A 57,536-nucleotide genomic window follows, 5' to 3' on the forward strand; every position below is an offset into this window, starting at 1 on the left:
GGAGAAAGTAGCTGTCTTACCAATGTGGGACTGGCTGCAGAAACCTACAGTTTTGCTGGCCAACAATGGTGGATTCAGTTGTGAATGAATGATCAAAACACGCAGCCTTACCAGCCCAAGCTTGCAGTCCAAGTTAGGGCAAGCAGCAGATCAGTCAAAAATGTGACAGACATCCTGGAAGTGAGAAAACCATAAAAGGGCTGAGTTATGTTCTCCCCACATCCCTGGCTAACTGGGGAGCAATGTATGAGTGGGAGAGACCCAGGAGAGCATGGGGAAAAGTGAAAGCCAAGGGGGGGCTTGAAAGCATTCCCCAACCCAGATTGATCAGCAGAGGGTATGAGGTCTACAGGCTCAAAGTATTTGGGTTAAACCAAGATCACTGCTGACTACCACATTAGAAAGACTCAGGGGTGACCCCTACGAATAAATAAAAATAATCTTAAAAAAACGAGCAGACACACCAGTGGCTGCAGAGTGCAGGGGAAGAGATGCTGAAGCTTAAGTCCAGGTAAGTTTGCAAAGGACAACCACCTCAGAAAAATAAAGTCCAGAGCTGCTACACTCTATTATCAAAAATGTCCAGTTGTCAACCAAAGCCTACTAGACATGCAAAGAAACAGGAGGTTTTTGCCAACAAAAAATACTAAGCTTTCCAATCTATTCTAATCTATATCATTTCCTTCCTTCTGCTAGCTTTGGGTTTAGTTTGTTGTTTTCTAGTTCCTTAAGTTGTAAAGTTAGGTTATTGATCTCAGATCTTTCTTCTTTTTTAATATAAGCATTTGTAGCTGTAAATTTCCCCCTCAGCACTGCTTTCACTGCATCCCATAAATTCTGTTGTGTTTTCATTTTCATTTGTTCTAATTTCCCTTGTAATTTCTTCTTGATCCATTGGTTGTTTAAAAGTGTATTGTTGGGGCTTCCCTGGTGGCGCAGTGGTTGACAGTCCGCCTGCCGATGCAGGGGACACAGGTTCGTGCCCCGGTCCGGGAAGATCCCACATGCCGCGGAGCGGCTGGGCCCGCGAGCCATGGCCGCTGAGCCTGCGCGTCCGGAGCCTGTGCTCCGCAACGGGAGAGGCCACAACAGTGAGAGGCCCGTGTACCGAAAAAAAAAAAAAAGTGTGTTGTTGGACTTCCCTGGTGCTGCAGTGGTTAAGAACATGCCTGCCAATAGAGGGGACACGGGTTCGAGCCCTGGTCCGGGAAGATCCCACATACCACGGAGCAACTAAGCCTGTGAGCCACGGCTACTGAGCCTGCGCTCTAGAGCCCACGAGCCACAATAACTGAGCCCTCATGCTGCAACTACTGAAGCCTGCGTGCCTAGAGCCCGTGCTCCGCAACAAGAGAAGCCACCACAATGAGAAGCCCTCGCTCGCCGCAACTAGAGAGCCTGCGCACAGCAACGAAGACCCAACGCAGCCAAAAATAATAAATAAATTAAAAAAAAATAAGTGTATTGTTTACAAAGTGACCAACAAGAGATTAATCTCCAAAATATGCAAACAGCTTATGTAGCTCTATGTCAAAAAAACAAACAACCCAATCAAAAAATGGGCAGAAGATCTAAACAGACATTTCTCCAAAGAAGACATACAGATGGCCAAAAACCACATGAAAAGATGCTCAACATCAGTAATTATCAGAAAAATGCAAAACAAAACTACAGTGGGCACCAGCACACCGGTCAGAACGGCCATCATCAAAAGGTCTACAAACAATAAATGCTGGAGAGGGTGTGGAGAAAACGGAACCCTCCTACACTCCTGGTGGCAATGTAAATTGGTACAGCCACTATGGAGAACAGTATGGAGGTTCCTTAAAAAACTAAAATGGAGGGCTTCCCTGGTGGTGCAGTGGTTGAGAGTCCACCTGCCGAGGCAGGGGACACGGGTTTGTGCCCCGGTCCGGGAAGATCCCACATGCCGGCGGAGCGGCTGGGCCCGCGAGCCATGGCCGCCGAGCCTGCACGTCCAGAGCCTGTGCTCCGTAACAGGAGAGGCCACAACAGTGAGAGGCCCGCGTATCGCAACAACAACAACAAAAAACTAAAATGGAATCACCATATAATCCTGCAATCCCACTCCTGGGCATATATCCTGAGAAAACCATAATCTGAAAAGATACGTGCACCCCAATGTTCATTGCAGTACTATTTACAATAGCCAGGACATGGAAACAACCTAAATGTCCACTGACAGAGGAATGGATAAAGAAGATGCCGTACATATACACAATGGAATATTACTCAGCCATAAAAAATAATGAAATAATGCCATGTGCAGCAACATGGATGGACGTAGAGATTATCATACTAAGCAAAGTCAGTCAGAAAGAGGAAGACAAACACCATATGATATCACTTACATGTGGAATCTAAAATATGACACAAATGAACGTATCTACAAAACAGAAACAAACTTATGGTTACCAAAGGGGAAACGTGAGGGGAGGGATAAGTCAGGAGCTTGGGATGGACACACACACGCTACTGTATATAAGATAGGTAACCAACAAGGACCTACTGCATAGCACAGGGAACTCTGCTCAATAGTCTGTGATAACCTATATGAGAAAATCTGAAAAAGAATGCATATATGTCCATGTATAATTGAATCACTGGGCTGTACACCTGACACTGACACAACATTGTATATCAACTATACTCAAAAAAAAAAGTGTTGTTTAACTTCCCCAATTTTGTAACTTTTCCAGTTTTATGTTACTGATTTCGAACTTCATCTTGTGGTCAGAGAAGATACTTTGTATGATATCTATATGTTAAGATCTACTGAGATTTAATTTGAGGTCTAACCTATGGTCTATCCTGGAAAATGTCCCAAGTGCACTTGAGAAGACTGTGTCTGCTGCTGCTGTGTGAGGAGTGCTCTGTAAATGTCTGTTAGATCTAGTTGGTTTATTGTGGTGTTTAAAGGACTATAGGACTCCCCCGAGCATTTCTTCCTTATTTATCTTCCGTTTCTTTAATCCATTATTGTGAGTGGGGTAGAACGATTATTGTAGAACTATTTCTCCCTTCAATTCTCTCAGTTTCTGTTTCATATATTTTGATGGTTGGTCATTAGTTACGTCAGGTGTTTATAATTGTTGTATCTTCCTGCTGTACTTTATTATACAGAAGCCTTTTGTTATATATAATGTCCTTCTTTGTCTCTTGTAAACGTTTCTGACTTACAGCCTATGTTTCTGTATGCCCTATAGCTTTTTGGTTCCTCATTTCTTGCATTCCTGTCTCCTTTTCTTTTTGTTTTTTGGCAGTGAGCTGTCTAAACTCCTTCTTAACTTCCTCTTCCTTATATTCTGTAGCCATTTTCCTTGTGTTTACCATAAGCATTCCATTTAACATCCTGAAGTTATAACATTCTAATTTGAAGTTATAGCAGCTTAACTTCAATAACAAAAATCCTCCTCCTTTACAGCTCTGTCCCACCCCTTTTGGTGGTTACATCTTTATACGTCATGTGCCACAAAACAGAAACTAGTAATTCTTCTCAATGTATTTCCTAAACTGTGTAGAAAACACAATTTGGAGTTACAAACCAAAGTTACAGTAACACAAGCTTTCACATTAATATTTTTTTCTTCAAAGGTATGTTTCTTGGTTATAGAAAACAAAAAGTATGGTTACAAACCATTGCTATAGTAATTCTAGTTTTTATAATTGCCCATGTATTTATCTTTATTGAGATCTCTATTTCTCCATAGGGCTTTGAGGTACTGTCCAGTGTCCTCTCATGTCATCCTATAGGACTCCCCTGAGCAGTTCTTGCAGGACAGGTCTAATGATAACAAACCTCTCCGCTTTTATCTGGTAATGTCTTGATTTTTCCCTCACTTTTGAAGGACAGATTTGCTGGATAGAGGACTCTCGGTTGACTTTTTTGTTTTAGACTTTTAACGTATCAACCCCCTTGTCTTCTGGCCTCCAAAGTGTCTGATGAGAATTCTGCAGATACTCGTACTGAGGATTCACTTCTCTCTTGCTGTTTTCAAGATTTGCTCTTTGTCTTTTGAAAGTTTTTTTTTAATTGTCTTTTGAATTTTATTATACAGTAGGTAATTAGTTATCTATTTTTTACATATTAGTGTATACATGTCAATCCCAATCTCCCAATTCAGCCCACCAACAACAACCCCCCTGGCCACTTTCCCCCGTTGGTGTTCGTACATTTGTTCTCTGCGTCTGTCTCTATTTCTGCCCTGCAAACCGGTTCATCTGTACCGTTTTTCTCGGTTTCACGAATATGCATTAATACACGATATTTGTTCTTCTGACTTACTTCACTCTGTATGACAGTCTCTAGATCCATCCACATCTCTACAAGTGACCCAATTTCGTTCCTTTTTACGGCTGAGTAATATTCCATTGTATTCCACTACATCTTCTTTATCCATTCGTCTGTCGATGGGCATTTAGCTTGCTTCCATGACCCGGCTATTGTAAATAGTGCTGCAATAAACATTGGGGTGCATGTGTCTTTTTGAATTCTGGTTTTCTCTGGGTATAGGCCAGTAGTGGGACTGCTGGATCATACGGTAATTCTATTTTTAGTTTTTTAAGGCACCTCCATGGTGGCTGTATCAATTTACATTCCCACCAAGTGCAAGAGGGTTCCCTTTTCTCCACACCCTCTCCAGCATTCCTTGTTTGTAGATTTTCTGATGATGCCCATTCTAACTGGTGTGAGGTGATACCTCATTGCAGTTTTGATTTGCATTTCTCTGATACTTAGTGATGTTGAGCAGCTTTTCATGTGCTTCTTGGCCATCTGTATGTCTTCTTTGGAGAAATGTCTATTTAGGTGTTTTTTGTTGTTGTTGTTTGTTTGTTTGTTTGTTTTGCAGTACGCGGGCCTCTCACTGCTGTGGCCTCTCCCGTTGAGGAGCACAGGCTCCGGACGCGCAGGCTCAGCGGCCATGGCTCACAGGCCCAGCCGCTCCGCGGCATGTGGGATCTTCCCGGACCGGGGCACGAACCCGCGTCCCCTGCATCGGCAGGCGGACTCTCAACCACTGCGCCACCAGGGAAGCCCAAATGTCCTATAATCGTCAATTAAATCTATCTGGTCTGTCATTTAAAGCTTGTGTTTATTAATTTTCTGTCTGGATGATCTGTCCATTGGTGTCAGTGAGGTGTTAACGTCCCCCACTATTATTGTGTTACTGTCAATTTCCTCTTTTATAGCTGCTAGCAGTTGCCTTATGTATTGAGGTGCTCCCATGTTGGGTGCATATATCTTTATAATGGTTATATCTTCTTCTTGGATTGATCCCTTGATCATTATGTCGTGTCCTTCCTTGTCTCTTGTAACATTCTTTATTTCAAAGTCTATTTTTTTCTGATATGAGTGGTGCTACAACAGCTTTCTTTTGATTTCCTTTTGCATGGAATATCTTTTTCCATCCCCTCACTTTCAGTCTGTATGTGTCCCTAGGTCTGAAGTGGGTCTCTTGCAGACAGCATATATATGGGTCTTGTTTTTGTATCCATTCAGCGAGCCTCTGTCTTTCGGTTGGAGCATTTAATCCATTCACGTTTAAGGTAATTATTGATATGTATGTTCCTATTACTATTTTCTTCATTGTTATGGGTTTGTTTTTGTAGATCCTTTTCTTCTCTTGTGTTTCCCACTTCGAGAAGTTCCTGTAGCATTTGTTGCAGAGCTGGTTTGGTGGTGCTGAATTCTCTTAGCTTTTGCTTGTCTGTAAAACTTTTGATTTCTCCCTCAAATCTGAATGAGATCCCTGCCGGGTAGAGTAATCTTGGCTGTAGGTTCTTCCCTTTCATCACTTTAAATATGTCATGCCACTCCCCTCTGGCTTGTAGAATTTCTGCTGAGAAATCAGCTGTTAACCTTATGGGAGTTCCCTTATATGTTATTTGTCGTTTTTTCCCTTTTTGCTTTCAATAATTTTGTCAACTTGATTACTATGTGTCTCAGTGTGTTTCTCCTTGGGTTTATCCTGCCTGGGACTCTGCGCTTCCTGGACTTGGGTAGCTGTTTCCTTTCCCATGTTAGGGAAGTTTTCGACTATAATCTCCTCAAATATTTTCTCAGGTCCTTTCTCTCTCTCTTCTCCTTCTGGGACCCCTATAATGCGAATATTGTTGCATTTAATGTTGTCCCAGAGGTCTCTTAGGCTGTCTTCATTTCTCTCCATTCTTTTTCTTTATTCTGTTCTGCAGCAGTGAATTCCACCTTTCTGTCTCCCAGGTCACTTATCCGCTCCTCTGCCTTAGTTATTCTATTGATTCCTTCTAGTGTAGTTTTCATTTTAGTTATTGTATTGTTCATCTCTGTTTGTTTGTCCATTAATTCTTCTAGGCGTTTTTTCTTTAATTCTTCTAGGTCTTTGTTAAAGATTTCTTGCATCTTCTCGATCGATCTTTGCCTCCATTCTTTTTCCGAGGTCCTGGACCATCTTCACTATCATCGTCCTGAATTTTTTTTCTGCAAGGTTGCCTGTCTCTTCATTTAGTTGTTTTTCTGGGGTTTTATCTTATTCCTTCATCTCGTACCAAGTCCTCTGTCTTTTCATCTTGTCTGTCTTTCTGCGAATGTGGTTTTCCTTCCACAGGCTGCAGGATTGTAGTTCTTCTTCGCTTGATCTTAGCCAAAAGGCCGAGAAGCGATAGAACTGTAGTTCTTCTTGCTTCTGCTGTCTGCCCTCTGTCTTTTGAAAGTTTGACTGCGTGTCTTGTAATCTTTTGGAGTTCTCTTATTTGGAATTTGTTTAGCTTCTTGTACAGGCCATTCTTCATTTTATTGTGCTTCGCAGATACTGTGTTGTTGTTGTTGTTGTTTTCACCAACTGAAGGTTTGTGGCAACCCTGCATCAGGCAAGTCTACTGGCACCACCATTCCAACAGCATTTGCTCACTTCAATGTCTCTTATGTCACATTGTGGTGTTTCTTGCAATATTTCAAACTTTTTCATTATTATCATATTTGAATTGGTGACCTGTGATCAGTGATATTTGATGTTACCACTACAGCTCGGTGAAGGCTCGACGACGGTTAGGATTTTTTTGACAGCATTTTTAAATTAAAGTGTGTACTTTTTTTTTTTTTTTTTTTTTTTTAGCCAATGCTATTGCACACTTAATAGACCACAGTATAGGGACTTCCCTGGTGGCACAGTGGTTGGGAATCTGCCTGCCATTGCAGGGGACACGGGTTCGAGCCCTGGTCCGAAAGGATCCCACATGCTGCGGAGCAATTAAGCCCATGCGCCATGACTACTGAGCCTGCGCTCCAGAGCCCGTGAGCCACAGCTGCTGAGCCCATGTGCCACAAATGCTGAGGCCTGTGTGCCTGGAGCCCATGCTCCACAAGTGAAGCCACCACAAGGAGAGGCCCACGCACCACAGTGAAGGGTAGCCCCCTGCTCGCTGCAGCTAGAGAAAGCCCGCGCATAGCATCAAAGATCCAACACAGCCGAAAAGTAAATAATAAATTTATTTTTTAAAAAAAGACCACAGTATAGCGTGAACATAACCTTCATACGCAATGGGAAACCAAAAATTCGTGTGGACTCACTTAATTGCAATATTTGCTTTATTGCAGTGGTCTGGAGCCAAACTCACAATCTCTAAGGTATGCCTGTATGTTTATATTCATGTGTCTCACGAAATTTGGAAATTTTTCAGCCATTATTTATTCACATATTCTGCCTCTTTCTCTTTCTTCTTCTCAGGCTCCCACGATGCATATGTTGGTCCTTTCAGTGGTGTCCCGTGGATCTCTTAGGCTCTGTTCCTTAGCCTCAATAATTTCCACTGTCCTATCTTTAAGTTCACTGATTCTCCTGCCTGCTCAAATTGTCTTTAAAGCCTTCTAGTCAATTTTTCACTTCAGTTACTGCAGTTTTTGGCTCCATGTTTTTGGTTTCTTTTTTTGGTTTTCTTTGATATTTCTATTTTGTTCACACATCATTTTCTTCACTTTCTCCACGTCTTTAGTTCTTTGAGCATCTTTAACAGCTGTTTTAAAGTCTTTGGCTAATATGTCTGCCATTAAATCTCTTTCACGGACAGATTCTGCTGAATTCTTTTTTTTCCTTTCAACAGACCTTCCTGTTTCTTTGTATGCCTTGTGATTTTGTTGTTGTTGTTTTTGCTGAACACTCGACATTTAAATCTAATAATAGCAGAACTCTGGAAATCAGATTCTCCCCCTTCCCCAGCGTTTACTGGTTTGTTATTTATTTTTACTGTTGTAGGCTCTTTGCCAGGGATCAGCTGGAGATGTAAACTTCAGTTTTTCTCAGGTCTTTTCTGAGCCCTTCCCTGGATGTGCACAATCACTTTTAAATTTTCTCATACATGCAATTGTTTTTGAGTGTCCTACTCTTTAATGTCTGGCTCCTGAGAGGTGGAAGGCAAAAATGAAGCAGGGAGAGGCTGCCATCCAGAGGGGGAGGCGCAGCGACGGTGGCTGCCCCCCCTTCGTCTGTGCCCTGATCAGAAGCAGCCATCAGCGATGAGGCGTAGAGCCCTGATGTTCCGAGGACAGGGTCCTCTTCACCCACCCTCGCTCCTGCAAGCTGCTCCAAGAACACGTGTACGGCCCTGCCATGTGGCTGGGGGTGGGACATAGGAACCTGCAACTGTACTACGAGCTAAAACTGACTGAAAATTAACCACAGTTTACTAAGTCTTCCCCTGGAAATTGTAAGCCTTCAGGACAGCACAGAGTTCCAAAATAGTTATATCACTGGTGTTACTTTAACCATATTATTTTCTATGATTGATCCCAAGAAAATCTGAGGTATCAAACCAATAAAACCGTGTAGTCAACAGTTTATAAAAATATATCTTTATTATTTCAACGTTCTTGCATGATACCGATACCTAGTCATATAAACATGGTCTTCCTGTTAAATATAAATTAAACACAAAAAAACTATAAACAAATCAGCAAAATTACTGGAAAATCCTTCCAAACCATGAATCCTTATTAAAAATGTACACAGGAACGATGAACCAGTCTTAAACTACCATACTCTGAAACTTAACTGCAGCCAAATGTAAACGTTTAAAGAAGCAACAGAGGGCAAAGTGATATGGAATAAAACTATGATGGGCTTCTCAACTCTACATCCAGTGAGCCAGGCCAGTCAAATGACTCCATTTGACATTTCAGCAAAGTATTCTCTTTGTGTAAAAAAGATCAGGGCTCGTCCTCAAGCTACAGGGTAATTTCAGAGCAACCACAGAAGAGCATGGCCAGAAGACTTGGTTGTCAGGTAAGTTCAGAACACGAATTCCAGATGATCCAAAGAGGAGGAAAACATCCACTCCACCCCAAAAGGCATTCCCAGAGCCCTAACTTAAAACCAGATTACTAACAATGACTACAGATCAGAACATAACCTGAAAATTCACAAAACTCACATATGCACGCACTCTCTGGAAAACCCTTGCTGAACTTGGTAACAGAAAGGTTCAACCTCAAGAGAGAGTATGACATTGCGGCTAAGATACCCCAGGCGGAGCTGGCCTGACACGTTTCCCTGTAAATTCTGAGATCAGCACCCATGAGAGGCACGAGCTGCACACCTTCCTCACGCTCTTCTCTCCCAGGGGTGCGTGAATGCAGGAGACTGTCACAAGTCTCCCACTGCCCCCTTCAGGGCTGGAGCAATTCAAATAGCTTGCGGGATGGTGCCAAGAACTACACCAGGCCTGCATCCCACACAGAGGGCAAAGTTCAGCCCCAACAGTTTCCACTCCTTACTAGGAAACAGCTTCATGCCAGCAGTTTGGAAAGGGGAGGACAGCCTGAGAACGCCATCAGAGACCTGTGTCCGAGCTCCGCAGCAAGGACGGACGTCACCGCGTCCCAGGAGGCCCACCCAGACACAGTGTCCCGGGACGGGGTCAGCTGCGGGGCTCTGAGGCCATGGGGCTGCGGACCGTGGACAGGAGGTGCGACTTGTACGTCTTGCTCAGGCCTGTCATCCAGAACTTGAGCAGCTTGACGTTGTCCTCCTCAGACGCCCCGAGGATGCTCAGCAGCTTCTGTGTGTCCTCTTTGGGCCGGCTATCCACCTTGGTGAACTTAAAGAGGACCTTCACTTTGCTGTAGAAGACCAAAACCAGACACTCAGCTACCGCAGAACCGTCAGCAGAGTTCTGGTCCTGGGGCCTAAACGGCTTCAAGACCAGCAACGGCTCGGCAGGCACAGCGGGAACTGAGACAGGAGAGGCGGCACAGCAGAGCGGCGACTCGCGCCTGCACCCAGGGTCTCCCGTTTCCCCACCGCTGCTGACGCTGGTGCAGCCAAACAGGAAGATTAAAAAGACAAATGTTCCTCCCATTCATAAAAGGGACAGGTGGCTCCTAAGCTCCACTGTACTGTCTGAAATCAGAACAAGGTTTGACTAATTAAATTTGACAGAAAATTACTAAGAAGGCGGGAAGAAATACAGTAACTTGCTTAATAAGGAGGGAACATCTGCTACCCGACCTTCCAATTCTTAAGTTAACTAAGCATCAAAAATAACTGCCTCCCTTGGAGAGCACAGAGCAGCTTGAGGCTCAGGGGTGCGGGCTCACCTGCTCCAGCTCACCCAGCCAGGTCAGCGCGTGGTGGAGCCCTGCATCTCTCGTCCACACCCCCCTCCCGCAGCAGCCACGGCCTCACCTCTGCCTCTGGCCACAGCTCCTGCTTCTCCCGCTGCCGGCAGCCCAGCCCTCCCCTGAAAGCACGGACTCTAGGGGCCGAGGCGGCACCCGCTTACTTCATCCACTCTTCCTTGAGGCAGACGAGGCACTGGTCGACCACGTCCACCGACAGATTCTGGTTGGTCAAAGCTGCTTCCACTTTACTCAGGATGGTGGGGCCGGCTGGGGACAAGCGGGGCACGGCGGGGGGGTCAGCACGGGGAGGGTGGGGGCGGCCTCAGCACCCCCTCAGCCCGCCCGCCGGGGGGAGAGCAGGCCCTGCTCAGCGGCGCCCACCTCGGTCTGCGGCCACAGCACTCCCACTGGTCACGACAAACTCGTGCTTGCTGAGGGACGGCTCGTCCTCACAGCCGGCCGGCTGCAGGCTGGAGCGGGCGGCCGTGTGCACTTCCACCACCACAGCAAACTCTGCGGAGACACAAGACATGCTGCCCGTCAGGTGCTCTTCACCCCGGGACAAAGCCCCTCCTTTGCAGCTCCCAATCATCTCAGATCATGTGGGGAAAACTCCAGCCTCCTGAGCTGAACACTGGCACCTAAAATCTTCGGTAGCTTGTGAAGAGTTAAGTGTTCACTTTTGACTCAGTTAAACTAATAGCGCACTGTATTATATTACTACAAATTACTGCGCGTACCTCCACTGGCCTAACACTAAACAGCCCTGGGAGAGCGGCCCCGCTACAGCCCATTCTACAGATGGGGAAACAGACTCAGAGAAGCTAAGTGACTTGCACAAGGTCACATGGCTAGCGGTGGTAACAATATCAAGCCCATCTCTGAAACAAGAGCCTGTGTTCTGAACACTGCCTCTTGGACTCATGGCCCAGCCTGGTTGCTGAGAGGGTGACAGCTCTGTGACCAACCTTCCCACCGCTCTCACGGATGTGCCTGGAGGAGGCCTAGACGTGCCGGATGCGGGGATGTGCACCCACAAAGGGATGTGCTGACTCCCGACCCCCCCAGACCAAGAATGAGGGATGCCGACCAGCTTCCCGGCTCTCTGTCTAGAGCAGTAAGCTTGTCAATCAGTCCTGAGGGCGGAGGGGGGCAGAGCAAGGGCCACTGAGCTGATGAGCACCGGGGACAGATTTCAGGCAGATAAACACAGGAGAACGGAGAGGAAGGAAGACCACGAGGCGGACGCTCAGTCCAGCGCCCCCTGAGCCGCCCCAGGGCCCAGGGCTGGGACCCGCCCCACAGAGAACCACACCCCAGTGAGCAGCCCAGCCCAACCCTCACCCATCTTCAAGACAGACACTAGAAGCCAATGCCACGGGGAAAGCTGGTCCTGCAACGTGGGTCTTCCCGCCTGAGGCCAGCAGGCATCGGTCCTCAAACCCACAGCTGAGGTCCAGTCACGTGGTTTCACTTCTGAGCCCTGACGTGCAGGGGCTCAGCCCAGACCGACACGGCACGCACCTGAGGCCAGCACGTGGGGAGGGATCTGCACGTGGGGGCCGAGCCCCAGGAAGTTGCAGCGGTAGGCCTCCTCGTACTGGCTGCTGTAAGGGATGACGCGCACACAGCCCACGGGCAGCATGGTCTGAAGGATGGAACAACCCAGAGCTGAGCACTGCCCCGCCCGAGTCCCTCACCCACACCCCACGAGCCCCCTGCAGCTCGGTCCAGAGCCCTCTCAGCCCAGCCCGCTCTGCAGGGTTAACTCTTCCATCATTCTCCGACTTCACAGATGTTTGTCTCTTCCCTCACCCACCAAAGGGATTCTAAGTTGTCTGAGACATTGTTTCGTCTTGTACCTTCACGGGCCCAGGCAGAGGGCTGGCATGCACACACGCTTAGAGCCGGACCTGGGCCGTGGCACCCCCTACACCTGTGGGACGGAGACAGCACGCCACACATGCACTCCGGCCAGCCCGTCGATCAGGCTCTGTGCAGAGGACCACGTGGGGACCCAGGCCCGCCTCTGTGGCACAGGTGGCTTCTCAAAGGGATGCGGGGCTTGGGGAAGGGCGGATGGGAGAGTGGTCAGTCTGTCAGGACAGCATAGACTCCTCGCTCGAAATGAAAGCCAAAAATGACTTCTTCCTTTTTTTTTTGGCCGCGCTGCGCAGCCTGTGGAATCTTAGTTCCCTGACCAGGGACAGAACCTGGGCCCTCGGCAGTGAAAGCACAGATGAATACCATTTTTAACAGTGGAGAAAAGCACAGATCTTGGATTCAGGCATGAACCTCTGCAACGAGTCTCTGACACATCTTAACAGATTTTTAAAAAACCCACTAGGCCAATACCGTCCTGCCACAAAACACAAAGGAAAGAAGATCCTCTCACCCGAAGAACTTCAAAGGCTGAATGGACAAGGTCTGCGTCTCTACTTTTCCAGATCACCTGGTTCCCCATGAGGACGTGCCAGGCCAGTGTGCGGAAAGACGGGGCACCCAGGACCTGAAAAACAGGGTGCACTGCTTTCTGTCCAGAGGAAGTTATTTGTGTGTTCGTCTAGAAACTTTCTCCATAGAGTGAAGGAAGACGGGCAGGAGAGCGGAAGTCACCTATCTTCTCGGGGAGGCTGGGTGACTTGCCCGAAACCAGGAGGAGGGATGGCCCTGTGCTCACACCTGAAGGTCCGACCCCAGGGCTCTTGTACACTTCAAGATCTTTTCCCCAATTCTATTTTTAAAGATTTGAAGCAGATAAAGTATTAGTTTTTTGCAACATGTACCCTCTCTCTCTACACCCTTAACTTTGGCCTAACCACTTGAGAGAGCGCCAGGGTTATGAGTCTTCAGCACTGAGGGAAAGCTCAGTCTAGATGCCAGCAGCCCAGGGCCGCCCCGCTGAGTGGACCCCCGTCCGGAGCCCCGGCCTCTAACCATGTCCTCTGGGCTGTGAGTCTCTCAATCTAGGGCTTGTGACTTCCTCATCTGTCCTGTTTTTATCCTGCTTTAATCAACTCCAATTAACTCCATGGCACTGACATTTTAGAAGAGCTCAGCCTGTTGTCTTAGGGCTTGTGAACATGGCCAGAAAAAAAGAGGAGGCTGTGACACTGCCTTTTACCAAACCCTACCAGCCCCCAAGGACTCCCACCTCCGGTGGAATTCAAGATCCCCTCCAGCTGTAATCCACATTAGCTGTAACCCACTGTAATCAACAAGGACTGCGGCCAAATCAAGGACGATTTAAATGAATGGTTTTCACCCCAAAGCCCCACAGAACACCTCCTGGTAAACCAGGCTTTACTTCATTTTCCAAAGTAAAAATAACTGTTTTCTGATAGAATTCATGCTCAATGTAAAAGTAAACAGAGAGAGGGTGTACGAAAGGCCAGCCTGCTTTGTGATCTAGCGGTCACTCCCGCTGCCCTCCCCGTGCGGCGAGCAGCCCCGCCCCCGCCCCGCCCCCCGCGGTGCAGGCTCCCGAGGCTCCTAGCGAACAACGGGCCGTTGCTCGGATGCAACTCCTAGGGTCGCACGTTCAGGTTGTTTCCAGTTCTTTGTAAGAAAGGCCACTGTTTTCAATTTGCAAAGCATCTACGCTGTGTGCAAACCAACAATGCTGTTCAATTCCTTTAGAAGGTTCCAGAATGACAAGATTAGAGAGCCATGAGAAGCCAACCGTTGGGCCTTTCTTTAGAGAAACCCCCTCCATCCTCACTGAGCCTGGGGCTAAGGCACCCCAGATGCCCCCTGTCATCTTCAGCCACCCACCAAGAAGGTTCCTGGTCACCCCTGAACACAACAGACCCAAAGAAAAAGGCGTGCTGGATGGAGATGAGCCGGAAGGAGAGGACGGGGCTCTTGTCCCGAGTTTCTGATCCGGGCTCTACCTCTCTACCGCCTACCTGCCTCATGTGCCGAAGGGATTTAAAGACAGAGAGCTTTCGGGGCTGCCAGTTTCCACAGTCTGAGAGCAAGGACGAATCCGCTGGGCACTTGGTCGGCTCCCGCCCCTCGGCCCCCTCTTTCTCCTCCTCTCCAGCCTCAGAGCTGCCCCAGCTTTCCGATTCCTCTTCCAAGTCTGCAAGACAGACAACAAATTCAGTTACGAAATGTGCGTCCCTAGATTCCTTTGCTCTCTGGGTGCAAGTCTTTGCACACGACCACTTCAGCCCAAGGCATCTCGTGGTTAAACCGGCCAGAAGGCTACTGATTTCTGGTTCGGACCAGCTGTCTACACTACCTGCTGCCACTGGAGTCCTGGGGTGGGCCAGGAGTGTTCAGTCTGCTATGTTCTGTCCACTGCCGGTTGGAAAAGTCAAGTCAGCGCTAAGGACGCTAACAGTGTGTGGGCGCTCCCCTAAAGATGTCCACACATTCTGTCCTTTAATCCTCTCGCCTGCCCTGGGTCAGTACTGCTCTCCCCGTCTTACAGAAAGGAGTATCTGCTATCTCAATTCATCGTCACGACAACCCCAGGAATGCAGCATCCTCACTGCACAGCTCGCGTGAAGGGGCCTTGCTGTGCGCACAGAACACACACATCTTGGAGCCCGGAGCTGAGGGCAGGTCTGTACAGGCTGCAGCGTGTGCTCTGAACCCCTATGCTCACCCTGTGACCAAAATACGACCCAAGACGAGACAGTGAGCACCGCACGCCTGCACTCCTCTCCCCCGACGCACTCGGCTCTCCATGCAAATAAATCTCACCAGCAGACTGCCCTTGCCACCGTCACTAACCTAGAAACGTGTCATCGCTCCGATAAATGGTTCCGGGCCAGCCATACCGTGAGGGCGCGGAAGTGGACCACGCTTCTGTCTTCTCCGAGCGAGCCCTGCCCTTGATGAACCCGCCCGCCCTCCCCTTCGCAGGGAAGCCTGCTCAGGTGCAGGTCACCGGACGACAGGAACAAGTTCCAAACAGCTCCAGCTTGTTAAGGTCAATCATTTGCAAAAAGAAGCACGTTGTAGCAGAGGACACACGGGACGCATCGTGAGTCTCGTTCACCCCGCCCCACATTTGAGATCCTGGACCTATGTCACTGAAAATCCAACCATTTCCAAAAGAAAAGCAGACTCCCAGACTCCCCTGGGCAGTTACTTAGAACACCCAGATGTGGAGATCTGATTGCAAACCTGGGGAGGGCCGCCCAGTTACCAGGGGGCTTGGGAACCACCGCCATGATGAAAACCTCGGGTCCAACTAAAGGACAACATTTTACTGTTGAAGAGCAGAGAGCAGGTCCCCATCCAGACAGGCCGAGTAAGTGCTTCTTGTACGATAGGGACACAAGAGCCTCACTCAACCCACCTCTCCAGAGCGACAGCCCCGGGGATTGTCTTTCCCAACCTGCCCGGACAGACTCTTACACGTGACTGTCAGGGAAGATGAGGCAGGAAATCACAATAAAACCACGAAGAGCAAAGGGCGAGCTTTTGTAGACACGGCTCCTGGGGCCCCCTCCACCAGCTATCTCTGCTGGGATGGAGGAGAGGGGAGCTGAGGGCGGGCCGACCCCAGGCCACCGCCGGCAGAGGCTCCCAGCACAGGCACCTCCCAGCTCACCCGCCAGCTGCTCCATCTGGACCAAGGTGTCCTCAGTGGGCGCGCCTTCCAGGAGCTTCTCGGTCAGCCGGCTGCCGCACGCCTTCAGGAGCCTGGGAAACACAGTGCCACCTATGCGGTGTTCTCGCCAAAAGGAAAACTAGACCCGAAGCCAATAAACCCTCCTGAGCTAACGACTGGTTAACAGAAAACATGGGCATAAAAGAACAAGTTGGGTACCACCACGAGGATTCGATCAGCCAGAGGGGTTCCTACAGGACGCACAGCCCAGGCCTCTAACAAACGGCAGGGAGGTTGGGGCAGAGGCACACGAGGCGCTGCTCTAGACTAAGAGGCCTGGCACGACCCGCGCCCTGTGTGGTGGTGCGCTGGTCCCAATGCCAGAGTCAACTCTGAGGCAAAGCAGGAAAAGTGAACTTGGACTGGGCTGGATGATGCTAAGCAATGAGTCCATTTTGTTGCATGTGATAATGGGTTTATGGTTGAAATGATACAACTAAGATTTGCTTTAAAAAACATTCCAGAAAAAAAAAAGTGAAGGACAGATGAAAAAGCAGTGAAATGTCGCTAACTGCTGAAGTAGGAGGGTGTGAAGTTCCTTGTAGTATTATACTTTGGGTCTGTCTGAAATTTTCCCAAATTAAAATAATTCCTAGGGGCTTCCCTGGTGGCACAGCGGTTGAGAGTCCGCCTGCCGATGCAGGGGACACGGGTTCGTGCCCCGGTCCGGGAAGATCCCGCATGCCGCGGAGCGGCTGGGCCCATGAGCCATGGCCGCTGGGCCTGCGCGTCCGGAGCATGTGCTCCGCAACGGGAGAGGCCACAACAGTGAGAGGCCTGTGTAACGCAAAATAATAATAATAATTTCTAAAAGACAAGAGGAACTGTCTGCCGGGTGGGGGAGACAAATATTTTTCTCTCTAGTTTGCAGGTTCTCAGAAGCTGCGCTCTAGGATTACATGTGAGGAACGTCACCCACACCGGGACCTGACTTAGGTGATGCTGCACAGGAATGAGAATCTGGGGAGTCTTTGGAAGGAACATATCCTGCAGTGGGAGGAAGAGAAACAACCTGTGGCCGGAGGACAGACTGTGGTGGTTTCTAAGTGTGTCCACAAATCTGTCGGTACTCCTCCCTTCCAACAGCGGGGCCCGGTCCTCCCCTCCCGCCTAGGCTGAGCTACTTCTAACAACCAGGTGCAGGCAGGGCCCGTGTGCTGCTGAGGCTGGGTCGTGAGAGCCAGCAGAGCCCACCTCGCTCTCCCCGGATCACCCGCATGACCGTGGCGAGCAGAGGCCTCCCGCCCACGGCCAGACCGACCTGCCAGCCCCGAGGGAGCCCAGCCTTCACACGACAGCAGCTCCACCTAAGGACCAGGGCCAGAGCGGCCCAGCTCAGCCCCCGTCTGGGTCCTGACTCACAAGTGCTGTGCAAGACAAGGACTTGCTGCTGCTCACAGAGAGGGAGACCACTGGTCTCGGTCTAGGAACTTCAGCTCAAAATCTCGCTGGGAAGGGAGCTCCGCCTTAACGCGCCTTCCACGCACTCAGAGGCGAGAAGGACTGAACCCAGTTCAGGACTCACGCGTCACAGCACAGACCTGTCAGCAACTGTCCCCCCCAAGCTGGGCACAGTCCGGCCAACGCCCCAGCGGCCACGAGAAGACCGAGTCTGGTTACCAGGCGAAGGAGGTGTGCAGGCACGCCCACAAGCTGTCATCGTTCGTCAAGGACGTCAGCGAGCGGGCAGCGTTGCCGTTCCTTTGGTGCAGGAACGGTGTGAAAGCAGTGTTCATCCTCTGGGCACGCTGTGGGCACCCAAACTGCTCTGCCTCAAACACCTGACACACAAGAGGAAGGGGAAAGACCCTTAACGACAAAAGCAGCCAGCAGCCCAGGCCCCAGTCTGCTCTCTGGGCCAAGAGCAAAGAAGGGCCCCGGGTCTCATCCCAAAGAGAACAGCTTTGTCCCCCCGCTGGATCAGAAGCCACCTGACAAGAGGCTCAGTTAGGAGTCTCTCCTGCGGCCTCCCCGACACCGACTCTCCGGCACGTGACGGGGCTCAGGGGGCATCTGCGCTTTCCAGGCACCCCCGTTTCCAGGCACGGGGGGCTTCCGCTGCTCAGACCCTGTGTGGGCGGGACACGTGACCACTTCCTGCGAGGGGGGAGAGGAGCCCGGCCTCCAGCCCCACCTGTGCACCCCAGCAGGCAACTGGGCAGCAACACCACTCCAGCCTGACCACAGCGCGCAGACCCCTGCTTGCCTGCGATGGACATAAACACGCTGCTGGGGCTTAAGCACTGTTTGTTCCCAGAGCACCACTGGCCTATCCTGGGCGGCCCTGGAGATGCAGGGCTGTGGCTGGAGATGCATGGTAGGTGCAGGTCTGTCACACCACTAGTGGACAGGCTGCTGAAATGATGGTCAGAGGAAGCAGAGACAGCGGGGATCAAACCAGGCCTCTGACTGCAGTAAAGGCAGAGCCAAGCGAGAAGCAAGACAACGACAGACTCGAGAGAGACACTGAAGCCAGCAGGACCGGCTGGCCCCGGGCCTATCGCCGCAACTCCGGCTCCGCGGCGGCCAGGGGACCCCCCCAGGCAGGAACGCTGCCCTGCTCCTGGCCCCTCGCACACAGCCCTCCCTCCCCGCCACCCACTGCCCTGCCTCGGGGCCACCTTGAGCGCCTTGCCCTGGAGCTCGTCGATGATCCCACGGATCTTGCCCAGCAGGAAGGGCCAGGAGTTGATGAGGTAGATGCGGTCCATCATGATGGCGATGATGCTGTACCAGCGCTGGAAGCCCCGGGCCAGGCTGTCCTTGATGAAGAATGTGTGGCTGAACACAAAGCCGTGCTGCTCGTCCCCAAAAAAGATGGGGCCCTCGCGGCCGGGGCACACCTGGGACACAAGGACAGCGCTGCAGGACACCGCCCTCTGCGTGCTGCAGCACTCAAACCCTCCTGCTCACTCTTCTTTCCGCGCTAATTAGTCAGCATCAGTTACAGGGAGAGGGGAAAGGGCAGGGATGAGAAAGGAAAACTCTGCTCATCTCTCTCGTGACCGAACTCCCTAAAGAGAACGTTCGTTACCATGAAACCCAAGGACCAGCAGGTTCGTTAATTTTTCTTACCTTGAGTCATAAATAACCCGTATACAAGTATTACATCTACCCCAGGCTCAGATTTGCCAACATCACTCATCTGGAACATACCAGAGAACTGGCAAGTCAAAACAGCCACTGCAGAGTCCACGTGATAAAAAATCTGCATATGTTATGTGTAGGAGAGAACGTGGGTCTCCCTCACACCACACCCACTCTTACACACAACCCCACCAGACACGATCAGCTGCCCACCGGCAGGGACACAGCCAGGCGGGCACATGGCAGCAGTGAGGACGATCAAGTGGGGCAGTGACAGGAAGTGGGAGCGACTAGACTGTGAACTCTCTGTGACAAAGACACAGAGGCTAAGACACCTCGACAACGGCAGCCACGTGTCTTAGAAACACAGACTCACGCCTCGGTCGGCTAAGAGAGCACGTGATGAGCACTGAGGCTCTGACGTGACAGAGACGACACGAAGGTGACATCTGATGGGAGCCACACACCTACAAACACTTCACACCTTAGCAACACGTCCACGAAGAACGAATAATGAAAGCCTGGTGCTTAAAATGGTAAGTTAGCAACGAACCAGGGTGCAACGTGGCTCACTCCGGGACCTGCCCGGCCGTCTCCGGGCTGCCGTCTGCCTTCCTTCCCGTAACCGACACCGAGCTTGCTCAGGGCGTGCTGGCACGCACGTGAGCGACTCTCGCAGAGGCCCCGGGTCACGGGTGCTCACCTCGCAGCTCAGGCTCCGCACACAGGCCTGGCGGACGATGCTGAAGAGCTGGGGGTGGTTGGGGTGCTGGTGACTGACGTACTTGATCGAGGTCTCCTTGTCATGGCTGATGTACCCGGGATGCCCTGCAGCAAGTGACCGGCAGCCCTGCCCACGAGAAAGAGAAGAAAACCAGTTAGCCAGCAACATGCTTGCTGACTCTTATGCAAATCTCAAGCAGAAAATTCAATCTGTTTTCACATAAGAACAACCGGCTCCTAGAGTTATACTTGACTGAGGATTTCCGTGTTTCCCGAGTAGGAAAGTCAGGATGCACACATCACAAAGGTCGTCAGAGGGCATCGAATCTACTGAACACAGAGGTCACTGGACCTCATCTACTGGCACTTATGCAGCAGGGATCCCGAAGAGCTCTGTACCCATCACCTCACCTAATCCAAGGAGCAAACCTGTGAGACAGTTACCAGGAGAATCCCCACCTCACAGGTGGCAAAACTGAGGCCCGGACCCTCCGTCCTCGATCCGGGCACGACCACTTGGCAGGGACCTCGTGCCAAGGGAGGCTGCCACACTCTGGCACTGGCGTGGCCGCCTGAGAACACATGCTCAGACCCCCTGCCATGGGGAAGGGACCGGACCGGCGGCCCTGGCTGCTGCCCCTCTGAAGCCACTGTCACGTTGGCGCCAATGTTGTGAGCCCCGGTGGCAGCCCCCAACCTGGGACTGCGCACAGAGGCCCTGGAGCCAGCCCCTCCCTGGGCGATGCAGGACGCCTCCCAAGGCCGTTCCAGCTCAAGGACCCGCCCCCAAGGCCCCCACCGCGCAGGCCTCCTTCCTGCCTGCCTCTCCATCACAGGCAGCGGCCGTTCACAGCAGAGGGCCCTCCCCACCTCTGCTCCCCACCCTTGATCCCTCACAATGAATCAGTCAAGCTCGAGCTCAGCGACTGCTTCTCAATGGAACGAAGCTAACACAGCTGGATCGTTGTCCACCCTGTAGTGACAGGTCCAACGCCAGCCTGATTTCCAGTCCCGACCCAGGGCTCCACGTGAAGAAGCGGCCTGGTGCGGGGACCTAACCTTCATCCCCCAGAGCTCACGAAGCGGGCAGGGTGCCCGCGAGGAGGACGCCAGACTGAGCGGACGGGAGCCGAGAAGGCAGCGCATGGACACGAGTGAGCGAGGCGAGGCCGGAAGGGCAGGCCCCACGGTGGTGGCCAGCGTCGGCTGGCAGGGTGGTTTGAACAAGCTAAAGCTGGGACGAAGGGAAAGGACCGGAGGGAAGGAAAGCAGCAAGCGCACACCACACGGCCCACGCCCGTGAGGCCACGCCCACGGCGTGCGGCCTCCTGTCCGCCCCCAGGAGGTCAAGCCCGAGCGCCGGCGGAGAAGAAGCGCCCCCGACGCCCCAGGAGACACTGGCCTCGCACATGTCCGACTTCTTCGGCCCCGGGCTGCTGGACTCCGCGCTGGCCCCTTCCGCCGGGCTGTGGGCACGGAGGCGGCTGCTCATCTGGATGCCGCCCTCCTCCTCCTCAGCGTGCTCGCCCCGGCCGGCGCCGTCCCCGCTCCCCGCCCCTTGCGGAAGCGGGGCGTGCAGGACCTCTGTGCAGAAGAGCGTGCGGGGGCCGTGGAGCTCGCAGAAGTGACAGAGCGCGACGATGGCATTCATGGCGCCCTGGAGGCTGTGCCAGGCCTGCTGGGGAGAGGAGGGAGATGCCATGAGCTGGCCCCAGAACCTGCCGGCTCCGGAGCCCAGCGACCTCTGCTGTCCTCAACGGGCTTCTGTCCAGCAGAGGCAGGTCACCCAGCCAGGCAGCACTGCCCAGCACCCACTCTGGGCCAGCACTGCATCGGCGGCAGGGGACACAAAGCAGACACCGTCCCTGTCCACAAGGAGTTAGGACAAAGAGGAGAGGAAACTTAAGGCGGATCACACAGAAACCCTTCAGTCAGGACTGTGCCGGGAGGGCCACGAGGTGGGCAGATGGGGACGGACACACAGACACACACACACACGCCGCCGCCCTGGGGGCATCTGTTCCATGGACAGCAGTGGAGCGGCTCCCGTGTGCCGGGCGATGTTTCAGGTGATGTGATGCTGCCTCACGGAGCTTACCTTCCAGGAGGGCAGGGACACACGGCACACCGCTTCCCCTAGTGCGGTGACCGCATTAGGGAGACAAGGACAGGGGCCCAGGACAGAAAAACACTAGAGGAGGGGGGATGTAGTTTCGGACAAAAGGACTCCCAGGTGACAGCGGAAGGAACAGAGGGCACCACGGGGGCTGAGGAGGGGCCGTGACGGGGCCTGAATGTCTGCAGAGCCGGGGGGTGAGGGCAGAAGACAAGCAAGAGGTGGATTTTAGGGACCCTTCTAGGCCATGGTAAGACCCTGAACTTTTCTTCAAACATCAGAGAACCTTTGGTGGGTTCTGATGAGAAACACAATAAATTAGAATGTTATTTTAAAAGGTCGTCCTGGCCACTGTGCAGGAGCCAGGGCGGACGCAGGGAAGCGAGCTGGCCTGGGCCAGGGTGGGCGGGGGAAGGCGCTGAGGACCGTCAGAGCGTGAGTGTGTCCCAAAGAGATATGCAGACGCTGCTCACGGGCGGACTGCAGAGAACAAAGAAGGAAGCGGGGGACGTGCGGGTGGCAGAAGACGGCCGAGAGCAGCGCCTACTAAGCCTCCGGTGGAGATGACGATGACAGGCCACGGGAGATGGGAGTGGGGCAGCCAGCGCTGGGGGACCTGGGCCCCAGAGCTCAGGCGTGGGAGGGAGGAAGAGCTGGTCAAGATGACAAAGGAGGACAGGCAGTGAGGCGAAGTCCAGTATCACGCCGGAGACCACGTGAGCAGAATCGCCCCGGAGGAGGGCAGCAGAGGGCGGGGAGGGCGTGGCGGGGACGCAGGAGCACTGCCCTCTGCGGGGAAACCTTAAAGGTGGGGCCTCTGTCCACTAGGCTCCAGCAGGTAGTGGAGGAACAGAGGCGGGACAGTGACCGCCCAGCCGACGTGACACGTGTGACACAGCAGGGCCTGGGAGCCAGGCTAAAGTGGGAACAAGTCTTCTCCAGACCACAGCATCCAAGAGCCACGTGTGGCAGCTCAGATCCGAATTAACGACGATGAAGGGCCCCCTTCCTGTCTCACCAGCCACATGTGGCTCGCGGCCACCATTTTAAAAGGACAGCACAGACCGTGGGAGGGACATTTCTATCACCACAGAAAGTTCTCTTGGACAGCCGTGCTCAAAACAGTGAAGGACAATTTCAGTTACCGACGTCTGACTGCGTAGTGGACACCGGCAGGATCCACTGGAGAACGCCACCCCCCATTACAGAATCAAAGGTCAGACATGCTCTGTGCTCACCCCCTGGTCGGCAGGCGCAGGCCTGAGCGTGGCCTGGCAAGTCAGAGGCACCTGCTCTGGACGCTGAACCCGGGGGACAGAGGAAGGCAGCAGACAGTGTGAACATGCACGGCGGGGGCAGGGAGTCTGTGGAGCGGGTCCCGGGGAGCGGCACCCTCGCCCACTGGGTCCCTCCACGGGCCCTCGAGAGGCCTCCCGCTGGTGGCCACACTTGGAGCCACTTCGCTACGCGCCTGCTCGCTCTGCCACCACCTGATGTCTGCGGTCAACCACTCAGCTGACGTGGGCCGCCCACCTGCCCGCACAGGCTAGTAGGAGCGGCAGAGGCCAACCCAAAGGAGACATCTGGGGGTCGGACAGGGGACAGGAGGGGCAGCTGGAGGCCATGGCGAGCCAGGGCACGGAGGGCTCCCGGAGGGAGCTGGGCAGTGGGACAGAAGACAGTTTAAGACAGGAGGACATTTAGCTGGAAGACCTTGAGCTCCATGGAGATTCTAACAGCAGAGGGCCAGGAGGGCAGGGCCGGTGAGGAAGGCCCTGAACGCCGCCCCCAGCCCTCCAGCGGCTCGCTCCTCGCGCGCGGCCTCTCCCTGCACGCCCCCTGCTCAGAGAGGGCCCTCAGCAGTGCTCACACCCAGCCACCTCTCTCAGCTCCCGACACACAGTGGGCACCAATCTGACGGGGGGTAGACAAGTGAATTTAGGAGCTGCCTGGAGAGAGGACAGTTGTTGCCACAGAAAGGGGGATGCTCGTGGATGATGTCAACACGAACCTCTACACCCAGCAGGACCACACAGCCACCACCCCGCCCAGGTGACAGCCAGCAAGGCCATTTCCAAACGAGTCAGGCACTGCAACGGCGGTCAATACCTCAGCTCTAAGACCTGACGCTTTCTAGGTAAGGAAAAAAATCAGAGCCAATTCTAAGAGCAGTGGGCATGGGAAAAAAAAAAAAAATGCAAGCAGCTTACAGCCGATCTCAAATGAGAACATCACACAGAGGATGTGGTTCTGAGTGGTTCAGCAGGCCACTTGCCTTGTAAGCAGCAAGCGACAGAAAGCCGATGTTGTGGTCAAAGTCTACAGCCATGTTTCATAAAGGAGCCCTTGTGATACAGGTACTTATATTTAAATGTCTATATAAAACATAAGATATTTAAAAATATGAAGTCCTCATCCTTCCTGCTCTTGGTTATAAGGGGGCAGCACCCACATCACGCCCATTTAACCCTTCCGACCACAGGCCCACCCTTACGTGGGAAGGAGAGAGCAGAGGTGATGTTGCTAAGCTACTTCCCGTGGGACAGGCTACTCTTACTTTGCTTTAAATGGGAAGCACTCCTGTCTGACAAGAGTTCTGACTACTGGAATCAGGGGTGCCACAGCCTAGATAAAACTTAGCTCTCCAGACCTGCGCACGCGGAAAAACGTCTGTCTCCAGCCCCGAGCAGCCAGGTGACCTCCGACAGGTCCAAATACCTCTCTCGGCACTAGCCTAAAGCTGAGCCCCACAGGCCTGGGAGGGGACTACGGCCCGTGGCACCCGAACTCGGGCAGCATGAGGCCGGGTCTCCACTCACTCTCGGATTCCAATCTGTCTTTACCGGATGCCCAACAGTCCTTCCTTTCCAACCAGCCTTCCAGAAACCAAGAGGCAAAAACCCTCCCCCGCCCGACAGGCTCAACATTACACCCTGAAGGGTAGGGTCCTGTCCACGCCCCCTCCCATCGCGACAGTGACGTGGGCACGACCCCCTCCCGCGGTGCACCCTGGCCCGGGTCCCTCTACCCCACTGCGGTCCGCCCGAGGACCACGGAAGGTTAAGGATGCGCTGAGCCCGGCAGCTCTCGACCCGCATCACACACGCTGCAGCACCCCGACGGCGGCCCGGCCTCGTGCACGGGGGACAGGCGTGTGACACCCGAAGGTACCGCGGCGTCGCGCCACTGTCACTCAACCACTGGTAACCTGGCGCCTCAGCATGTCCTCTCGGAGACCCGGGTCCCCCGGCCACTCCGAGGGCCCCCGCAGGGCTGCCAAGGACCCCCGCGCTGGGGACCCAGTGCCTCCGGCCGCCGCGACCCACCCCTTCCGCAACCAGGCCGCGCCCGACCGTACCCGCCATGCTGGTCGCCCCCTCAGCTCCAGGGTCGCCGAACCCTGCCACCCCGCCCCTCAGCCCGGCTTCCCCGGCCGGCGGGCTCGGCCCCCCTCGCCCTGGACCGCGCGGCCCGACTGACCGGACAGGCCGGGGACCCGCCCTGGCTCCAAGCTCCAGGTCGCGTCGCGCCGCGCCGCGCCGCGCCCCCCTCCTGGGTCTCCGACCCTCCCCCCCTCCCCACTCTCTCGGCCCCCCTCCGGGTCCGCGAAGTGGCTCTCCTCACCGTGTACCCTCACAGATCCGCCGCGCCCGCCTCGGGGCGCGTGACTCGGCCGGGAGGTACCACCGCCCGGGCCGAGGAGGGGGAGCGGGCCGTCCGACGCCCCCACCCCGCGAGGCGCGCGGAGCCCCACCAGACTCGCAGCCCGGGAAGACAGTACGAGCCCGGCAGCTCCAAAGTCTGGCGGAACGCTGCAGCAGCTGCCCGACCCCCTCCGCCGCCCCAGCCTGTGCCCCCACCGAGAAGCCCGGAGTGGTTCCGCCCGCGCGGGCGGGGACGGCGGAGGAAACCATTCCAGAAGGGGGGGGAAGGATGCTTTAATTAAAAAAAGTTTTTAAAGAGATTTGAGGAAAAATATATCTATCCTAGGACTCCCAGTCCACACCGAAGGAAGAAAGAAAGAGAACGTCGCGACGTTATAAATGACGCTGTAATTCCTTTTGGTTTCACCGTTAGTTTTCATTAAATTTCCGTTGGAACCAGTCTTCGGTGGAACGTGCGGTCAGGGGGCGGGGCGGAAGACGGTCGCCCGGTGACGCACGAACTGCGCGACGCCGGGGAAGGCGGGGTGGGGTGCGCGTGCGCGACTGGCTCCCTCTCCTCCCTACCCAGCAGCGCGTCGTTTTTTAAAAAAAACGTAGTTATCGAGTGATGATCTTCTTGAACCTGGGCGCCTTTTATTCAGGCTGTGTACTTAGAGGTCAGTCCGAAAGCCCTCAGGACGTGATGTGACGTGTCCGAGGGCCGCTGGTTGACTTGCGGGGCCGCTTCTCTATGGCTCGTGAATTTTACTGAGTTTGCCAAATGCTCTTTGAAAGCCTTAGTGGAAAGGTTCCAGAAATGTTTGCAGCCTCCTAGTATGTCTGTGCCTTTCCAACTTGTAAAAGAAAACATTTCCAACAACTGTAATCTTGTTATTTCCCATTTTCTCTTAGTGGTGGTAGTTCTTGAAACATTGGTTAGTCGGGTTTTAAGCCAAGAAAAAAAATTGCTTTTTCATTTTGTAACTTTAATTCCAAGAATTAACTTCCTCAGTTTGTCACTGGAGGACACCATCTTGATCAGATTATCCTTATTTCCATGATGACAGGCTAATGGAGGTCCCAAGTGAAGGAAGGTTTATTCAACCACTGACTTTTTCAATAAAACTCAACGCGCATTCGACGGCAGCTCGACCCCATTTATGCCATTAATATCTTTGCCAGCACCACTTTTGGAGGTGCTTTCTCAAATAAATCTATAAATCTGTTTAAAAGTAACAACTACAGGCCAATTCCTTGAATTAGTGAATTGTACCAAGGGTTAATTAAACTGACTCAAAGAGGATAAACTTTTAGGGACATTCAACAAAAGGGACATCTCAGAGGTCAGAAAATGTAACCCACCTTATCAGTGGGAAAGGCGATCCAAACTCAGCAGCAATGTTCACAAAGTATAGGTGGCAATAATCCCCAATAATGCTCAACTAAATGAAATACCATGCTGAACTCAGAGCTTCTATCCCATAACAGGAATCTTAAGAAATGTTACCAAAAGTGTTGGATGTACTCTTGCCTGGCATTTATAGTCCAGAACATGTTTTTCCATCACTGAAATGGGGTCAATCAGAATTGAAGATTTCTTGATGCTTTTCTGCCTTCCTACTGCCAAACGAAGGGGCTTTACTGGGGATGTATTGACAGCTGAGCATCCAGACTGGGAGGGTGCTTCACGGATGCCAGTTGCCAAGACCACAGAGCCAAGTGAAGAGAGAAAAGTAAAAAGTCTCACTGTGAAAATGTCCTTTGAGGTTTTCAGGTGCACTCTCCCTAACATATGCCCTTGTGTAGCTATAGAATACAGCTGGGCTTTATCTTTGAGTCAAAACCACCATGTCCCTGAATTAGTTTTCAGTTTCAGAAGGAAGAGGTATGTTTTATTTGTAGGCAAGTTGGATCTAACACTTTTAATCATGTCATTATTTTAAGGGTACTATAATAGGTTCCCTGTTACAAGAATAAATAATCTCAGCTTTCATTTCTTGCAGCAACCAAGACAACATTCCCTGGGTTTTTAGATATGTATAACAGTTTGGGAGTCTGACCAGCTGCTGAACGGCAGCAAGCAAGTAATGGGTAATATTTCAGAAGGAGAACTCGTGCAGGACTTGTATATCACGTTGAGGTTTTGGGATATTAGACAGTCAACTCTGCGTATAAGGTGTCCGGCCAGTTGCAAGGCAAGAATTACTAGTCATCCAATATTATCTCTTACAAAAAAAAAAAAAAAAAATCCTAGTTTATTTTGCATTTTTTATCACAGCACTTTCAGGAAACTTTAAAAAAATTAATTCTCCTCCCCAATTAGAATTCAACTGATAGCTTGCTTGTGTTTTAATCTAATACTAACCGCTTCTTAAACCCCAAGCAGCTACTTTTTAGTCTAATAATAAACGTTAACAGTCCATTATGGATACAGGCTTATTAAATGCCTTTTACAATTAGCGAAAGTTCTCTGGTTTCAGCTTTTGATTTTAGAACAGGATACAGATAGGATTTTGTCTTTGTGCACCACCGTTAAGTAATTTAACTGCCTAAAAAGAGTAGCCATCATATTTCCCCATTCACAAGTATCTGATTTACCCTGTCATTTATTTTCTCTGGGCCCTTTGCAACTGCTCAGGCTTACATGCAAATAACAGTTTTCTTCTACAAATTGGCTACTGTTTCAAGTTGCAACCCAGAAACTTAGAATTTACAAATCCAAAACTGCATCTTTGAAAAGCAAGTAATAGAAGAGAATTAGAACACGAGTTGACCGTTGGCATAGACAGAGGAGGGAATGTGAACAAGGACGGTCCACCTGTGAATGCCACGCTTAAAAAGCTAAGAGAGCTTTATAAGACCCTCTGCTAAATTATGTACTGGAAAATTAAATGCATTTGTCCCTGGCTAGATGACACAGGCATTGTATCCTGTTACTAGGGCTAGTTAGGATTCTTCCCAGGAATGTTCTATCATCCAGCTTTGCTTGGGATTCCGATGTACTTAATAAACAAAATAAAGAAGGTGCCTTCCACGCAGGCCAGAAAAATTCCATTATTGCCCATTTAGTACCATTCTTTGGCTCAGAAAACATCTACTGTCATTTCAAAAACATGCAACCAGATGTTTCTTTAAAGAATACCTTATACCGGTATATCTCAAACTGGAGGCCCCGCAGACCAAGCTACTCACCTAATAAAGTCTAGACTAGAAGCTGAATACTGTCCCTTTGAGGGGAGGCGGGGGGGGTTCCCACTGAGCACCGATACAAATAGAAACACATATAACGCAAGTACTGAATTCTGAGGGTGATCAGTTATTCTCGTTAATCTGGAGTACTTATTAACATTTGAGAGCACCATGAAAAGACACACTTTAAAGAGTCCACAGAGAAAGAGTAGGTCCACTAATGAACACCAACCCCAGGCTACATCCTTGGACCTCAGAAACTGCCCTACTTGCCTAGGTGCAAGCTCACCATCTTCGGGCACCATCAAAATGCTGCAGGTATTCAAGGGAACGTGTTCACAAAGGGAGCTGCTGCTGAGAATGAACTCCAAGGAATGGCTGAGGCTATCTTAACTATTCACGCAAACAGATTCTGGTAACTATTCAAAAACGAGACTCAGGCAGTGCCAGGCAACATCTGCTCAGCATGTGGGGTCTCATGCTCACTTCTAGTAACCAACGAGGCCACTCATCTTGACCCAAGATTTTCAAAAGCCACTGCTGTCGAGAGAAACCGCTGGCCAGTTGAATAGAAACAATGTAGCAGAGCCATTAACCACACATTAGAAAAGGGGAAAAAGTCTCCCAAGGGATTCATAGAATGTAGGTGGCTGGAAGAGGTGCCCAGTGGAACTGGGTCCCCGACGGTTTGTGGAGGGGGAGGCCTGTCTCCTGGGCTGTATTGCCACGTGGACACGGGGGCTGCAGTGAGGCGGCTCCCCAGCACCCTGCCAGGGTCCAGAGCCGACTGCAGGGGGGCCTGCTCCTTCCCTCCCTAGGTTTGCAGAGCTCTAGCCCCAGAACCAAGAGAACACACGAGGGCAGGTGTGAGGGCCAGGAGTGAGGGCCCTCCTCCCCAACCCCGACAGGAAGGGCTCACGTGAGTGCCCTGCGAACGCGGGACCAGGCCCTAAACACCGGGCCCTCTGGAAATCAAAGTTTCAAAATAATGCTGTGTTTCAATGAATCACTATTCGGGGGAAAATCTAGTAGTGTCCACATGAGGAGCCCACAAGAAAGTTACTTTTTCCTTAAATAGCCATGACTGGCAACTACTAGAATTCTCGAACACAGTTGAGGTGATTTTAATTCAGATCCAGGTAAATCAGAAGTTGTTTTTATAAAAACAAGACTGTGTAACTTGCCACACTGGTAGAGGGAAAATTTCTTTTTTTTAAAATAAATTTATTTTGGGCTTCTTTGGGTCTTCGTTGCTGCCTGTGGGCTTTCTCTAGTTGCGGTGAACGGGGGCTACTCTTCATTGCGGTGCGCGGGCTTCTCACTGCAGTGGCTTCTCTTGTCGCGGAGCACGGGCTCTAGGCGCGCGGGCTTCAGTAGTTGTGGCACATAGGTTCAGTAGCTGTGGCTCGCGGGCTCTAGAGCTCAGGCTCAGTAGCTGTGGCCCACGGGCTTAGTTGCTCCACGGCATGTGGCATCTTCCCGGACCAGAGCTCGAACCCATGTCCCCTGCATTGGCAGATGGATTCTTAACCACTGTGCCACCAGGGAAACCTGGAAATTTTCCATTAGATATTTCCTCTTTCCTAAGTACAGGCACGTGGAAGTACACATGCAAATGACATAGCGCATCTAAGCTGGAGAACTGAGAGCATGGATGAGGGGTCAAATCCAGCCCTCGCCTATTTTTACGTCAGCGTTACCGAATCCGGCCTCACCCTCTCGTTTACGGATCAGATGCTCCGTGCCTGCTTTCCTGCAGCAAAGCAGTGGTTGTCACGACAGACCACATGACCCCAAAGCCTCTCTGTTAGAGCAACTTTTTAGGCATGAGGTTTGTTTCTTTTTGTAAATAATGCAAATGTGCCTGACTACACAACTGGACACATTTTAAACAGCGAATGCTACTAGCAAGAGGTTCTTTAAGGACCAGATTCCAGTTTAATCTGAGCACACCTTACAGAGGCTCCACACCACCCTGGGGCTAAATCAGGGGACCCGAGTCAGATGCATTCCAGAGTTCTGAAGAGGAGGGACCCTGAACACGATCAAAATGCAACTGTGCAGATGAACAGAAAATGCTTCTGAAGAAAAAGCGGCAGTCTGGTGTTTGTCTCACAAAAAAGCCCCTGAAATTCCAAAAGGGCGGCCCCCACACCGAAGGTCCCCATGAGCACAGCCGTATCTGCTCAATTCACAAGCCACCCTGTCACTCACGTGAACGTGAGTTCTAATTACAAAACATTAGCTTCGGCCTGATGGACTCTCCCAGCTTTTTTTTTTTTAAGGCAACCGATGTCAACTATTTATTTTATTTATTTATTTACGGCTGCGTTGGGTCTTCGTTGAGGTACGCGGGCTTCTCACTGTGGTGGCTTCTCTTGTTGCGGAGCACAGGCTCTAGGCACGCGGGCTTCAGTAGTTGTGGCGCGTGGGCTCAGCAGTTGTGGCTCATGGGCTCTAGAGCACAGGCTCGGTAGTTGTGGCGCACAGGGTTAGCTGCTCCGCGGCGTGTGGGATCTTCCCGGGCCAGGGCTCAAACCCGTGTCCCCTGCATTGGCAGGTGGATTCTTAGCCACTGTGCCACCAGGGAAGTCCCCTGATACCAACTTTAGATTCACATCTTCCAATAATTCCTAAAATCTGTATCTGTTCACAATGAATATGTTTTTTAAAAGCTTTTCTGAGGAAAAAAGTGATACAGAAGACACGCCAATGTTCAAATAATTTAAAACAAAAAGGTAGATTTAATGCAATAACCACATTAATCTGAGGATAAATAAATCCACAACAGGCTTTAAAGTTTGAAAACGTTTTCCTTTCTTTGCAGAGAGAATGGTTTTCTGAAAGCACACAGGACCGAAGACGTCAAAACAAAACACACCGCCTTAGTGTCTAGGTGAGACGGGCCTGGTCCTCCCTGCTGCCTTCCCGACACCTGCCCCGTACACGGAGAAGGCTTCTTTGAAACTCAGGAGGGGCACTGGCTTCAGGAATAACTGGATGGCTTGTTTCCGGAATCGTCTTCCTGTGACCCCATGCTCTGGAAGGGAGGGAGAGAGGCAGTGCGCTTGTCTGCCCTGGCCAAGGGTTTCCCGCCAGCCCCGGACACCTACGCCCCCGAGGACGCCACCCCGTGTGTGGGGTAGGCAGGTCCAGGACCCCCACCCTCATCCCTAAACACACTTCCAGCCTGGAGTCTGGAAACGTCCCCAACGAGTATGTCTCTGTGAGCCTCCCCGATATGGCTTCTGAGCACAAGCTCACACTCCTGATGGAGGATGCCACCCCGCCCCGCCCGGCCCACTCAGTGAGTGAGGGGCCCCAGTCACCTTCTGCACGAACTGGGGGTTCACTGTGATCTCCTGGTCCATGGCCCTCAGCCGTTCGTCCAGCTCTATGCACCTCAGCATCTGTGTGGCAGGCAGGTGCGGATGCGCTGAGTGAGCGGGTTTAGGGCAACGTCACCTTTTTAGCCTAGACTATTACTGTGGGTGCTACAGGGTCACAACCCTGGGGCCAGACGAATTCTGGAGTCAGAAGTTCTGGATTCCGTCAGCAACTCAGTACAGCAGGGCCTGGGGCAGCACCCCGTCATCAAACACCCTGACATCTTTTGCAGTGAGACCTAAAAATATTCATTTGCCATCACGAGTTACATAAAAAACCTTCCCGTTTTCAGGGTTTTTTAAAGAAAACTTGGAATTGCCAAAAACAGACGGTGGAGACATACTGCTTTGAAGGTTCTGAAGCTGCTCAGTTCAATCCGTTTGCCTAAACAGAGGTAAGAAACCAGACCACCCACACACTCCTGGCTCATGTCCAGATCCCAGTAAGCACTCGGAGCAGGATGCGCTCCGGGGCCCACGCTGCTGCCCAGGGGCAACCGCGGATGGCTCGTCTCCTCCAGCTGCCCGCTCTCCCCCAGCAGAGACAGGGGATTCCTGACTTCCTGAGCTGGGGCTCCAGATTCACATTACTGAAGGCTCTACAGTATAGGTGGCCACTGGGTACGGATAAAACCGTACCGATTCTAAGACCCTTCAACTGTTTCAGGAGTTGAAGGAGGCTTTGGTGAGCTAGACAAATAAGCTAACCCACCATCTACTTATAATCGTACAACCTGGGAGAGTCCACCTTGAAATTAACTTTCTAAGAAATAAGATGTTCTTAGAAAACTAGTTGGGAACTACCCGTATTTAGAGCTAAAATTATCTTGGAACATACAGTCAGTGTTTCAGGTATAACATCATAAACATCAGCCCAAAACACCTGGCATTCGTATTTACCTCCTGATCGATGTTATGAAGCATGGCGGGGTTATTATATTTTTCAGGGTTATCATGGAAACTGACCATCCCATCCTTCTGATTAATACTTGCAAAAATTTCACCATCTTCTATCTATAAAAGAGAAATCAGGAAAGCAGTTTAGACCCAAAAACGATGTGAATATGCAGTGTTTCAATACAATCAGGAGAAATCACAGAAAGCAATAAATAAATCTGTATGTGTATTTATAAGCACCACCTGCTCACTCAAAGGTGTCTATTAAATACCTATCATGTGCTCTGCACCAAGACAGATGTGAAGGGATGAAATCCACATAAGGTAAATTAACCATTTTACTTAATTAATTAATTTATTTGGCCATGCGGCACACAGGATCTTAGTTCCCCAACCAGGGACCGAACCCGTGCCCCCTGCATTGGGAGCGCAGAGTCATAACCACTGGACCGCCAGGCAAGTCCCAAATTAACCATTTTAAAGTGAACAATTCAGAGGATTCAACTACACTTGTGGTGTGCAGCCACCAACTCTACCCTGTTTCAGAAGATCTCACTGCCCCCCCGGGGAACCCACCCCATCTAAGCAGTCGGTGCCCACCCCCCTCCTCCCAAGCCCCCTGCAGCCACTAGTCTACTTTCTGCCCCGTGGATTTGCCTGTTCTGGATGTTTCATATAAATGGAGTCAGACAATATGTGGTCTCCGTTTCTTGCTTCTCTAGCATAATGTTTCGGAAGTGCCCTTACATCTTTAGAAAATTTCTGTGAGATACAACTGACATTGCCGTTGCATATTAAAAAGTGAAACCCTAACACATTTTTGTTTCACCCCAGTAGAAATTGTCTTCTGGTCCTTTAAGAAAACTTTTCTGCCAATGCTGATTCCAAGGCAGTTTTAAGGTCTTTGTTCTTCGCATCAACAGCTGGGGATTTATTTGTTTGGACTCTTCATCGCCAAATCCTGTCCATGAAGGAAAAAGCCAGAAGCCAATAAAATCCCAAACAGGTGTTATTCTAACAAATTGCTCCCCAGGTGACAGTGGTCTGTCACAATGGAACTGAGCTGCCTGAGCTGGTCTGCTCCTTTCCACCCTGGAAAGGGATGGGCCCCAGTTAATGAAACACCAACAGCCCAACACACACTAAACAGAAGGCGTAACTCTGACCCCGTGAGCAAAGAGAGCTGCCTCTTCACAAAGGGGAAGGACATGCACACCGGGCTCACCACAGTGGCACTCTCTGTAGTAACCACAACTGGAAACAACCCAAGCGTCCCCCGATGGGAACGGAAAGGCAGCCTCGTACCGTGGAACGCTGCAGCCCTGCAAATGAACCGACTACAATGATACGCAACACTGTGCATGAATCTCATGGTGTTGAGCAGAACAAGCCAGATCCCGAAGTACATATGCTGTACGCTTCCTTTTATATAAAACGCAAAAATAGGACGTGACTAAAACTAGGCCGTTAGAAATCAGGATAAAAATGACGTTTCCAGGCAGAGGTAGGGCTGGAAGCAGGTTTGAGAAGGCTGCACACTGCATGATTCCAACTATATGACATTCTGGAAAAGGCAAAACTAGAGAAAATAAAAAGATCAGTGGGGGTGGGGGAGGGGGAGAGGGACAAATAGGCAGAGCACAGAGGACTTTCAGGGCAATGAAAATACTCCACACGATACTATGATGGATCCATGTCCTTATACACCTGTGCAAACCCACAGAACGTCCAACACCATGAACGAACCCTAATGTACACTAAGGCCTTGGGATGGTGACACATCTGTGTAGGGCTGTCAGTTGCTAAGAGCTGTCCCACCCGGTAGGGATACTGATAAGGGGAAGCTGTGCACGTGTGGGGCGGGGAACCCTGTCCTTTCCCCTCAATTGTGCTATGAACCTCAAACCGCTCTAAAAAAATTGAGTCTTATTTAAAGAATAACCCCTGCCTTCATAAAGTTTACACGGTAGGGCAGGATTTTTCAGGTGTGGCCTGACGTTTTGAGCCAGACAATTCTTTGTGGCGGGCGCGGTCCTCTGCATCGTGGGAGCTAGAGCAGTGCCCCTGGCTCTACCCGCTACATGTGAGTAGCACCCCCAGCTGTGACGACCAGAAGCGCCCTCAGACATTTGCCCTGGCAAATGCCACGTGTCTCCGGCAGACAGAACACCGCCAGCCGGTCTGGAGCCTGTCAGGGTCTGTCTGGGCTGGGCAAGCACCTCGCTAGCTGTGTCCGCACCGCTGACGCGCAAGTCCGGGGAGGTGTGCGGCTGACCCACGGGACGAAACCCTGTGGGCGGCAAGGTGCTCTCAGCAGGTGCTCCGAGGCTGGGGAGGTGGGACGGGTTTTGTTTGTTTGGGATGTGTGTCTCTGTGTTTGGAGGATTACGTTGAAGGAAAAAACCTCCAAACATTTGTAAATTGAACTATGGAAAGAAAATACTCCATTATCACAACTGAAAACAGTTTCATGACTCCTAATCCGGACCTGGCAGCACTCCTGACATCACAGGGGAGATCACTAGCAGAAAACGCAGAATGCTGACTTTCTACATGAGAAGACGTGCCTGACCCGGGCTGAGGACAGAGGTTTGCTCTTGGGGATCAGATCGGAGGCATGCGTTTGTGTAACAGAATAACTAAATGATGCTATTTCAACTTGGTGGGTTACCACATAGTCATTTCAATGCTTATCCAGGGACTTCCCTGGTGGCGCAGTGGTTAAGAATCTGCCTGCCAAAGCAAGGGACACGGGTTCGAGCCCTGGTCTGGGAATATCTCACATACCGTGGAACAACTAAGCCCGTGCGCCACAACTATAGAGCCCGCATGCCGCAACTACTGAAGCCCGCGTGCCTAGAGCCATGCTCGGCAACAAGAGAAGCCACCGCAATGAGAAGCCCGCACACCGCAATGAAGACCCAATGCAGCCCTGCCAAAGTAAGTAAGTAAGTAAACAAATAAATAAATAATATAAAAATGCCAACCTTTAAAAAACAAATAAACAAATAAATAAATGCGCATTTAAATTTGGGGAGTGGGGAGTTACAACTGGGAAGTAAATGGGTCTCAGGTGTCCTGTGACATTTGCTATCTGCAGCTGGAGCTGAGCACATGGGGATCTGCTCTGAGTGTGCTCTTGGGGTGACACGGCCCAGGAGGGGGGTGAGTCAGACTGCCACCCATGAGGTCACCAGGCCCCTACCTCGCTGCACAGGACTTCCTCAGGGCAGCAGGGCCCTGCTCCACATATGGCTCGTCCGTGGGCTCATCACAGACCAGCAGGCAGAGCAGCACTGCTTTGTGTCTCTTTGTATTATCTGAAATATTTCATGAGTGTTTTAAATGATATTCACAAAAACTGTGACAATGAAAATATAAATACGGAGCACTGCTAAGACACCAGTGTGTGTGACACATGAGTACCTGTCACGGGAAAACCCCAAAGACTGTAAGGAAATCGACGAAAATGTCCACAGTGGTTGACACTGGATGGGCCCCCCTCGTCCTCCTTTGTATTTTCTATCGTAAACACCTGTTACCTTTACAAGGACAAAAATCCAGTGATTACTTTTTGAAAAACAGCAACACACTCACCATGTGCAAGACATACTTTTCTGCCTCCTGAGGTCCAGATAACTGCACACGACTTGCCATGTCTTGTAATGACAGCGTTAAAAAGGTCTGAAATTCAGAAGTTAATTAATCACAAGTAGAAACGCTGAGGAGAGGAATTTTATTAAATGTGTGCAGAGCTCTACTGAGTCTCTGAAAATCTGCTCTCCAATACTGTACAAGGTAACGTTTTGTTGTGAAGGTGACATGCAGTGGATAAACTAAGGTTTCAGCATCAGTTTCCTAGAGGACTAATGACTTTTAAGCAGTATCCCACACGTGTGTCCTGTACATCTGAAATGACGTGTGCACCGCCATTTCAGCACCGCCTGCAACGGCAAAGATTGGAACCACCTAGAAGTCCGTTAGCAGAGGACTGGCTGAGTGCAGCGCAATTACACGAATGGACCCCTACACGGTTGTAAAAAACTCACTGGGTGTGGACACTTTTTATGAGCTGGAAAAGAATCCAAGACATGTGCATCGTTAAATTTAAAAAAGGATGCAAAACAGGGTCTACAGCACGCTCACATCTGTGTACAAGGAAAGAGTGCATACGTGTGACAGCACACGTGCGTATGAGTGCACGTGCTTCCATGTGCACAGATGATCTCTGGAAGGATATCTGAGAAGCGGGTGACACCAGGCTGCCTCTGGGGAAAGAAAAGGCCGGCTGGGGTACAGGAACTGGATGGAGATTTTTGTGTCTTTGAATTTCGTATTGTAAACATATTACCTTGTAAATAATATAAAATTGAAAAAAAATCACATTCGTCCTTCAAAATTCAAAGCTAGAATGTGTAAACAAATAGGGGGTTAAAAGGAAACCAGTGTTTATCATTGGTTTGCCTGGGACTTGATGAAAATGCCCCCTTTCAGGAACAAATTAAAAGAACTCTGTTTTTTTTAGGGCAGCTGGCAATATTTACAATGATGGCATTTTCACAGCAGGCCATGTTAAGACTGTGATGCTGAAAATTCTTGATAAGTCAATGACCGAAAATTCTACTGATACATATACTTTAGTTCAAAGAGTAGCATCCCCTCTCCAAATGAAACTACCGTTAATTCTAAGAAGTATCTAAGTAGTTTAGCGCCAATGAGGACTCAAAAGTGAACATTTCTAAATACCCGGAACTGTCCTTTTCCCCATTTCAAAATAAGGAGAAACTTTGTTTCTTGAATGTCTACCAGAAGAGGACTGGTTGAGTGAGTTGTGACCATCCGTACAACAGAGTACGACGTAGAGTCATTGTGGTGCAGGCTTACGTTGCCATGGAAACAAGGTGAAGACAGTGAAAAAAGCAGTGTACAGGACAGCACATACAATATGATCCCAACTACAGTTAATGGGGTGTCTACACACAGAGCAGAGGGATTTAGAGAGACGCCCACAAAACATGAATGTGGAGCAGATCTGAGGCTCACATGATAAGCCCATTTCCCTGGCGGCCCTGCAGCAGCCTCTCATCCCGACACCCACATACAGTACACCTGCTGAGACTTCTTTAAAAGCCTTTGATTTTTTTGCCCTTTGAATAGCAGACTACTAACCTGGCTGGAAAATCCTCTGGTGCCCCATCTACTGTTCTGGCACCAGGACATGCCGCCACGCATCCTCTATGGCGGCGCCCCTGCCCACCAGCAGCTGTGATGCCCCCCCCAAGGCCGCCGGGAAGGGCTTATCAGCCCAGCGGACTCAAATCAATGGTAAGTCAGCACGGTAGGACCAGGACACTGGTGACTGTGAAGCCACTGCCCCGCCCTGGACTGGCCACCCAAGGCCCTTCATGTTTGTTTGGTCACACTCTGGATCCGTGTTTATCCAATCCAAAGTGGAAAACCGCACTTTCCATATAAAGCATACCGACTTCTCGGTATAAGCTATCAACGGATTCCAAAGTGACGAACTGGGGTTGACTATTTCACAAGAGTTTAACTGATGATTTTCGCAGTGGCGCCTACTTACTAGATTCCCTAAGTTCTAATTCTTCGCCATTTTGTAACTTAACATCTTTCTGAACGTGCACTGTCTTCTCGCCTTGTTCACATTTTGGTTTTCCATCTAAACTCCCAGTACCAGTCACCTACGGGTGCAGCTGTTTCCCAGCAGCTCCTCTCGATGGTGAGATAGAAACTTATTGTACTTAGAGCAGCTGTGTTGGCACCTGGGCCAAATGGAAAACACTGTGGGGAGAATTCAGCTGCCGGTCACCTTGAATCTCTTAGGTCCGGTCTTTTTAGCCTACGGGTCCAGCTGGCTTTTCTCTGACAGGACATATGTTTTTCCTCTTCTCGAGGCGCTCTCTCTTTCGTGTCTCCATCTTCCTCTTACAGATGGATGTCTGGAGTGTCTGGAAGGGGCCTTCTCCTCGTGTGCGGTGACCCTTCCCTCTCCTCCTGCTCCAGGAGCGATTCTCCCCATGCAGTGGCGGCCTCCCCGGCTGCCCCTCCTCCCCCTGGTCCCCTCCAGCCTCCCTGGCCCTCGCATCAACTGAGCAGCACCCTTTCCCCTCCTCTGCCTGGAGCCCAACCGCCCCGTCCTTAAGCCCCAGGAGAAGAGCCGCACCATCCCGGTCGCCGCTGCTCTTTGTTGGTTTACCACTGCCTGCAGCAAACGCCTTCCTGGCTCATGGGGAGCTTCGTTTTTCTTTTTACACTTTCCTGGGCAGTTTTAACATTTGATAATAAGCGTATTTTCCGTCATCAAAAGCCACTAGGTTTATTTTCATCTTGAAAATAGAAAATACACGATCGGCTCACCTCCCCCAGCTCCAGTGTGCTGGCCCTGTGCCCCCGCGTGGGTCAGCCCGCCGCAGGGTCCAGAGCAGCATGGCCACGCCCCCGGGCTCCCTGTCTGTACCTCCCAGGGTGGCCGTTATCTCCTACCTCTTGCCCTTCACCTGTCCCTCTTCTCAAATACCCTGCCCCAGCACTGGAAAGACCAAAAGCACCCATCAAAGTGCCCTAGGGAGTCAGCTGGGAGAGCTCTTCCTCAGGCCGAGACCCTGTGCTACTGCCTCAGCGCTGAGGGGGACGAGGGGAGAAGAGGAGCCCAGGGTCAGGAGGGGCCCGGCCAGGGCCTCACCTTGGTGAGCCTCTGGATGTTCTTCTTGTACAGCGAGGACAGGCACTGCTTCACCAGCCCCATGTTGTTGTCGCGAGTGAAGGTCTCGCTATGCTTGGTCACCAGGGTGCGGAGCTCCGAGGGGTTGTTGGTGGAATAAACTTGCGCTAACTCGTGGTACGCGTTGCTAAGAGGCTAAAGGTGTGCAGGCGGGAAGAAACCAGATTCGAGAGTTAGAGGAACGGAGCCTGTGTAAGACGCAAAAGAAAACATGGCACTAAATTTGGAGTAAGTACATTCAACATCCTTTACTGTTACCTAACAAATTATAATTTACCCAAAGCAAATGCCTAGTTTTCAAGACCAAGGATAGAAATGCACCATGGAGTAGTTCACTGTCAAACAAAACAAACACCCACTTCGTAGTACAGAGCAAACTGCTGCACAGCACGTGCGGTACACACGGTTAGTAAAGGCACACAGGTCTTTTTTCTCCATCAGGGGCTCTTGATTTTTCTCTTGATAAACCACTTTGGGAAGAAAGAAGGAAAATTCCCACCCTTCTCAGTTCTCTCTCCCTCTCACACATACCTCACCGGGCGCAAAGGGACAACCCGCTACTTCTGGGGGAACCAGAGACAACAGGGCTGAGGGCGCACTCAGAGATGTGCTGCTTTCACCATCGCATGCGCTCCCCTCTATCTTATTACATGAGCATGTGTTGCCCTCTATCTTATTACGTGCGCATGCATTTCCCTCTATCTCATTATGTGAGCATGCGTTGCCCTCTATCATACATGTGCATGCGTTGCCCTTATTACGTGCGCATGCGTTCCCCTCTCATTATGCGAACATACGTTGCCCTCTTATTACGTGCGCATGCGTTCCCGTCTCATTATGTGAACATACGTTGCCCTCTTACTACATGCACATGCGTTCCCCTCTATCTTATACGTGCGCACGCATTCCCCTCTCTCTTATATGTGAGAAACCGGACCCAGGCCCACGAGTAGGTCCGTGGTCCTGAGACACGGATTCAAACCTGCATCCCTACCCTGAAGCCTGTGCCCTCTTCACCACTCTGATATCACCGCCAACAAACCACAATTGTGGGGAAGGAGGCTGAGTCATGGGGACCTCACCTTACAAAGGCCCTCCTCCTAGGGCCACTTCAATCACCCCGGGAGCTCCCCAAACCTGCGCATCCTTCTACCCACCCCCATGCCCCTGTATGTGACTAAAAGCCTGGAGTCCGAGAAGCACAACGGGCTCTTAGAGAAGGACACGGGCCACCCTCAACAAGGCAGCACGGAAATCTTCTCATCAGGAAGACTCTCACACTGATCTAGTAAAATTCTGAATTTTGTACAAGGAGGGTCAGCAAAAAATTGTTATCAGAATGATAGTGACTTCAGTTTAAAAAAAAACAAAACAAAACCCCATGAGCATGTATTATTTTAAAAAAAAAGTAGGTCATTTCTTCACGTGGTCCCAGGGCTGAGTTCTCAGGGAAACGAGCAGCTCTGTGAGCAGCGCTTGGGGTCTAATAAGATTCCCCAGCACTTGGTCAAAGTGAGAGTCCAACAGAGTCAGCACTGCTTTTCTAGGACCTTAAACATCTACAGCTATGATCACCCAGAGCAAAAGTGTGAAAATAGATTCCTAGTAACATCACGGTCCGTCAGGTGATCGGTGTGCACGGACTGGGAGGGTTCAGGCTCTGCCAGACGCCCAGGAGCCGGCAAGTGAGCATCTGCTAATTTAACGTGCTGGGAGAGCTAGGGCCCCTAGAATAAGACAACAGAGGGCTTCCCTGGTGGCACAGTGGTTGAGAGTCCGCCTGCCGATGTAGGGGACGCGGGTTCGTGCCCTGGTCCGGGAGGATCCCACGTGCCGCGGAGCGGCTGGGCCCGTGAGCCATGGCCGCTGAGCCTGCGCGTCCGGAGCCTGTGCTCCACAACGGAAGAGGCCACAACAGTAAGAGAGGCCCGCGTACCGCAAAAAAAAAAAAAGATTACAGAGCTACGCATCACCACAATTTCCTATGAACAGAACATGTCACCTAAGAAATCCTTCTGTTTTAAAAACTCACCTTAATGAATCTACCCACAATTTGAGACGTATATTTCGGCAGCTGTTGCACTTTGCCAAGCAGTATCAAAGAAACGAGAATATACTTTTTATATGCCTCCAGCATGATGTGACTGACAGCCATAGCAGGAGTGGCGATGGCCTGAGCAGGAGTGAAGACAGCAGGGGAGCTTGAATTAGGAAAAGAGCACTTATACTAAATCACTACCTTTTAATAACTCTAGCATTTACCCTTTGAACACATCCAACTCACTGGGCTTTGGTGTCTTCACCAAGCTGTGCGACTATCACCACTACCGAATTTCAGAACATTTTCACCCCCTAAAAAGAAACCCCAGGCCGTCAGTGGTCACCGCCCACCCCCCAACCCCAGGCAACCACTCCTCTACTTCACATCTCAATGGATTTGGCTACTCTGGACAGTGCACATAAATGGCTTTTTTCTGTGTGTGTGGCCTCGCTGCGTGGCTTATGGGATCCCAGTTCCCCAACCAGGGATTGAACCCAGGCCCTGGGCAGTGAGACCACGTAGTCCTAACCACTGGACCGCCAGGGAAGTCCCATAAATGGCTTCATGTAGTCTTTCGTGAGCAGCTTCGAGGTGACATTTTCAGGGCACACCCCTGCAGTGGCCTGTGTCAGGACCTCATTCTGTGTCATGGGCCCACAGTGCCCCACCTTCTGTGTACTCAGATCCTCAGCTGGCGGGCATCTGGCCACGTGAATCATCATGCTGCTGTAAACATTCATGTATGGATCTGAGTGCACATTTGCCTTCACTTCTCTCGGGTGCAATCCTGGGAGCGAAGTGCCAGGTCATTTGGAAGCTTTAGGTTTAACGTTTTGAGGAAGCGCAGAACTATTTGCAAAGCGGCCACACCACTGTACACCCCACTGGCAGTCACGAGGGCTCTGAACTGCCCACATCCTCATCGACACGTTACTGGCTCTCTTTTTAACTTCAGCCATCCTCGTGTGACTTGATATCACACTGTGGTTTCGATTTGCATTTCCCTGATGACTAGTGCTTTTAGCCATCTGCCTATCTTCTTTAGAGCAATGTCTATTCAAACCCATTGCCCATTTCTAAAATTTTATTGTTGAGTTTTAAGACATCTTTGTATATTCTGGATGTAAGTCTCTTATCAGAAACGTGATCTGCCAATATTTCCTCCCATCCTGAGGCTGCCTTTCCACCTTTTTTCACCTGGATTCATGAGGGTTAAGAATTCAAAACTATCACGCCCAAATCAGCCCAAATGTTCCAAATCAAAATCCAAGCCACTGAGCCTATAAGGCACTTCTGAGAATTATTCAATGGAAACACTCATGCAAGTGCAGAAGAACACAAGTGCCACGATCCACACGCAGCACTGCTTTAATGGCGAAGCACCACATCTGCTTAGAGTACCACGCCGACCGGGGGCTAGTGAACTGCCAGGGCCACATGTGGCATGGGGTCAGAGGAGGAGGCTACTTTCACTCTTTACTTTATATAATGCTGTGTGATCTGAGTTTTTTTCACTAAGTACATCCTTCTTTTGGATTTTAAAAAGGCAGTAAAACAAAATCTGTGTCACCTCCTGAAGTTAAGGTACTAATACTACCTGGAACTGATGTACATCATGAAGACACAGCGCCATGAAGTAGACTGTCACTTGGGCAAAAGAGGGACTACGTGGATTATCAGGTAAAAGCCTTCTAGCTGTAAACATAAACATGCTGTGTCTTTGACATTTCAACTCTCTGTGACAGACCACGCACCTTCCTGCCGCGCGCCCATGTCTCGGCACCCCTAGACCATCGGCGGGCTCATCCCACCTCTGCTGGGCTGCAGAGCCACCGCGCACGTTCAGTCGCTGCAGGTGTGTGCTCGCAGTTTTCTGAGGAACTGAAATTGTGACCGTACGGTCAATGTAGTCCCCTGGAAGGTCCTACCTGACCAGTCACGTCCTTGAAAGATATCACCCCTGCCAACAGCACCTGTGGTCACCCTGCCCTAGGCCCCCAGCAATGCTGGTCAGCTCCCGCTCACTGAGGCGATGCCCACTCACAGGTCTGTGTGGGGGCTTCTACAGCATCTCAAATATACCATGAGCTCCTCTGCGGCTTGGAATGTCTTTTATTACCTGAACGTGTGCTCTGAATGAAACAACTTATGGACATCTGGCAAATTTATCCTAAAACACTGGTTTTAGCCAGTACTGTCTATCTTTGTTAGACCCTGAGTGAAGCTGCAGAGCTGCGCAATATGTCTCATTACACAGACACAAAGGTGGGAGGCACTCTTCACTGTGTACTCCTTCACACCCTTTGAATTACAGACCAGAAGAATGTTTTATTTATTAAAGTAACAAAAACTCGGGAGTTCCCTGACAGTCCAGTGGTTAGGGCTCAGCGCTTTCACTGCTGTGGCCCTGGGTTCAATCCCTGGTCGGGGAGCTAAGATCCCACAGGCCACGCGGTGCAGCCAAAAAAAACAATGAAAGAAAGAAAAACATAACCGAACGTCACATCTGGTTTCAGAACAAGAAGATGCGTCAAAGGTCACTCGGTTCCATCCCTTCCCCACACGCAAAGGAAGCTACAAAGTCAAGAGACACACACAACTCAACCCAAACCAGACGGGGGTCGTGGCAAAGCCTGGTCAGCCTGCCCCACGGTGCCCATCCCTCCCCTGCCCTGCGCCCCTGGCCACAGGGAAACAGCCTCTGAAAGGACCCTCCCCTGCAGCTCCAGCCGCCAGCCTGCAAGTTCATACGCCCCCGGGGGAGCGCCGACTACCTGCTCGTAGAAGTAGAGTGCTCGCTCGAAGTTCTTCAGCCCGGTGTAGACCATCCCGCCGTAGTAATAGTAGCACAGGAAGTGCTTGGCCTCATAGGCCCCATTCTCTTTGCAGATGTCCACCATGTCCACGTCCAGGTACGGGAGGGCGGGCTTAAAGCACTTGGCCAGCAAACACAGCTGTGGAAAAATTGACATGAAGCCATCATTCTAGGTGCACTTCGGCTTTAGCAGAAAGAGCAAATTCGCAGATTCCGCAAAGTTCTAGAAAATAACTGGCTTTACATTTTATTGACTAAAATGATCTAAATGTCAGCACGTTATTCCATTTTCTTAGGCATTCAGAATACAATAGCATTTCTTTAGAAAAGACTAACCAGCTATGACATAAAGGGCTCCACAAATGAAGCAAAGCCCATCTATTTACAGATGCACGACAAGTGTGACCTTTTCTCTTCACTGACCTGGTGAAGTAAGAACAGTTTCTCTCCAATCACTCCTTTTCCATGTCTGAACCCTTCAGGTAAGTGTAGGGAATGTGCAGCTCAAGACAGCAAGATCCAGCAAAGTTCTGTGTCTGGGTGATGCGGCACAGGGCACGCACAGGCACAAACTCACTGTACACCTGAGATCTGCAGACTTTACTGTATGTACGTCACACCTCCATCACAAAAGTTTTTTAGAAGAAATAAAGAGGGGACTTCCCTGGTGGCGCAGCGGTTAAGAATCCGCCTGCCAGTGCAGGGGACACAGCTTTGAGCCCTGGTCCGCAAAGATCCCACATGCCGCGGAGCAACCAAGCCTGCGCACCACAACTACTGAGCCTGCGCTCTAGAGCCCGTGCACCTAGAGCCCGTGTTCCGCAACAAGAGAAGCCACCACGATGAGAAGCCTGCGCACTGCAACGAAGACCCAACGCAGCCAAAAAATAAATAAATAAAGAGAAAAGAGAGCACGTCTCCATGTGAAATTAGAACATGTGGTTGAAATAATCCACATACCATGTTATTCATTAAGGAAACAATCTAGATACCCCACAGGGACCGGCTAAACCCATGTTATGGAATTCTCTGCAGCTGTAAAGCACTGACATGGAATCATCTCCAAGACACAGTAAGAAAAAAGCAAGGTACATAAGACATTGTATAGATTAGTATTTGTGTTTAAAAAACTAGAGAGAACAAATATAAACATATCTGCTTATATGTGCCTAAACCATCTTTGGAAGGATGCCTAAGAAACTACTAATTCCAGTTTCCTTTGGAGAGAAGGGATGGGTGGCCAGTCAGCAGGTGGGAGACGGGCTTCATTATATACCCACCCCGCTTTGCCATCTGGGTTTGGAGTCACACAAAATAAAATAAATACATGAACAACACTTTAAAGTGTAAGAAGTCACCTGGTTCGTCCTCAGGTTCCAGAGCTCCTTACTGGGATTGTTAAGGTCACAAGCGCTACTCACCCCACCTGCCCCCACATCACGAGCTGACTAGCTGGGCCTCAGTCGATGGTTTGCGCTCAGTAGCCCCAAGATTCCCTTCCCAGCAACAGGGGCAGCTACACATTCCAAGGCTTAGAACACAGCGCCATCTTCACCAAGTCCAACCGTGACTCGGGGCAACCCCTCGCTGCTCACCTGGCAAAGGTCAGCATGGACGGAGGTCAACTGGTTTGTGTTCATCTGCATCTTGTCAATGGCCTGCTTAAGGATGCCGATTCCGCGCAGGGGCTGTCGGAAAGGACACCTGTCAGCACGCTGGGTCCTAGGCTGTCACTTAGAAACGAAAGTAACATACTGATGGGCTCTTCTAAACCACAAGAGGAGGGTCCCACAGCCTCTCACGAAACTTCTGTCCCTATTCAGTCAGAAAATGTTGTCTTAAGCTGTTTACTGTGATATGTAGAGTAATTCAGCACAGCTTTTTAAATCATAAAGCTTTTTCTAATTATTGGAGATCAATAATCAAAAGCAACATTACATTCTCAAGAGTTCATTATACTTACAGCTAAACAAAAATTTTACAAATTATTCACAACAGATGAGGCCTACGCTTAGGAGACTGAATTGTGGATGAGGACGTTGGCATTGTCCCGCAGGGCAGTCTAGGCGCCACCTGCAAATCCTCTCCAGCAACGTCTCTTACCTGGCGGTAAAGTGCTGTTGGGAGTGGCACCACAGCCCCTTCTACAGCACAAGGCGCGCCAGAATGGCAGCTCCAAGCACAAACGGACCGTTTTCCTGCCCTGACCATGAATAACAAGACCGAGAACCACACGAGGTGCAGCCAGCTTCTGGAGAGGAGGTGTGGCCATAAAATAGCTGAGGAACTTAACATGTTTTTTCAGTAGAGGCTTGGGATTAACCATCTCCCTCAAACAATAATTATCTAGTGCTCCCACAAAATACCAACTGGTTCTTTGTTTTCAGCCTCTTTTACACTAGTCTTAAAGTTGAATTTCAAATCAAAAAGAAACTTACAAATTACAACTTGTGTCAATAACACAAAAAATAAAGAGTTTACCAGATTAAAGGAAACTAAAGACACACAACAATGTAATTCAACCCGTGATCTGAGACTTTCTTCTGTTATAAAAGATATCAGTGAAACAACTGGCAAAATCGGAACCAGGTCAGATTTGCTAAAGGAGTCGATCAGTGCTCATCTCCTCATGTTGGTCAGTGTGCTGCAGTCATGTAAGAGAACGTCTTAATTTGTCCTAATTTTTAAGAAACACTCGCTGAGGCACTCAGGTATCACATCTGCAACTTTCTTTCCGGGGCTCAGGAAAAAGAGAAAAGAACGAACAAGTATCGTAAGACACTAACAGCTGGGGACTCTGTGTAAGATACTAACAGCTGCGGGCTCTGGGCGTAAGACGCTAACAACTGGGGGCTCTGGGCGTAAGACGGTAACAGCTGGGGGCTCTGGGTGTAAGACGCTAACAGCTGGGGGCTCTGGGCGTTAAGACGCTAACAGCTGGGGGCTCTGGGCGTAAGACGCTAACAGCTGGGGGCTCTGGGCGTAAGACGCTAAGAGCTGGGGGCTCTGGGTGTAAGACGCTAACAGCTGGGGGCTCTGGGTGAAGGGCATTTATGGCAATTAAGTATACTAACCTAACAACTTTTTTGTAAAGCTAAAATTATGTCATATAATTGCAAGTTAAAAGGTTTAACAAACAAAAAAGCTGCATTTTACAGCACAAGGGTGCTAGAATGGCAGTTCCAAACACAAGCAGCGGCCTCCACCTTGAGGCACCACTTCTGTGGTCAGAGCCCCACAGCGACCACGTACATCCGAGCATTAGGGTCTCAACACCAGGCTGGAACCCTTACACTCAGCGCATTGTGCAGGTTAGAGGCGTGCGAAACAGAGCTATAAATACTCAAATAACATTCTTACCTGTTTCCTTTCCACAAGTGCATTTGTTAGCTGATGGCAAAGCCCAGCAACTAGACACAACAATAATAAAATATTGAAAATATAAATGACTACAGGGCAGAATACATTCTGTGGAAAAGTAGAAAAAGCTGTTCCCCTTACAGGTGTCTGTTGCATAGCGAATGTGCTCCCCGTTACAAGTGCTGATGAAGAGCTGAACCTGTGAGAACAGCGTCTCGAAGTCAGGAACGCTGGGCATAGAAAACTTCACAAACCTACAACACAGAGAAAAGAAGCAACTTGTCCTGGCGTCTCACAGGGAAACGGAGAAGTCCGTCCGTCCTGCCTCCAATGCTCTGTGAAGTTAAAGGAGTCACAGTACTTTTAAAAATGAAGAACTGGAATCTGTGAGATTCTCCCGGCCTGGTTCTCTGCACAGTCAAGACACAGAACATGGACACAAATAGAGGTTAAGAAAAATATGCTTAAAAAAAGAACAACTTTTATTACCCAGAGCAGTTAGGCAAGAAATAAAATGCAACCAAAAAAGAACTTTCAAAAAAGAAAACTCCGTCAAATGAGGCCAAATATCAGGTTGTCCTGATACTCGTGAAGTAACTGAATATAAACTCATAACCAACAATTTTTAAAAATACATTTCTTTTGCAGTCCAATGTGCTCAGTACTGCTTTATTCGCCTAGAAACCCGCTGTGGGCTTTTCCTGCCTGAGCAGAACACACTGAAGCTACGGGCTGGCCGGAGGCCACGGCAGCGGCTCATGGTCACGGTGCTGCCCCAGGACCCAGGGGATGCTGGGTGACCTGGGAGAAAAACTAGCTGCAGGGCAGGCCCGGAAGGAGTGGAGTGCTGAGAAGAGGGACGACTCAGGCAGTGGCCCATGCCGAGCCACCTGGGAGATGGTGCCACCAAGTGCCATCGTAAACACCAAGAGGGGGTCGGAGAGGTTTCGAGGGAGAAATCACACAAGCTACCACCACTTAGACACTGCTTACACGTAAACTGCAAGCTCTTCTTTAAAAAAAACAAAAAACTGAATGGTTTAAACTCATTTCAAGAAAAATCAAATGGGTATTATTGCCTAATGACAATTTCTCCATCTTTCACTTTGTACTTCCATCTATATAGTATTACTTAACAATGCCACCTTACATCTGTAATCACACTTTCCAAGTATCAAAATGTGTCCAAACAATCTCATTTGGGCTTCACAATAGGTCAGTAAGGCATTGTGATTTCCATTTTATAAATAAAAATATGAAGCTCAGGGCCTCAAACCCCATAATCAGCAGAACATAGATTCAAACCCAGGGGACCTGGAAACAAGGTCGGGGTTCTTCCCAGGTTTCCTTTAACTGATATACAACGTAAAACGCCTTCTAGTTTCAAACAGCTTCCACACACATCACCTCACTTGACATGCGCATCCGCGTAAGCTGACGTGTGTACAAATCATGCTTTCTGTTCTTTTAATCGGAAACCACAGGTGGCAGAAATCTTCCCCAGCCATCCCAACCCGCGGAACCTCCTGCAGCGGAGGCCCTGCTCCACATCTGCATTGTCTGAAACAGTGGCTACAGGCAGCTCCTGAGCCCTTGGGGTGTGGCAAGTGCAACTGAGGAACTGGATCTTTCACTTCACTCATCCATAAAGATTTACATTCAAACAGGCATATGAGCTACGTGTTCCGACGGCACCTTCCTCCTGACGCATACCTGTCTCAGAACCTCAGTGCAAATGGAGCCAGACCCTCACTTGAGGTCAATTTCTTCTCAGTTTACTTACATTACCTCAACTTTCATAACAACCACAAAATCCCGATTTATAACACTACAACATCAAGAGAAAAGAATTCAACTGTCAAAGACACAGAGCCACAAGAGTTCAACAGACCAATTGAAATAACGTCTATTTAACTTGGCCCTAAAACAGCTTAAACCTGTACAGCAACTATAGCTTTTTAAAAAAGGGAAAAAAAAAAACCCAGCTTAAACTTGTCTGAAGGGAATTGGAAGCCAGGCTGCTCTGGATCATTGGTAACTTCACTCGGTATAGCCCCTGTGCCCTGTTCTGTCACTCTTCCCTCTTTTCTTTCCGAGTTAGAAAATGGGGAGAATCCAATGGACTACGTGAATAGAAGTACTCAGATAAACGCAAATTACAGCGCCCTCAACTGAGATGGCCATTCATTTTTTAAAATACATTTCAAAATGTGTATAAAAATAAGAGTTTTAAAAGATGATAAAACAGAACAAAATATAAAAGCACCTACTGTATAGCACAGGGAACTCTACTCAATGCTCTGTGGTGACCTAAATGGGAAGGAAATCTAAAAAAGAGGGAATATATGTATAGTTGATTCACTTTGCTGTACAGCAGAAACTAACTAACACGACACTGTAAAGCAACTATATCCCAATAGAAATTAATTTAAAAAAGTAAAATAAATAAAAATGAAAGCAATGATTAGCCGCATTGAGTTAAAGGTAACTACTACAACGTGACTTTAGTTGTGCAAAAGAGCTCATTGTCATTTCCAGGGCTTACTGCATACACCAAAAAACCCAAAGCCAGAAAGTGCAGCGCTGAGGTTCAGCGTGCACAAAATCATAGAGGAAAACGCCCTTACAGAACAGCAAGGACTCCCAAGGAGTGCTCCTGGACATCCAGAGCCCCGAGCACGGTGTCCAGATGGGATAAGTTCTTCGCAAGGAGCTCCCCACTCTTGTTGATCAGTTCACAAAGCTGAGTCATTTGCCCTGGAAAACAGGAATAACACTATCATTCAGTTATACCACTAACCAACCAAAGGAGGTCAAATCCCAGACTTCACACCTCAGACCTGCAGGTGCCTGAAGGTGATTTCTTCTCCTTCATTTCGGACGAGGACCCAGAAGGGCCAAAGACGTCTTGCCTGCAGCCTCAGCACTAAACTTCCCACCTTCCTCTGGCCCCTGAAGGTTTCCCCTTTTCTCCACTCTCGCTTCCAGTCCCCCAAGCCAGCAGTGTTCGCATCGCCGCCAGCACCACCGCACCTCTAGGACTATGACTTCACCTTACGGCTAAGCCTCTGGGTCCACTCCTTTCTCTTCCTCCACCTTCCCCCAGATCCCCACCATTTCCTGTCTGGACTCCACCGTCTTCCACGTCTTCCAACTGGTCTGCCTCCTTCCATCTCTCTCGTCCAGCCCACAGCCCACGCTGCACCTGTCTGACCTTTCTGAAGTGCAACTCCCATCACACCCCTCCAAACGCCCCCTCGGCACCGTCTGGCCTCCTGAGCCTCCCCTCACACACCAGCGTCCCCGCTCTCGCCTTAGGTCTCTGCACGGCTGCTCTCCAAGCTCAGTGCTCCCTCGCCACTCTTCCACGACCCCCATGACCCGACTCACTCACGTCAACGGTCAGCCCGGGCCCCGCCTCCCACGGCTCTCTGTCCTCTGTGCTCTCTGCATCCCCGGGATCCTGGTGTTAGGTCATTCACATGAACTCAGCAGGAGAGTCGACCCTTCCCCAGCTTCAGAACGCAGTGCTTGCCTAGCACCCAATCAATCAACAAGCAGCTTGTTGAATTAATCTAATTGATCCACCAATCTTTCCCCAATACCACAATATTATGTCTTAACAACTAAGGTACAGAATCTAATTAGGCCAGAATTAGACTCACCGATTTCCCCCCAAGGAATTTTCTTTTTTAATTGAGATATAGTTGATTTACAATATTATAGAAGTTTCAGGTGTACAAGATACTGACTCACAATTCCTAAAGGTTATACTCCATTTATAGTTATTCTAAAGTACTGGCTATATTCCCTGTGCTGTGCAATATGTCCTCATAGCTTATTCTATACATAGTACTTTGTACCTTTTATCCCCTACCCCTATCTTGCCCCCTCCCCTTCCCTCACCCCACTGGTAACCACTAGTTTGTTTTCTATATGTCAGTTTCTTTTTTGTTATATTCATAAGTTTGTTGTATTTTTTAGATTCCACATGTAGGTGATAACATGCAGTATTCATCTTTCTCTCTCTGACTTACTTGACTAAACATAATACCCCCAAGGTCCAACCATGCTGTTGCAAACGGCAAATTTTCACTCTTTTTTATGGCTGAGTAGTATTCCACTGTATGTGTGTATATGTGTGTGTGTGTGTGTGTGTGTATATATGTACCATATCTTCTGTATTTATTCATCTGTTGATGGACTTAGGTGCTTCCACATCTTGGCAATTGTAAACAGTGCTATGAGCACTGGGATGCATGTATCTTTCCAAATCAGTGTTTTCATTTCCTTTGGATATATACCCAGGAGTGGAATTGCTGGATTGTATGGTAGTTCTGTTTTTAGTTTTTTGAGGAACCTCCATACTATTTTCCACAGTGACTGCACCAATTTACATTCCCACCAACAGTGCACGAGGATTTCCTTTTCTCCACATCCTCACCAACACGTGTTATTTGTGGACTTTTTGATGATAGCCACTCTGACAGGTGTGAGGTGGTATCTCATTGTGGTTCTGATTTGCATTTCCCTGATGATTATCCATGGTGTAGACTCACCGATTTTAATGGGTTATTCTGATGACAGACACCACGGCCACACTCTACTCCCACATCCTACCAGCTGTTTTCTGGTGACGGTGGAGGGTACACGTAAGTCCACAGGCATTAACCTCTCAAGTTTCCTCCTCAACAGTTCTCGTTCACATTTTGAACTTCAAGCTACCCATACCAGCTACTTCTATTTAGTAACTGAGTGATTTTTCCTATTAAAACACACACTTAGGGGCTTCCCTGGTGGCGCAGTGGTTAAGAATCCGCCTGCCAATGCAGGGGACACAGGTTCGAGCCCCGGTCTGCGAAGATCCCACATGCCACGGAGCAACTAAGCCCATGCACCACAAATACTGAGCCTGCGCTCTATAGCCCGCAAGCCACAACTATTGAGCCCACGTGCCACAACTACTGAAGCCCTTGCACCTAGAGTCCACAACAAGAGAAGCCATCGCAATGACAGTAGCCCCCGCTTGCCGCAACTAGAGAAAGCCCGCGTGCAGCAACGAAGACCCAACGCAGCCATAAATAAACAAATAAAAATTTACTAAAAAATAAAATAAATTTAAAAAACACTCAAATGGTATAATGCTTAAAAAATCCAAGTGACTGTAGCCAGGAACTCTGATAATTTCTAGAGCTTCTTACTATACTTTTAAATTTTTACCAAAAATAAACATTCCATTATTATCACACTCACTGCAAAACAATAACAAAGAAAGTCCATGATCTCATTAGGTATCACCTTTCACGGTAATAATACTAGTTGAACTGGGAAATATCAATACCAACTCATCATCATGTTGTTAGAGATCTCACTGGCAGGAACGAAATAGCTTCTTTGCAGTGATTTGAATCACCCACAATTAAGCATTTCAGTCCATGATTTTCCCCCAATTAAATAACTAATCCTGAGATGAGACCTAAGAGAAATGCTGGGTCACCCTGAAATCATAAGGCAGTCACTTCGTGCAGGCCAAGGGGAGACACACCTAAGGGCCACAGGGTGCGTGTGAAATGAACCCAACCAGATGGGGGCCAATGAAACGTCCTCTAATCAGAGAAAGCTGGGACATTATGCCATTCCCTTCACTTAAGGTTCATGGGAGAAAATTCTGAATAAGAGCTGAGGAAACAAGCTCATTAACGTTTGCTCTTCGGGGAGCATGAGGCACAAGCACGAGGCACAGGGGCACAGGCACGAGACACAGGGGCAGGGCAAGTGTCCTGTGCCTCTCTGTCCAGCACACTGCTCCTAAAGCAGCGACTTGCACAGAGCGCGTGTGCAAAGCTTTCAGATAAGTGATCCTGCTTGATGCTCACGACCACAGCCCTAGTTCTGTCTTGTAAATAAGGATACTGGCCCGGGGAAATTAGGCGGCTGGCACACCGAGCGACCGAGACAGGACTCCAGCCCAAAGCTTCTAGGCACACGGAACCGCGGGAAGGAGAAACTTAAGTCCGTGGCACGAACGAAAGCATGGATGGCTTCTTCACGCCTAGAGAATATGGCTCACCTGTGAAGCCAACTCCTACCAGTAACGAGAGAAACGAGACAGAACGGCGCCCCACACCTGAGCAACCTCGGGGCAGCGCCTGCCCACGGAACTCAGGAGAGAAGCGTGCCTACCCGAGGTCACGCAGCTCCTGCAACTTTAACGGTTCCTCCCTCTCAGTCCTGACAACTCGGCGGAATAGGGCCATTTCTATTCCACGAATGAACAAACAGGGTGGGGAAAGAGGCCTTACAGCAGCGGCCAACTACTTTAATTCTGGGCCCAGGGCTCGATACGCAGGTGATGAAACGAACGAACCAACGGCATGAAAATTAGGAAGAAAATTAACAACGGTCACAACTCCGTCCGCAAGAGGGGAGCCTGGAGCCAGGGCCCCCGGGGGACGTGCGCACCAAGCCGCGAGGGGCCCCGCCACGCGGCCAGGTCGGGAGGGGCCGCCGGGAGCCGAGACCGAGGGGGCACCGACGGCGGGGGGCGGAGGCCGGGCGTCGGGACCAGGGCGGAGAGGGCGCCCAGCTCGCGCGCTCGTCAGCCCCGGCCCAAGCGCCGAGACCCCCGGGCCAGCCCGGACGCAGAGTCGCGGCCTGCGCCCACCGCCTCACCTTGGGCCGAGAGCTGGCGGACGCTGTTGACGAACTGCTCCAGGGCAGACGCCATGTTCCCGGCGACCCGGCGGCGGAGGCGGCGCACGCGGGACGAGGACCGGCGACCCACTGGAGGGCCTCGAGGGCGATGACGTCACTTCCGCCGCTCAAGCACCGCGAGATCTCACCTACCTGGGACCCGGCTACTGTTTCCATGGAATCCGCTCTAGGGATGCCACGCCGGAAGGCAGCTTTCTTTCCCTTCCGTCTTCGTTCTGTGCACACGCGAAATCGCTCCCTGGATTTAACGGGGATGGTGGGCAAAGGAAGGAACAGAACTCCTAGTGAGGCACATCCTTTCCGGATTTTGTTGGGAATGGCTGTCCCGTGTAACACCTTGCCAAATCCTCCAAGCCCGGCTTAATTGCCACCTCTTCCCTGAGGCTTCTCCTGCGAGGTAGTAGTCCGGCCAGGCAGGCAGCATGTGGTCAAATCCCTTGTCTACCACTTAGTAGCTCTGTGACTCTGGGCAAGTACCTTGGCTGTCCTCTGCCTTGTTTCCCCATCTGTACAATTCTCACGATAAACCACGTAAAATACTTATGGTTGGAGGGGAGTGATGTGAACTGGGGCTGCTGCAGGATAGACAGGGACCACGTCAAGTAAGCTGTGTTAAAGATACTGGACTTTTTCCCCGAAAGATTGGGACGCCACGGAGAGTTTGATGCAAGAGAGCGGCATGATCAGACTTGCACTTAGAAAGGGCTGTCTGACTTTACATGGATAACCTCAGGGAATCATTTAGGAAGCTATTACAGTAGTCAGTCGATATGAAATATAATAGTAAAAATTGTACCTTGAAATAGAGATGGAAATAAGTTGATGTATTTGGGACAAGTATAGATGAATGACTTTAACACTTGTACTCTAGGATGGAGCTGTCCCTGAATGCTGTATGGCAACATTTGGTCCTCAAACAGAAGACAGACATTTTGAATTATAGGACACATTTCCATGGAAGTACATGGGTTTTAATAAAAGCCAAAAATGTTGTGAGAAGTTAAGCACTACAATAATTCAAAATAGCCACAGCTACTAGTCATACTTTAAATTTTGTTGCCTATTTAGATTGTGGCATCTGTTCTCAAAGTGTGGTTCCTCAGCCCGCAGCATCAACGCCACCTGGGAACTTCTTAGAAATGCAAATTCTTGGACTCCACTTTAGACTTACTACAAACTCTGAGGGTGGTGCTCTGCAGTCTGAGTTTAACAAGCCCTGAAGGTAACCTTGATGCACCCTAAAGTTTGAGAATACCTGCATTGTGGCAAAGAGGAGCCAGGAATCAAATCACACTCATTTCAAAACTGCTAAGGGGCATCCCACCCTTCTCTCTTCCTCTCAAGAGTGAAATGACTGAAGGAGATGTGGTTAGAGGGATAACCTTGGATATATTCTAACTATTTTTTAAGCTATTCATGTGTAAAATCCAGCAATTAAGTTTATTTTTAACTATTTTTTATAAATCTTTTATTTATAAATCTATTTTTGGCTGTATTGGGCCTTTGTTGCTGTGCGCAGGCTTTCTCTAGTTGTGGCGAGCAGGGGCTACTCTTCGTTGCGTTGCGTGGGCTTCTCATTGCGGTGGCTTCTCTTGGTGCGGAGCAGGGACTCTAGGCACGCGGGGTCAGTAGTTGTGGCTCGGGGGCTCTAGAGCGCAGGCTCAGGAGCTGCGGCGCACGGGCTTAGTTGTGCGTTCTTAGATGTGGGATCTTCCTGGCCCAGGGCTCGAACCCGTGTCCCCTTCATTGGCAGGTGGATTTTTAACCACTGCGCCACCAGCGAAGTCCCCAGCAGTTACTTGAGACACACCTTACAACAAACAGCCACCGCAGTGAGTGGAGATACCACATTTAACTACCTGTTTTTCATTCTTTGAATACACATTTACTTTGTCTCTGATATGTGTCCAGCCCTGTGCCAGATGGCAGCTGTGTATCTGTCATCAAGACAAAGTTCTTGCGGCAATGAAGCTCTGGCTGTAGGAGTTACACACAAAAGCAAGCAAACAAAATACTTTCAGAGAGTCAGTACCTGTTATGAAGAAAATGAAACATGGTCATGGGGTAGAGGAAGGTCAGGAAATGCTTCCAAGATGTGAAGGGTGAGAAGGAGCCAGTGAAAAGGGATCTGGGAGCGGAGAGTTTCAGGGAGAGGAACAAATGTATGCCAAGATCTTTAGACCCAAATAAGCTTGGTGTGTTTCTGGGAAAGACAAAATGCTAGTGTGTCTTAGAGTATAGTGGGTGAGGAGGGTCCTGGTGTGTCTCTGTTGGATACTGCTTGCCTATAACAACAGTAATAGTCTCTTATTCATTCAAATTGACAATAAAAGATTTTAAAGCCAGAAGAAAAAGGAAAGCCACCTATAACGGGGTACATAATATTTATTTTAGATTCATTTGAAAGTCACCGGTTTTATTAAGGCTTCGTGATATTTGCACGGTGTTAATTGCTCCTCTAACAGCCTCTCCCCAGCCAGTCACCGTAAAGCAGGGGGCACATCACTGTTTTGGTTCCTTCCTACTACTGTCACTCCCTGAAGTTCTTCTGCCTATTTTGTTGACTTACTTGCTTTGTGTC

The 57,536-nt window shown here is 50.1% G+C and overlaps 2 protein-coding genes across 6 annotated transcripts; both read right to left on the reverse strand.

Moving 5' to 3' along the window:
• Window positions 1–8,833: 8,833 nt before the first annotated feature.
• On the reverse strand, window positions 8,834–25,878 carry FLCN (folliculin). Of its 5 annotated transcripts, none has more exons than XM_029211759.1 (12): window positions 25,792–25,878; window positions 21,454–21,726; window positions 20,032–20,178; window positions 18,863–19,084; window positions 17,862–18,022; window positions 16,182–16,273; window positions 14,521–14,696; window positions 13,008–13,121; window positions 12,137–12,260; window positions 10,994–11,125; window positions 10,774–10,879; window positions 8,834–10,111 (listed from the first exon to the last, which is right to left on the reverse strand). In XM_029211759.1, the coding sequence occupies exons 2-12, from the start codon at window positions 21,700–21,702 to the stop codon at window positions 9,910–9,912; spliced, it is 1,725 nt and encodes a 574-aa protein (XP_029067592.1). In that variant the 5' UTR covers window positions 21,703–21,726; window positions 25,792–25,878; the 3' UTR covers window positions 8,834–9,909. The 5 variants fall into 5 exon arrangements, with proteins under 5 accessions (XP_029067592.1, XP_029067593.1, XP_029067594.1 ...); XM_029211760.1 differs by having other exon boundaries at window positions 21,454–21,729; window positions 25,792–25,842; XM_029211761.1 differs by lacking the exon at window positions 25,792–25,878 and adding an exon at window positions 25,648–25,721.
• A 5,729-nt stretch (window positions 25,879–31,607) lies between these two features.
• On the reverse strand, window positions 31,608–55,057 carry COPS3 (COP9 signalosome subunit 3). Its single transcript, XM_029212317.1, has 12 exons — window positions 54,914–55,057; window positions 50,869–50,998; window positions 48,383–48,495; window positions 48,242–48,291; window positions 46,477–46,569; window positions 44,841–45,020; window positions 42,058–42,198; window positions 39,987–40,160; window positions 36,881–36,967; window positions 33,287–33,400; window positions 32,330–32,410; window positions 31,608–32,040 (listed from the first exon to the last, which is right to left on the reverse strand). Exons 1-12 carry the CDS (start codon window positions 54,966–54,968, stop codon window positions 31,987–31,989), a joined length of 1,272 nt encoding a protein of 423 aa, XP_029068150.1. The 5' UTR covers window positions 54,969–55,057; the 3' UTR covers window positions 31,608–31,986.
• Between the last annotated feature and the right edge of the window lie 2,479 nt (window positions 55,058–57,536).

The sequence above is a fragment of the Monodon monoceros genome, unplaced genomic scaffold, assembly GCF_005190385.1.
Source record: "Monodon monoceros isolate NGI ecotype Baffin Bay Population unplaced genomic scaffold, NGI_Narwhal_1 Super_Scaffold_9, whole genome shotgun sequence".
NCBI classification, from domain to species: domain Eukaryota; kingdom Metazoa; phylum Chordata; class Mammalia; order Artiodactyla; family Monodontidae; genus Monodon; species Monodon monoceros.

Excerpts from the sequence above, each read along its gene's own strand:
- COPS3 (XM_029212317.1), bottom strand. The coding sequence starts at position 54,968 with ATGGCGTCTGCCCTGGAGCAGTTCGTCAACAGCGTCCGCCAGCTCTCG. Across the intron at positions 33,401-36,880 it reads AAAAGTATGTCTTGCACATG|ATAGAAGATGGTGAAATTTT; the intron begins GTGAGTGTGTTG and ends TCTCTTTTATAG. Across the intron at positions 32,041-32,329 it reads ACCCCCAGTTCGTGCAGAAG|AGCATGGGGTCACAGGAAGA; the intron begins GTGACTGGGGCC and ends CCTCCCTTCCAG.
- FLCN (XM_029211757.1), bottom strand. The coding sequence starts at position 21,753 with ATGGCATCTCCCTCCTCTCCCCAGCAGGCCTGGCACAGCCTCCAGGGC. Across the intron at positions 19,085-20,031 it reads TGCGGAGCCTGAGCTGCGAG|GTGTGCCCCGGCCGCGAGGG; the intron begins GTGAGCACCCGT and ends CTTGTGTCCCAG. Across the intron at positions 14,697-16,181 it reads CCAGATGGAGCAGCTGGCGG|ACTTGGAAGAGGAATCGGAA; the intron begins GTGAGCTGGGAG and ends TCTGTCTTGCAG.